The sequence below is a fragment of the Apostichopus japonicus genome, chromosome 10 (assembly GCF_037975245.1).
Source record: "Apostichopus japonicus isolate 1M-3 chromosome 10, ASM3797524v1, whole genome shotgun sequence".
Taxonomy (NCBI): domain Eukaryota; kingdom Metazoa; phylum Echinodermata; class Holothuroidea; order Aspidochirotida; family Stichopodidae; genus Apostichopus; species Apostichopus japonicus.
The window spans coordinates 1,549,491-1,612,500 of record NC_092570.1 but is presented as its reverse complement, the minus strand read 5'-3'; the positions used below and the strand labels follow the sequence as shown (position 1 = coordinate 1,612,500).

Genomic DNA, 63,010 nt, shown 5'->3' with positions numbered 1-63,010 from the left:
TGCTGCTTCAAAATATGCTACTGTCAAGCTAATCGTATAAAGGTTTTCTTCGAGTTCATTGTACTTTCGAATATTGCTGGAATTAAAAGTGTGTTGAGTTACATGTGAAAGCGTGATAAGTCAAAAGTGAGGGCCCTCTTTCACAACAACAATAACAAAAAAATTCCACGGAATGGTAGTTGTCCTCGGATATCTACAGGAAAATTGAAGGCTTGGTTCAACTTGCATTCTATATGCTAATTTTTCAACAAGATGTATGCAGTACTGTTTAATTCAATATATGCCAGCATTTATAGAAATGCTACGCGTTTCTTGCAAAGATAAAATTCTGATAGCGTATAGAGAACGCATAGACGTTTACGTCTTTTGTGTGCCTCCCTTAATGCCTCTTACGATACAGGTTGTATTACTGAAGTTAGACAATTCAAAATGGAATGTGAAGCAATTAAACATTCTTTACCTAAGTGATACGATGTATTCAAAATTAGTGTACCTAAATGAAAACCTGTTTTTAAATTCTGTTTGCACCGATCTTGAAGTCATTAATGACATTTAGCGTAGGCCTTTATACATTTAGATCTAATCGAAAGAAAACAACAATCTTCCCTGCTTGCGAAGATATAAAAGCATTGAAACCATTTGTACATTGAAGTGTTCTTATCAATTGTGCTAATGTAGGGATGATTATAGATGAGGACCTAATTTTGGATAAGCAGTCGAATTCATTGCATTAAATACATATTGTCCAACCTTCAATCTAAAGTTCAACAGGTTAAATCGTAACTAGTCAGATGGCTTCGGAGGGTAAAGCGGGATTCTGGCAAGCTGGAATCTGGAGTTTGAGTCCACCTGAAGAGTCTTTTTCACTTGGGGATATCCCTCTCTGAAGTCTTTATACATTACTTCAAACATATATTTTACGAGCTGACGTGGTGGCCGGTCGTGTAAGGGGTCGATGAAAGACTCTTGTTCTGCTGGTACTTTACATCGTGCTAAGGTTCGAGACACACTGGAGTGTACACAACACGTTGGTGGTGGTATGGCACTTCTTGTGGACTAGGATCCCGTGTCCATGTCTCCCTGGGTGTCGCAAAAGAACCCGGGAAGATGCGAAGAGGGGCGGTCAAAACTCGACCAGAAGCGTCCTAAGAGGCGTGCGCGAATCCTTGCCTATGGTCAGAAAGTCTGCGCTCTGCGACCGGCATATGTAAAGCCACCGTCCACGTGGCCTGATGAGGCGATTTTCTCCTTATTTTGAATGTACGATTGCTTGTAAGATTCATACTAGTATTTTCTATAAAATAGCGTAAGTTTCAAATTAGCGCCACCTTTTCTCATAAACTTTATTTTTCTCTCGTTGTTTGGCTTATACATGTCAGTTAATACACTATAGTCAATTGAAGAATTTGGCGGGGGTTGCAGAAACTCGATTAAAACAGTTTTTCGACATTTAATGGATTTATATCAATCGTAAAGTAACCGACTTTTCCAAACTAATGAGTATTAATTTCATACGGTATAATGTACTAACTCTGAAAGACGAGAAAGAGTAATAAATTCTGCTACATCATTATTGTTAATTCGATTAATCTATTGAATCCACGACATATATTTAATTTAGAATAAAGAAAAATTCTATGAATTATGGTTATGATTTGTTGTCATTCATCAATTTTTTAAATCACTTTTTTGAAAGCATTGTCAGGTAGGCAAGGAGATTCATGTACATGAACATCACTTCGGAATGAACTTTTGACTGAAAGTAAAACTCGTCTCATTCTGTAGTCCCATTACTGTAGCAATATAATATGTTAAAGGCATTGAAGACTCGCCCCAAACAGCTGCCGCCATCTTTAAAAAGTTAACTTTCCGTTGCTTGCAAGTGAAGTTTTTCTCTTGTCGCTGCAAAATGCAGACAGTAATGAAACGTGATACCTTGTTATCTTTAGCTGGACCTGAGATGTCCATCGCTGTATCGTGTGTGCACTGTGCTGTGGGTATATTGACCGCAGCTGTATTTACTGACTGTACACTAGTGTCTAATTACCGACGGTAGCAAGCTGTGTGTGTAATTTCTGGGATCGATGGTGGTGTCTAACACTTCTGTTACGCATCATTCGAAACTAGGTGTCATATTACCGGCATTAGACGTTTCTTTTTGCGCGAGTCTTCACACCCTTTAAATGCTCCCTTTTGAAAGATATGAGCGTCTCAAGAATGTTTGTTGTCATTGACATCGTTACAAATCTTGCTTATCAAATGCTCTCTCAGTCGATCATTCCAATAAATTGACTGTATTTTCGTCCGTCTTTTTCTTGTATACGTCTGTTAAAATTTGTTAATGTCACAGACTTCTGGTTTGCTCATCTGGTCTGGTTTTCGACTCAAAGGACTTAAATTGTGATAAGCAATAAAGATCTACCAGTACTAGGGTGCTAATTAACAATCGCTTTAGTAAAAATGTAATCTATATGGGCTTTCACTCTCTATGACGACACACGTTTGATTATTTTTGGATTATTAAATTATTTTCGCACTTAACCAAAATGGAGATTACTACGTGACTACTGTTTCTATATCACTACTCGTATAATTTAATCATATATATTGTTCAGGTATTTACCTCAAGAATGATTTTCCTATGATAATATTCCAGAAATGTGGATAATTATTTTAGTTCTCATTCTTTTAACCTTTAATGTACTTGTCCAAATCCCATTTCTTCCCTTACTCATTGCCATGTACTAAACACTACAATCGGGTAACAAGGGTGATATCAAACATGGTCACTTTAAATGTTTCTTTCGAATGAAAGGATTATTCATTTACTTAAAATTAAATTGAAACTGGTAGATCATGTGGAAAAGAAAATCGGCAAAAATGTAATAAAATTGTGTCAAAACTGATAAAGTACTTTAATACATGCTGTTTTTACAACAAAAACAACAAATTAAAAACAGTGCGATATTTCATGTAAAGTATGCATGATTTGATCACCTCAACGGCGAAGATCATAACATAAGAATATTTCACAGAGTACAATTGGTTACTGTTTACGACATATATTTATTGTACTGGTAAGGATACAACTGCCCAACATAATGTACCACTATAATGTGCTATTCTTGGACTTTATGTGAAGCTTCAATTTTGTGCCCCGATCCTCTCGTATACTTTACACAAATTCTGACCAGTTTATTTTAGAACCAAGTAGAAAGCAACCAGAGAAAGGAACGATATTTCTCAATTTTTGTTAAATCCATTTCCTAAAGTGGTTACTGAAAGAAATGTTACATTAATATTTAGGACATTGCATTAGTGTCATTTGCAAAACCAATTACATTGAAAGGCATGAGCATGTTAACCTGATGGAATGTGCTTAGCCAGCCAGGCAAATCAAGGTAAAGTTATGAGAACACTCGAGACAAATCATACTACAGAAGTGGTCAGTTTCTTGGCGTATTTATGTATATATTTATATATAGAACAAACACATAACAGAGCACTTGACCTTTGTTTTTATGGTATACTTCCAGCTGTAAGAAAAATTGACTTGCGACAAGTCGCTTGTAAGTTGAAAGTTTATCAACTAAAGACAGAACTATACCCGTTGCCAATCATACAGGGCGGCCCCGGGGTGAAGATGGGACAGAGGGCGGACCATGCCTCACTTCTGTAAGTTTTTTTTTAACACTGAAATGTAACTGAAAACATAATTTTGCTCAAAATATCGTACATGGTGATAAATGTTTCTTTCCAATTTTAGTGACACGTTGTCTGCCACCGGAATATTTTTTTTAATGCAATTTTGGTAATGTTATATACTCCATTAATTAAAAACTCTACAAGAATTAATATTAGTAAAGAGTACCTTTACACAATCAGTACCACATGATGCATTACTATTAATCTATTACTATGTGGCGCTGGGCGTAATTGCATTCCTAGTATGTCTTTAACTTATAGTACCATTTAATCAAAGGAATATACTAGGCTATTACATATTCGGTGCTGGGGTCCAGTGGATAAAGGCGGTAGCATTGAAGCAATGAGGCTTAGCAATCGGGAGGTTCGGGGTTCGATCCCCGGCCGGGCCATAGTAAGGTGGGTTTTTCGTCAAAGAGCAATCTACTGTCTTCCCATCCGAAATGACTTTCTAAAATTGAAAAGATTCCAACTTTGAGTTAAAATGTTGAATTGGAAGCTACCCGACGTGTAAGTTGTAATCCATAAACCCTATCGGGCTTCTCCCACATTCGTGGTCGCTTAAGCGTCGTAAAAATAACTGCCTGGTTATTATTATAATTATTATTATTATTATTTCATCAAAGGAAAATAGGGCGGCTATAACGTTTTCGGGTTCTATAGAGGCGATCACATCTTAAACAATAGTTGCATGCAATCTTCTTTAAATGTGGAAGGGAAAATAACCCAAAATATTCCATTTCTAATATATTGTATGCAAAAGAAAAAGAGAAATCATATTGGTAATTATCCGACTGGATAACATATTAATTCCAGACATAGTGTCTCCACAATTTTTTGTTTTGTTAAATGATATTACTACAATAGAAAGAAATATTGCACGCTCTGATAAATTTCGTTACCAAATAATGGCATTACGTATAATGATATTTACTTCATTCGTGGGCGTGTATATATTAATGTTAAAGAGGTCTGCTTAAGATGTTTCATTATAGCGGATGATAACAGTGTTCAGTTCTAACATTGTCTGTAGTACTCGTTCACTTTACTTCACACACTTCCTTATTCTGGGTATTGTGGTATCGGGTCAGCCAGAAAAGTAGAAAATTATAATTTAATATTATATTATATAATAATATATTTACTCACTTCTATTTAATACAGTGTGATAACATATAAAAAAGTCACTGGGTGTTGCCAGAGTATCAATAAATCTAAAGTTACTACGTTTATCTTATGTAACCGGTTAGTTATAAATGGAAGTAATCTGCATCCAGAGATTAAAATCATGCATGCTGCTTTAAATTGCCGTTCATTACATATTTTGCTCATATACTTTATTATTCAGATAAAGACCGTCTTAACCTTTCGAATTTTGTTTAGTTTGGTAAAAATCACAGTAATGACACGCCTGCGTATAAAATACATTACATTAACATTGCTTCATCGTTAAGAAATTGATGAATTCAATTTTACAAGGCCCTCCCCCCATATTTTTTCTTATCTGATTTTGTTCCCATGTGTATTTGTCACGTATGTCACGGTGTTTATTTTAGCAATTCTTTGTTTAGTGAGCTATATACCCTTGCACAGTAGCGGAAATTAAAGTTGGATAAAATAACAACCGAAATGTGATTAAATTTTAAACAACCAGCAAATCTGGTGAACTTTGAAACACATTTTTTCTTTTCTTCTTTTTATTCCCACCGTTGTAGAAATGAGAATAGTAGTGTGGTATTAGCAAAAGATGAGGATATAAGGAGAGTGGTGATAATGAGCTGAACTTACAGGCGTATATACTCAAGTGGCTATAGACATGAAGCTCGGGGGTCATATGTGAGATAAACGATAAAAGGAATTCGTCGCATTTGCATTACAAGATATACCGTAGTGTGAAGAAGATATGATAGTACACGGTGTATAACATGTGAGGTAGGAACTAGGTAGAGTGTAAGGTGTAGGGTATATATGGTGAAGATTATATATGGTGTAGGTTGTGTAGTTATATATGATGTGAGGTATGGTGTAGGTTATATATGGTCTGTTGTATCGTGTAGGTTATACATGGTTAGGGTATGGTGTAGGTAATATATGGTGTAGGACATGGTGTAGGTTATATATGATGTAGGTTATATATGGTGAAGGGTATGAGGTAGGTTATATATGGTGTATGTTATGTACGGTGAAGGGTGTTGTGTAGGTTATATATGGTGTAGGTTATATATGGTGTGATGTATGGTGTAGGTTATGCATGGTTAGGGCACGGTGTAGGTTATATAGGGTGTAGGGCATGGTGTAGGTTATATATGGTGTAGGGCATGGTGTAGGTTATATATGGTGTAGGTTATATATGGTGAAGGGTATTATGTATGTTATATATGGTGTAGGTTATATATGGTGTGATGTATGGTGTAGGTTATACATGGTTAGGGCATGGTGCATATTATATAGGGTGTAGAGCATGGTGTATGTTATATATGGTGTAGGGCATGGTGCAGGCTATATATGGTGTAGATTATATATGGTGAAGGGTATTATGTAGGTTATATATGGTGTATGTTATATATGGTGAAGGGTGTTGTGTAGGTTATATATGGTGTAGGTTATATGTAGTGTAGGTTATATATGATGTAAAGTATGGTGTAGGGTATGGGATTTGGTTTAGGCAAAAAGAGGGTGTGAACATCTGATTTGATGTTAATAGCAAAAAGGTGCAAAAGCTCACACGATAATAACTAAAATATTACAATATAATTCAACTTAAAGGATATCCTCCTCTCACTTTCTTTAATAAAACATTCCTGTTACTATTACAGTTTGAAATTAGTATGTAATCTGCTACGACGGTTTGTTAATTACAATGTACGCTGGATGGGAATATCAATTCAACGGAAATTGACGCATGAGTAGGAATCGAAATTCTTGCTTTAAGGAAATTCAAATAACAATAATAATAATAATAAAATATTAAGTTAAAAGAAAAATGTTGATCTATAATGCGTTCGCGACATAATTATAATAATACAAAAATGATTTATACATGATATTCGTTGTTTCTTAGATGTCAATACACTTTTTACAGTGGAATGGAGTTATATACAAATGTTTCAAAGTAATTTGAATCAAATATGCACTGAATCGTAATGAAATTCTTGCTTAAAGGCAATTTAAACAACTCGTCTAAATTATGTTTAATATTAATGCCAAAATTGCTGTAAAGTTAGTTATCATCCCAGATTTAACTTCTTGTAACTCAATTGTTTTTATACTTGGCAATGTCTTCCCTTTTCTTTCAATTTCCTTAGAATGTTTCGTGTTTTTACATTTTTTTATATATTTTTGTTCCGGCTGTCTCACGCTCTTTGTAATATATAAAAAAAAAAAAAACTTCAAAAACAAAAATATATAATTAATCTTGACGCCATGTCGTCTCCGTTTCTTCAAGTCATAAAAACAAAAGGACTGAAATTTGAAAGAAAATTGTTGGAAATCCGTGATTTTTAGTTCATGTTGTGCCCAGAGGACAAATAGTGCATACAAAAAGTAACAGAAAGCCATTGGGATAAAAAAAAGCTATTTATTTTTTTAATTGAAATTATTTTATACTTTGAAACCAAAAGTGTCTTCTTTGAAGGTGTAAAAATTATACTAAAAAATTCAGGTAGTTTGCAGGACTTTATTTTTCTAAGGTATTCATTAACAATGTTTGGCTGTTTTTTGTTTTGTTCCTATTTTGTAAACTTCATAATCCTTTTTCGACGAAAACTATAGCGTTCGGAACGAGCAGTGCTTACACTATACGAATCTGATGGGACTTTTCATTTGCGTTCAGAAACCGTATAGGCAATTGTTCTAAATAGCCGTTCGTGTTTAATATTCACTGAAAACAATAGACTATTATTCTTAGTAGTGAACCGATGTTAACGTTCAGTGGTAACAATAAACCATGCTTACGAATACATTAATGTGGAAAAATTAACATTGCAAAAAAACTTGATGAACCTCATAAATATCAGGCTTACCCGGGCTCAAGGATAACGGTTAGGAATTTATTCTTCGCGGTCTAAAGTTTCATCATCTCACATAACACTACGTACCGTATTGTATCTAAAAAAAACTTCACCAAGTCTGAAAAGGAATAAAACTTTCATTGATTGATTGATTGAATTGATCAATCAACGGTTGGATGGATTGACTGAGTCAGAACATAAATTTATTGATTGATCGATAGTATTATATTTATTAAATTTATATATTTTTTCTCTCGAAATTGTTGCCAGTCCATTGAGTATAGTCCAACAAGGACTAGGCTTTTACCTAAGTGTACCCCATTCCTCTTCTCTTGGGGCAACACCGATTCCCTTGCCCCCTCATCTTACTTGTTACCCCTTCTACACCCCTGAATGTCAATGCCTAGTCACGGTAGGTACTCTCTGAAATGAATATTCCTGGAAAGATTTAACCGTTAAGCTTAATCGATAATTTAAAGCGGTATTGTATATCACTTTAAATCGCGATTTAAAGAGCAAATAAATCATATTTTTGTATTGCTTGTATGAATGATATAGCTTCGTTGGACTTCATGGATGAATAATCTAAAAGTCAACGTTTTCACACAGACTAGAAAAACGAAAGGATATATAATTATTATAAAATGAATGTTAATACAATCCGAATCAAATTTAAAACACAGTAAGCTATTGATAATGCAAATATTAACACAATTAATTTCTTTAATTTAACAAGTTTTGTGTATCTGTGTTATTGATATTATAACTTTTTTTTGTGGTAATTATTTGTATATTATTTTTTGAATTTATTTTTTCTCCTATTTTTGTTGTAATGCTGTTTAATTTGTATCATCTTTTGGCAATTGGTATGAAATCCTACTGATCTCGATTTAACTGAGAATGAGTCATATAGGTATCATATGGGTATCATATATGTATCATAAGGGAATCACATAGGTATCATATAGGTATCATATACTATAGGTATCACATAGGTATCATATAGGTATCATATATGTATCCTGATTTATTACATTGCGTTTAATTCCATATGAGCCAAGGAAACCCCTTATAAAGTTATTTGAGATCTTTGAATGTGTTTATCATCGTTTTAAATCATTTTAAGAATAAACAAGTGATCTAGAGTGCTAATTCAGTGTCCCACAAATTTAATGTATTGCTTTGTCCATTTGTAGAGTGTGTCCATCTTCAACCTTCCTGGTGTGATTTTGGATGATTTACGTAACAGGTTTCCCAACAACTATAGTCCTTCTGTAACCGTTCATTTACAGTACTACTCGAATATAGAAAATGCTCTGCCGTTTCGACCAAATTTAAAAACAGATTTGAAAACAAATCAAACTTGATAAAAAAGGAAATATTATGGCTTCAGATTATTAGGTTCTCATCTCAATCAACTGGACTTTCCAGACCTCAGTTAGGGGTGGTCGCTGTGTAACCATTCCTCTACCGAAGGTTGCCACTACATAACCTCATATACTGTAAATATATATATATGTATATATATATATATATATATATATATATATATATATATATACATATATATATATATATATATATATATATTTATATATATATATATATATATAATTGTATTACTGAGGATAAGATATAATTTATGGCAATCTGCTTTAATTTCTTTCGAATTCTAGGGCAGTTCTACTTTTTCAATAATACTCTGTAAGGACTTATATATCAAAAGAAGGGAAACAAAGTTGAGATAAAGTCTTCCAGAAATTCACTTGGATTCGCTCTAATTAGGTTTGGGATCGAAGAAGCAATAAAAGATTAATCACATCTTGTTGATTGGGTCTAACAGCTAGTTTTTAATAACATTTTATCTTAATCTAATGTTTATGTGAATGGGTGAAAATTGATAATGCAGATTCGGTAAGTTAGTTATAATAACGTCTTTGTATAGTGTGACTCAATGACATTGAGTATAAATGACATTAGAGATAACGAAGAAATGTCCTTCAATATGTTCTCTCTTTTTGTTCAACATTTGTTTATAAAAACCTTCAAAAAAGTTTTCCATTGATGATTTACTTTCATACGTATACCGCTAAAGCCAAATTTCTCCTGAAATCCTGGATTGTAGAGAATAAAACTGTGGTGTGTTTCCTTGTTACAGGTACCATAACACAATTAGAGAGGTTTACATTAGTCTGACTGGGTTAAAAAAAAGCCCCAAAATGATTTTTTTTATTCATCGATGTTGAGAGAATGAATTAACCTAGTGATTAAAAACAATCAGTCGCTTAAGGCAAAATATGTCACCAAAAACAGAACTAGTATTGTTCGATACATGCAGGTGACAAACGCTTACAGTGGAATTACGACCTTCCTTACCGGTTTCGAACCTTTGGACATACAATCAGCGTCCATAGCCTAGTGGTTGTAGGGTGTCCGCATACAGAGCGAAAGGCCCGGGTTCGAATCCCGGTGGAGGCTGAAAGTTTTTTCACTGTTCTTGATTTTCCAACTCATTACGATTTTCATTTCTAAATATATATATACAAACTATATAAATATATTTGTATATATATATTTATATATATATACATATATATATATATGTGTGTGTGTGTGTGTTGATATGGGTTTTCAATTTTAATTCAGTAATTCGATTTTTAGATAGTGCTGTCTTTTAACCAATAGAGTGGTTTATTGAAGCTTAAATACACCCCAACTCCACACTAACCATTTCCGACGGGGATGCGGGTGGGGGGGGGGGGGGATAAATTAGACGTTACAAAAACAATTGAATTAAAAGATATCGAGACACATTGAAATAATACAAACCAAGTTTTGGTTTTTATTCAATATATTCATGTTTTCTTGAAAATCAAGTGCTTGTACAAGATCCAGGAAACAGAACCAACACGCGGTGTATTTTTTCATCTGTAGTTACTTAAAGGGCATAACAGATCTGCACATTGTACAAATTAATTCTTAATCATATAATTAATTAGCTTAAATGAAAAGAAAGCGCGAATCTATTTCACATATTTCTCTCTCCTCTCCTCTTTTTTTTTTTTTTTTTGCTTTTTTTTTACTTGAAATATACCTTCATATGCGTCGTAATAATACGGACTATAAGTCAGAAGACGAAAATATAATTGGAAATTGACAATATTTGTGTGTAGGGTAATATTAAGTGCAACCCAGAATGCAAATCGTCATCTGGTTATCTTCCGAGCTAGGCCTAACGAACAGAGCAAACGACAAGGGTTTTCTATTCATTTTTGTTCAAACAATAAGAACTCAATAACTAACTAACTAATATATAGATGAGCTGTTCCATGAAGTTCAAATGCGCATGCGTATTTCAAGTCTTATAAATACATGGGGAAGCATGTTCTCCAATTGTATACAAAGTGGCGTGTAACCTATTTCGTAAGTAGCCGCAAAAAATAGTTTATTTGTATTCGGGTTTGCTTTTATTAAGAGTTTTTGAATTGTTTCCTTCCAACACTAAACATTTTCAGGTCATTCGGCTTTTATTGACCTTCTTTCCTTAGAAATTTTTGATAAAGAAAGGAATGATTATCTGTGTCTCAGTTTAATAGAATTTTGAGCAGAGAGAGAGGCATAGCAGGTACAAAGGTAGGCGGTAGGAGAAAAGGTCTCTTGTCTCACTACCATTCCATAGAAGCATGCTCTTAGCATGGTAGTATAATGGTCCTAAGCTATGCACATATTTTCTGTAAAACATTTGTCAATCACAGGATACAAAAGTAATCGAGTGTCTGCCAATGAAATTAAAAACATTGATCGAATTTAATACTTATTCATTTCATCTCCAGTTTACGAAACACCTTCTTTTTTTCTTGAGATCTTGATATAGTGAGCATTTTTCTTTGCAAGTACGTTGCATTCAGGGTTATTATCCAATTAAAATAAAATATTCTGCAGTTCTCTAAGATAACATATGATATCAATTTCTTTTATTTCCTTCAGACGTTCATATTCATGCCAACAAAACAGGATCGAGAAATACAGTTTTGTCTTCACTTTCATTTTGAATCCACACATCTGAGCTATAGAGCCATGCAATTAGTTGAAAATTTTATCCTTAACTTTTTTATTTAATAAATAAATGAATGAATAATAAAGAGACGAGATAAATATCAAAGAAAAACGAAGTTTACTCTGTGTGTTAAGGTAATGGAAACAATGAATGTTGCTTTAAGTGTTACCGTTGTTTATTTATTCATTCATTTCACACATACATGGTTTTAAAACCTTGATTTGTATCATCGTAAGAAGCCTATTTTGCTGAGTCGAGAAGTTCCTTTTTTTGCGAATCCATGACACTCTTGCAAAGAAAAAACAAAAATTCAATAATAGCTTGCATTAGGTTCTTCCTTCGATATTGTTTTTGTTACAATCTCACGTTTTCAACTGAATGCCTACAAAATATATATTAAACGCGCTGCATTCATTTGCCGTTGGTCATTTACGCTCGGGTAAGTAAGGATGCCCACGAAGGCCATTTAGCCAAAGTGGATATATTGTCGTGAAATTAACAAAGAAAGAAAGGTTTTTTGTTTTTAGATAAGAATCCATTATAAACTTTGAATAACCAATACTTTTAAGGCTCTTAGCTACACAGACAGGCAAAAAAATCTTCATGTCACTTACGATTTTGTTTTTTCTTCTATATTTACAAGTATCAGAAAAATGGATTTGAGCAAAATTTGAAAGAAATACATATTTAAGAGAGATGGAGAAAAAAATGAGGGAGAGAAAGAAAGGGTTGAAATTGGAGGAGATTTGTAGGATTTTAAAAGTAGGACCAAGTCAGTATACAGGAAAAGGAATCACAAATTTGTTGTGAATTGATGATTTAATATCCACTGAAGGGTTAAAAAATGGTATTTGATATTCGTCAAAAGTATTGAAAACATATAGGGGACCCACTGACAAAGAAAATGATTCTCGGAAAAAAAAAATCTTTAACTATATAAGTTGGTATATATCGATCAACATATTTGATTTGTGTTGCTTGATTCTGGTTTTATCATTATTTATTTTCATTATTATCATGATTTTTTGATTAGATTTACTTTTAGAATAAAGGGGGCAGTTAGTTTAAAATATGCTACTCCAGCCGGCGATCTTCTTCATTCATTTTGGGTTATCGTATACCTCTGATCTCCAGAGTAAATTATACATTTATGATTTTTTTTAATTCTTTTATTCTTGTGTATCATCTGCATTTCTTTTGCCGAGCAGTATACCGGTATTGCCCGTGAAGCCCATCCTTTTCTTTACGGGGACCTCTTCAAAAGTGTCCAAGTTGTTGGCGGCGTCCTGTAAATCCCAAATTTCTTGAGCATGGTTAATGTATCCGGCGCGTTTCCCAAAGGGCAAGGCGGTATTTCCGAACATCGATCGTGACTAGCAAAAGAAGAGTAAGAAAAACATGAAAAGAGTAGGAGGAAATAGGAATCGATCAATAAAATTGAATTTATTATTAGTTATGAATTATTAAAATAATTAATCAATAAATAAACAATTATGAAGCAAAAGATGTGACTCAAGGTTCAGCATGAAAAAAAAAACTGGTGATAAGGATATTGCGAGGAATTTCCGGCTATCATAGAACTCGCACCTGAGAACCTTACTGAAACACGAGCCCCCCCCCACCCCCTCACCCCATTAGGTTTAATGACTGCCCGGGTTCGACTTAAAAGCATTTTGACCGATTTTAGTAAGCGAGACGTTGTTGTGTTTAACGATTGTTTAACCTCATTACATGTCCATTTTAGTGAAGAAACAAAAACTGGTCGTAGATCAAAGAAAGATGACAAATAAAATCAAGAAAATGGGTAAATAAATTGACCAGAATATTTTCAAATATGTCTGTTGAATTCAAGTGCATGCATACCGAGACAGTACGGTCAACTAGGGGGTTACATGATAACACGTGTTCGTGAGAATGGCGCGTGGCATCATGCAAACACAAAGCGATTAGTAAACGTATTCACGCACCTATATACGTTCCTTTGAACATCACGTTTTCAATATGTCCCTAAGGATATACAGTGTATATGACCATACCGGCACAACATATTATTTTCTAGCCGGTCTTTCTCCCCATGGGATATAAAGCAATATCTACAGACGACCCAAATTTGATCATAAAAAAGGTGAATTTTTTATATATTTTTTTTTATCATTTTGACAAAAATACACAAGTGTCTCAACACGTGATTTGAAATAACTAAATTGTGATTGAAACAAAGTTATAACACTTACAAGTGTTTAGCTAATGTTACACAATGATTTGAAGCATTACGAGGTATAAGAATGATGGCCACCCACAACCCCCCCCCCCCCACACACACACACAATCCCCTCGGCATTGGCCTCCGTCCTTAAAATGACAAACTGCAGAGCTGTGTCTGAATTGTTTACATCGATATGTAATGATTTTATCACAATGTAATCAACGAGTATGCAAAACTTTTATACATAAACATCCTTTTTTGATCAATATTATAGAATAAATACGTGGAAGGAGTAACACAAATCGCGAATAAAAAAGGTACACCGCTCCCCTCCCCCTCCCTTAACATAATGACGTCAATGTTACAAGTTATCTATCGCAAAAAGTATACCTGACACATAAATGCGCATGTCCGGAGTTCATATTTCTTCAATATTTTGTATGTGTTCCTATAAATTTATACATTTTTAGATGGTCATTTTGAAAATCCATGTTCCATAGACCGACGGTCCGAAAGTTATTGAGTGGGACCAACAAATGGGTTACGATTTTTTTTTTAAGGGTTTCGGGATTTTTTCCAGACGTTAGAAAGTTTATGCATGGTTTTCGGGGCTTTGCCAGCGCAGAGTGAATTGAGCTATTGTTTATAACATCATGTTCATAGTCCAAGCCGTAGCTCTACGCCCATTCTGAGCATCGAGTCTGAGAAGTGGGGTGGGGTGGGGGAGGGTGGGTCTTGGCACAGTGGTCATGGAAATCCTGGGTCGTGTACCTTAAAAGTTAACGGACCGCTGCTCTGGGACAAAGCGACAGTCAAATTACATTGGATTAACAGTAGTGTAATTGAAATACAATATACTCAAACATGAATTAATGTTAATAACAAAAGAACGTTTTTTTTTTACCGAAAGTCTTTGTGAAGAACAACAGCGTTGCTAACTTACAGTTGCTACATTTGTTTGTATGTGAATGTATGTGTGTGTATCGGTTGAATGTAATTATGTTTTGACAAATTTTGACAAAATGTCATATAGCTTTCTTCGATAATATGATTTTATAATATACATCAATTTATTATTAGTATCAATGTTATTACCATTACGTTTTTGTTGATTAAAGTAAATAAATATTAGAACAATCTAAATACGTCGGTTAAATTCAAAACCCAAACAGGAACAAAAAAATCTATGCTATATATTCCAAATATATCTCTTTTCACAATTTAACATCAATTTCACGTCTTATAAATATCAAATCAATATTTGTATCGGTCTGACGTCATACACCTGCAACTTATTCACTGGAGTGAAGGAAATTGATCATAACTTAGCGCTGTCTCGTCTCGCTGTGACGTTATTTCAAAAACTGTTTTCCTTATTTTTAATTTTATCATTTTAATTTCCTATCATATCAAGAAGTGTGTAAATGTACATTGATTTTATTTTTGCTGTCGTAATATTTAGCAATGAGCTTTTCAATATTTAGCTAAAAATTTGTTTACATGGTGATTTTCAAGGTGTTCTCGTCATATAGCTCACAACGCTTCTAACAGTCACATCAATGAAGGAATTTGATTAAGCTGCATGTTATATAGGTATATATTAGTCCAATCAGAAGGTAATGCATACGCAAATGTTAAGCAATTAGGTAGTGAAAACGCATATAGCGTAAATAATATCGTAAAAACGCGAAAGTGCGTTAAGGGTTATTTTATCATTTGTATTTGACATGGCTGTTCATAACAGAATGCAATGTATTTTACACACTGTTGCACGAATGTCTGCTGTAGTATCTACTCAGGACTTATTAGGATTTATCAGAACTTTGTTAAGTCACCCCCCCCCCTCCCATGTGCTTAACGTAAAAACGATAATGTAACAAGCTTCCTCACACCACTACTAAGCTGAATAAGATAATATCATAGAAATGAAAACAGTACCTGGTCGTTTATAATTGTCTACGCCCATGGGTAAAACATATTCAGACTTTCTATGTAAATTTAAGATCAGTTAGTGAACCCCACAGGATTTCTGGAAAGTGAAACGATGCAACGAACTCAGAAAATCAGTATTGGTACATGCATGAATGCCGTCTATCGTTCTCTGTTTTCAATCAATAATATATTTTGTCAAATTTCTGTCATTGGTGTACACTGTCACTATGTTTTATATAGTGCAGTGCTTCGTGAAAGCTAAAAAGAGACTCTTGTTTCCTCAATCAATTGACTATGCTGTTTTGTTTAGTTGAAACATGGACACGTTTTTTTTTTGTGGTAAAAGCAGAAGGAAACAAATAAAGTGGTTTCGTACTCGAGTTTTTTTGGCGCGTTGGTCTGTCTGTGTTCTTGCTCTGTCAAGGCCGTCTGTCCTTTTACCAAAAGCAATACCAGTTTGGCCAACAAGAGGACTCCATGCTCGTGAAACGACTTTCTGTAAAAAAGAAAATCAGAAAAGAGAATATTTATAGATATTAATCTAACCATACAGTTTATTAGCAGATCGATATTCAGAAATATAACATCCACCAACCCCCCCCCCCCTTTCCTTCCACTCTCAGGACCAGATACAACGAAAGCAGACATTATAGACTTTTTACTAGCTTTTGTACTCGTCAGGTTCTCGAGTACATCTTGGGTACTCGTGCTTATGTTCGTACCATGCTTTTGTACTAGTAATCGGAACATTGCACCCATACGGGCCTTTGTATCACACTATGAGTCTGGGGTGCAATATGTTGATGTCATTGTGGAAAACATGACGTGATGTATATTGTCTTGGAATTGAACTATTCACTCATAACATTAAATAATAAATGAGGTATAAACCATATCGTTAATGCTTACGATTGAGACCACGCCCCCCCCCCATCCCAGCCCATCCCTCCTCCTTAAATAACATGGCAAACGAGTTTGGTTTTTCATTATTTTCAACCACGAAAGATCCGTACCATGACGTTCAATTTACACGTAACAATGGGAACGATGGAGCAAGTCTAAATCAAACATAGTTAGTATAGTCCTTGATTTTATGTTGCCTATACTATACATAACTATGTTGATACATAGCTCCACCTTACCAGACTAACTTTAAAATATTTACAAGAATAATAATATCGTTATTCATTTTCCTTCTTTTATGTCTCTCTTATCTTTCGTTTTTCAAAATATTTTACATATTTTCACATTTAGCTTTCCATAATTACTGAAAACGTTTGATTTTTCTTAAATAAGCGTGAATAACTTTTTATCATAGTCATATACTATAATTGCCATAGAAACGATAACATTTAAAACTTATTACTAATTCGCGGATGATTAGTTAACCTGGTGGAATTTACTCGACGGGAAGACATCAATCTCATTTGATGCTTAAAAAATAATGATGATATTTCTTGCCCTTTTCCTTTCCGAAAAAAATTCAAAGAAAAGATGGTCCATTAAAGAGTTGGCAACACTTAAAAAACCCGGTTTGATATATCGATCCACTTAGACACTTTCAATGTGTTTTCATTTCATCAGGATGCAACTATTATTATTAAAGAATTTGTTCCTTTTTAAAGAACGCAAACACCAACAGAATTTGTAACACGTTTCGGGAGTGTTTACTATATGTGTACTGTGTACTGAACTGGCAGGTTTTGGCGCGGCGTATGTCAGGTCCATATTCCGTGTTATTTATGACAATATGTACAGCGATTCACTCTGTAGTTTAGTCTGAGTCACTTTAGTTTAGTCCAAGTTCTATTTTGTATTCTAGTCCAAGTCTATTTTGTATTCTTGTCCAAGTCTTATTTTGTATTCTAGTCCACGTCTTAATTTTTATTCTAGTACGAGTCTATTTTGTGTTTTTTAGTACAAATCTATTTTATGTTCTGGTCCAATTCTGCTAGTTTGTATTATTGTGTAAAAGTAAGTGGGCCTGACGTTTTGATCCTAGCAGGATCTTCTTCAGAGGCTGTATTGTCATTCAGCCTCTGGAGAAGATCCTGCTAGGATCAAAACGTCAGACTTTCTTACTTTTACACATTCTCTTACACAGGCTCGTTAGTGGATAAGCAGTTTGCTAACAGTTTTGTTTTATTTTGTATTCTTTTCCGAGTCTATTTTGCCTTATAGTATTGACAAATATCTTTTTATTCTCATCCGAGTCTATTCTGTATTTTAGTTCGAGCCTGTTTTGTATTTTGGTACAAAGATTTATTTTATTTTCCATCCCTACTTTACTTTGTATCCTCCTCCTCTGATATTATATCTCCTTTTCCAGTCCAAGTCTATGGTAGTATAAATTCATTTAAATCATTTCGACAAAAAAAAAACTGCAAAATAATATGACCTTCCATCAAGCAGTTTGCTCACGTACTTATATTATCTTAATAAAGAAACTAGCATGACATTACTTAAAGTCGCACAAACGATAAAACAATAAAGCTAACTAAATTAAAATCATGCGAATATGGGTCAGACTATATAACTTTCCAGTTCTTTTGATTGCCGAATAACCTTCCAGCTAAGTATCTTTCCGATAATCAAAAACTACTTTAGAACAAATATTTTCACTGTTTTCCTTCAAATCCTATCTTTTTTGCACATAATTCTCTAAGGCTTTACCGGAAATTAATAACCGCCAAATTCAGGATATTTGAGAGCGCAATTCAGTTTACACACCGTGTTTGATCTTAACGGTATGATATAAACTCGTCCGCATACACATTTTCCGTATACCTTCACTTTATGAATGATCAATCAACTTTTAAAAAAAAAATCACTTTTTTGCATCCGGTGTTATTTGAGGTTAAATGTTGACATATTTTTTTTTTAATATTTAACTGTTCCAATGAATAGAAATATCATATTTATCGTTTTCATTTAGATTCGAATGGTCTTCTTTTTCCTTAGTGTATTTTCAAAATCTTATAATCAGTTGAGTTGATTTGGTTCATTTATGAAGGGCCACAAGTGTAGAAAATACAGATTGGTTCCTCACGCCACCCTCCCCCCTCGGGCACGCACACACCCCACTGCATGGGGGGGGGGGGCTTTAATGCGACTCAGCCGATTAACCAATGAAACATATATTTTAGTATACCTATTAAGTAGTCTTATTATATAAGGTACAATAATGTTATAGTATATACCTTGATATTTAGATTTCTTTTGGTCATGAAACTATATTCTCCTATATTTAAGGTGTGTTAAAGTGTTGGTATGACCAGTAAATGTTGAGTTAATGATAACTTTTTCCATTTGTTTTAGTGGAATTTCAAGCGTTCTGCTACACATATTAATTTCCTTAGTGGGACCATTTTCAACGAGGAGTATACATATTGCGGATGCGGGATTTTCTAGGACCGAGGCGACTTAGCTCGGTAGTGGTGCATACAAGAAAACGTCGGGTAAAAATTAACCTAGCTTTTTGACCAAAATGATATTTGCATCTAAAGTTTTAGTGACAGCAACATTTTAGGTAAATTGAGCCTGTAGGCTACCGAATCCGCTCCCGGTATTCTTTGCTGGTTTAAAAATTATGTAAAAATTATCAAATTTATGAAGTTATATTTTAATTGAAACTAGACGATATATATAGCAATATATGACGTCATCAATCAAAGACACTGAAACTACCACAAAAAAATGATAAATTTTCAAAGAAAAACATATCATTTTTGTCTCAACTATTATTCCAGCGTTGTGTTATATTTTATATGATCAGACGATGACGTAGCCATTTTTTTTTTAAATCCGTAAAGAATATTATCGTTTCTTTATTTATCCTTACTTATTTATTTATCTACAGGATTAAAATCTTTCCAGTAATTACCAGCATGGTATTTAATCGTTTATGTCAAAGCCCAAGGTGTTGTATCTATTCTATCTTTATTGACATGCAGAGGGGAAAAAACGTTTTTAATTGCATTTTAATAATCAATAGAAAGCCAGATTTTTGTTACAGAGTTATACTTTCATTCTTTTAGTAGACAAAATACGACGTTGATGCTGTTTATCCTTTATTATAATTCTTAACATTTGATATGGTAAAATTATACACAATTTCCCTAACAGATTATTGACTTGGCAAATAGGGTTCGTATCCAACTTGATGCTGAAAACAATTATCCAATTAATGGGAACAGTCCTGGATTGACGCATAAACTGTTGTCGTCATAATGATCCGACCGATGACGTAGCTGCCTAGAGACCGATTGCGCATTCGGTATATGTTTTCATAAAAACGTTATGAAATTGACAACCAACTTTACGCAAAAAAAAAGTTAAAAGTCTTAACTTGCGAAGGACCTGTACAGAATCCATTATGCCGCTGGTAGTAGCATAAATCAATTTCGCCCCAATTTTTACATCTCACCAATACTTTCTGCCTTTAATATTTAATGAACATATCACAATAACTTAAGTTTCTGATGCCGAGACTAAAGTTGTACATTTTTAATTATTTTAATAATTTTGAATGATATATCATCTGTCTTTCTTTTTTCCTTGTTCCTATTTCATCTCTTATTCAGTTACATGAAACAGGAAAACTCCTCCCGAACGTTCACCCTAGCGGGTATTTTTCGTAAAAGTCTATTAAAGAATTATATTAATTGCAACAAGAAAGAGGTAAAAATGGAAACTGGATTTTCCCTTGAGAGATGCCAACAATTAATGTCAAGATTTTTGTAAATGTCACTTTGCAAAGAATCTTTTAATAAATTAATAGAGGAATGAACGAAAAATGCAGAGATACAAAACAAGAATAATTGAAGGGGCAGAGTTACATGCTCATAGAAACCTTTCATAATTTTAACCTCGATGAATCACTTAATTAATTTCGTTTTAAATGAAATATTTCTCTCTATCTGTCTGTCTTATTAATATTTGCTAAGCTCTTCATGTATATGACATTTACAACTATTTCTTATAATTGAAGCAGCTTTTGGGGTCCAACTCGTACATTTCTAACAATTTCCAAAATTACCAGGTATTGTTCAAAACAAGTCGCAATTAACTGATCACTCAAACTAAGAAATCCTTCAATTTTTCTTTGTCATGATGTGGTTGATATGTTGGACATCAGAGGAACTAACTTAATGCCTTTTGTGGTACAACTATATTGTTGCCATGGGAAGAAAGAACAATAGTTTTAAAATGAAACCCGCAAGATAAAAGAATGGTTCCAATTGTAAGATTAATTTATGTGAAACCCAAATCGCAAGATCTTTGTGTTGTTGATCATTCTGCTGAAAGCACGGGGTGTACACGTACATGTACATTCACAGTGTACCGTGAATTTGGAGCGCATGCACAACATTATTGATATAATGTTAATGCATCATGTGTGTATATATATAGATATATATTGTATATTGCTCTATTGTATAAGTTGTCTTTTGTGCATGTAAGCCCCTTTTGTTAATATGGTCAAGCATATATATATATATATATATATATACTGACTTCGGTCTGTGACACAAAGGTCCTGCCTTCGCCTGATGAGTCCTAAATGGACAAATTCTTCTGGTGTGTTTTTTATTTATTTTTCATACCACTTGCTACACATTCATTTCTTATAAATCATATTAATATTCCTCGTGTAACCATAGATACCATACTTGCATACATAAAAGCATTATTAGTAATCATTTCTCTAGTGCATTTACTTTAAGTGTAGATATACACTATGAGATCTATGTGAAGGCTTAGGTCACTGTAGCGGAAATATTCCGACGAGCCATTAATTTATAGCTATCATCAAAAAATGATAGCTAAATATGACGGATTTTGACCTTGAGAATAAAAATACTACTAAAAGGGTACTTACCCACTTCTTATTAAGTGTAAATTGCTATATTGACTGACCCGCCTAAACTATGACAAAAGTTTAATATGTCAGAAGAAGAAGATGGATAATTTTACGTGCTCAAGTCGAGAAACGGCGAAGCAACTCAAGAGTTAACGAAAGGCACTTTAAAATTGCCTCTTCTTTGGGAAGCTGTGTAAACGAATGATATATATATATATATAGAAGATAAACATGTTTCATACAAATTCTTACCAAATACAAATAAAAAATATAAAAAAGGAGAGGAAAGATTTTGATCGTCAAATATAGCTGTGTCTTTTGTCTATCTTTGGAATTGTTTTTACTAGCTAATTATCATTACTAAAAATTAATAAGACTTGATAAAAGTCTTGAGTGGGCAAATCCGCACTTGTGTTTACTTGAAGGTGCCCTTTGATTCGAAAGATTACGATGTGGAAAGCTCTGAAAATACGAACTTCGTACAGAATGGCCTCGATTACGTGAATAAGTGGATATAATTCAATGACAGAAAGGAAAAACAATCCGGTTTTATCACGTAACCTTTGATATTTGTCATCTAAGAGATATACGTAAACAATAAACTAATACAGAAATAATACTAAAAAAAAATATTTACAAAGAAAGATAATAAATAAATACATTTTATATTTACAAATCGCTTCAAGTTGCAAGTATTGATTCTTAATTCTGTTATATCAGAAATATAAAAAATTCACACTTTTCAATCGTTGACGAAGATCTTCAAATTACGTTACTATCTCTTTATCTCTTTACCCTGAACTCCTCTAACGTCACTACTTTCTCACTCTGGGTATATCGGGTATAGGCCAATCAGCCTACCACATATATCTGTTACCTTATAATTGATTTTCCAAGAGAGCTTGATTTAAGAGTCTTCTAGAAGACTTGCATGTCATTCTCGAGTTGCGCGCTATCGTTCCCCTATCGCATTTCACGCAGACAACAACGCCTTGACTGAATTGGTTTGTGTACACAGAGTAATGGGATAACACTTTGTAAGTATTTCGATCAATTTTACACTTCAAAATGACGTCACTGAATATCAAATATAAGGAACAAAATTCGTGACAAACTTTTCTCTCTTTTTTTTTTTATTTCCTTTTCTTGTTTGATGTAAAAAAAAATGCGCGAACATTATAACTTAAATAGACGCCTCATTCGCTATATAAGAGACTAACTGATCGATTCACGCGCGACACACGATGTGTCTCTTTCTGGAATTGATTGTGTGCTTTAATTATGACAAGGACCTGATTAACGCTTCTCTTGTGCTGAATGACATAATGACAGTATTAAATTTATAAATCTTTCGTAGCTTCGGTCAATTTGCTGCTGCCACACGTGCTTGAAATCTTGGTAGTTTCAATCAAGAAATGCCATTTCAAAAGCGGCAGATGGATTTGATACAAACACTACTCAAAGACGAAATAAAAAAGAGAAACGTTTGTTTATTACGTCATTGATTAGGTATTTGTCGGTGACAATCTTTAGTTGAATCAATTGTTATCTTTAGAATTCATCTTGTTGGAAAGAAGAAAAACCGCAAGAAAGAAAAACAAAAATCCTTCATGTTATCTGTGAGGGGAGTATCCATATAGTTAATGTATACAATAGATAGCGCGATTGCGCGAAAGTTAAGAAAAATATGAATTGGGGCAATCTGAAGTTCGAGAGAGTAAGAACTCTATTTTTGAGAGTAAGATAGAGATAACTTCTATGAGTGAAATTCGATATTATCAAGAAGTGATTCCATGCAACTTTAGCTTTAAAACTCTGCTCGGTATTGCATCTATGTATTACAGCTAAATTTGTATGACTTCATATCATCATAGGAGTAATTTCGCTACCATCAAATATGGACACTCTCAAAAAGTAAATTCTCGCGTCTCGGAATTAAGATTTTAGAATTAAGGCTGTATGCGATCGCTATGAAGTAACCCAACGTTTGAATGTTTGTATTTGTTTGTTTTCTGATTTGTTGGTTATTGTAGTTTCATGAGTTTCATGAGTTATTCGTTTTACTCTTAGTGTATGATTCCTTAAGTTAAATTTTTTCAAATTTCCTTCTGCAATTGATAATGAAGGAAGATTCTATCATATCTATAATATTCTATAAGGAAACGGTCGTACTTTTGACCAAAAGAAAAATCACAAAAAAGAAGAAAAAAAAAAGAAAGAGAGATAGATAGAAAAGAACCTGTTGTCTCCTCTTGGCGGCCGGGGAAATGTATGACGTAAGCAAACGTCTTTGCACGAAATATTGAGGACGACTTAACACAAAAAATGAAAAATGATCTTCTCTGGTCAAAATTCAGCTCTCAATTCAATGGCATCTTACCCATGTGTCCCTCCCTGTAAAGGCATAAAACGTCTCCTCTCGATATTTCGCGCGTGCCATAAAGTAAATATCTGACCAGGGTTTCTCCGTTGGGTTCTACCACTTGCTAAGAAGGGTTTTAATGCTATAGACCTTGAACGAGGGGTGATGTCATGGATACAAAAATCCTACTAGGATTGCAGCTAAGGTGGAGATCTTCCTTCCAAAAGTGCGTGATTTTATTCAAAAAATTGAATGACAGAATTATCCAATCTCAGTCTTAATACGTCTAAGATTTCACCGCAAAGGGCTCGAACATGACACAACCTTGCATTGGCTTCAAGACAAGGAGAAGAAGAAGAAGTCAATAATAATAATAATACTACTAACAATTGACGGGCAATAACCTCTGCTTTCGAACTTTCCTCTCATTCCAAGACCACATGCTATATATATTCCTATTACTATCTCATCTACAAGGTGACAGAAGGGTAGCAATATTTACTAGTAGTGAAAATAAAAACTTAATTTTAAATATATTGTTTAAAAGATAAAGAAACTATAAGTTTGTTCTCAATTGGTGTATACAAACATTGTATACGCAAACAAAATATTTAAAAAAATATTGATAGTTTTACATACTGGGGGATATCAATTAATATCATACTTAATTAAAAACGAGTGATAACATTATTCTCTTGGGATGTCCTGGCCGATTGACAGATTCATGGTATGAAATTTACTATTATCAAACGGTGGTGGCATGCCAATTTATCTTTGAAGTTGAATATTGTTTGTAATCTATAGTATACACTTTGAGCTATATTGGCAAGAATTATTTGCATGAAAAGAAATTTTCCAAGAAAAAAAAGAAAAGCGAATTCACTTTTCGACAAAGTGAACAATATATATGTACAATATTAAAGCGTAGGATTGTTCAATCAAATAACGAGTGAGGTCATTTCTGCTTTCTGAAATATTGTCGTGCTAACGTGTCAAACCAAGTATATTGGTGTGAATGAGATAGCAGAACATAAATCCCATGTTTCCATGCATGGTTATAGAGTTACCAAGAAGCTCATCAATATTCCATAAAGGTATAGAAAATTGCATAGAGAATCAACGAATAGTGTATAACAATAATACTTCATGGATCTAAATAGTAACACAGATATACTAGACATGCTTAAATGTTCATAAAGTATGAAAGATCTATAAGCATGATGATTTTGGTAATTTTGGAATAACTTCTTGGCATGCAAGTTATTTGATAATTTTGTGACAATCTTTGTGTTCTATGTGTTAATTATTTACAGATTTGCTGGGTTTTTATTTTATAGTTCACAATTTGTCACAGCTTCTGACGTCAGAGCTTGTAGGGTGCGTTCTGCTTAAGATTGGCCGAGTTGAATCCATGCTATATTATCCCTATATTATATCACACAACATTACTTATTTCATTCAATCTTTTTCTCTGCAGATTTATGTTTTTAACAAAATGCCTTTTTTTTATACATCACAGTGACATGTTACTACGTAATCTTAATTTAATGGGTTTTTTTTTCAATTTGTTCCAGTTGTTGAACACTTATGTAATCCTCGTTGATTCTTTGATGTTTTTTTCTGTCCGTCCACAAGATGCATATGACCCGAAATTCAAAATTCAAGATTCCTTTCCGCCCCTCTTATCCTTGTTTTGACATCGCCTGCCTATTCTTCCCATCTTCTGTTACTCTCTAGTTCAATAACCTTCAACTTTCCCTCAATTTCGAAAACATTTTCATCCCCGGTAGAATTTTTTCCCCGAGATATCCTTGGAGAGATAACTTTTGAAGCAACTGTTTTAAAGAATGGAAGTTGTTCAAATCTTCAAATTGAATGAATATCTTTGAAACTTTCGATTTGCTTATATATCCTGTTGGTTTCATCTCAACTTTATGAAGACATTTTAAGTTCTTCTCTTCGCCTCGAGAGAACAATGAATGAAACGATTAAATATTTTAAATTGGTTATCAACGGACAGATTTGATCTGATTAAAAACAAAGTAAAACTTTTTACGATACCGTTAAAATTTGTAACACGAAATCGTAAGGTTGTTAGAGCGTCAGCGCAGAAACGAAACCAAATATAGCAACAACCCCCGTCCCTCATCACTCCAGGAAGGTAAAATAAACCAGTTTATTAATATAACTTCCCTCTGAAGACTGTAATTTCATAAGGAAGTCAGTATTTGAATTGAATATGGAAAGATATTAATCCAAATTATTACTCTATTAAATATGTTTTATATGATTCTCAGCAAGGGAAATACATTTATTACGTTAAATGTATTAGTTTGAAATGTCCAAGTAGGACTGATTTCAAAAAGATATTCATCTTCGTGAGAAGGTTCATCGTATTAATAGGAATAAAATGACGAATCCACATTTATATATATATATATATATATATATATATATATATATATATATATATATATATATATATATATATATATATATATATATATATATATATATATATATATATATATATATATATATATATATATATATATATACCATATTAAACATATTGACAAAAGGGTCTTAAACAATAGACAACATATACCATAGAGTATTTAGTACCTAAATATCTTTTCATTATGTACCTAGAAGCTGAAGAAGGCAAACGGGTTTAGCTGTTTGTTATTGTAAGATTGTGTGTATAAAGATGGGTTTTATTTACCATCATTTCTTCTTGCCAGAAAATTGCAGTTGAAGACAACAAATCTGTCCTCTAATGGATAACTTATAAGGTCATTTATTTTATTGATGGAACTTAACTGTTGAAGGAAAGTGTAAATTTAATCGAGATGAAAGGAAGACACGTCCGTATAATAAACAAGCCTTTCCTTAATTACAAAGACGAAAAAACGTTAACGTTAAAGACTGTAGACCTTGGGTAAACAAGATTTTTGTTCATTAATTGAAAAACGAATTTGTACGAAATGAGGTTTTTATCTCATATATAAGTAATAAATACAAATTAATGAAAAAGAATTTCAATAAGAATATACTAAAACAAAATTAGCGTAAAAATCAAATCGTGGCTCTCTTTTTTTGATGAGAACTAATTACGAATATTGGTTAAAGGTGATATCCCTGGTGGTTATATGACATCATTGTATGGTAGCCTATAAAATGATAACAGAAACAGAAACTAAATTGCAATCGTAGCGTTAAGTAGGCCTGCAGTATTTATTTAAACGTGATATCTCTTGTAGTATGTAACATCAGAGGCTTGTTCGTGAGGCAATTAAATTTTAAGGCAAAATGCAAATCGTAGTTTTATCATTTGTTGTGCTTCCCTGTTAGGACTTTAAAGGTGATATCTTTGTGATCACTACGTAAGACATTTATACGGAATCCTATAAATGCTGTTTACAATGGCGCAAGTCATATTCTAGTTGGTGCAATGATACTACTTCATACGTGCATTTAAACTGTTAGATATAAGTCTCTCGCATCTCGCTTGATCTGTGTTAACTCTTTTGGGAAATTTCTGTTCGTTCTGCACAAAGTGTCTAACAGCATTGAACAATTTAAAGAATAAGAAAAAATGGATAGTCTCAAAAAATAGTGCGAAAGAAAGATTTCAAAACCAGTTTATATACTTGCTTTATGAAAAAGGAATAAAATTAAGAAACGAAAAAACAAGAAGAAGAAAGATACAAAAGAACGAATCAGGATGTCCAGAAAGAGGATCCAGAATAACATATTCTTCCATTGTCTTTTTGGGATCCTCTTTAATGTGATTAATTGTTGATATTATGGAAGACCTTGCGGCTTTGACTACGCTATATTATCTTATCTCTCTTAACCTTAAAAGAAGAGATAAAGAAGGAAATTTTACTCTAACTTTGCAACACTATCGCTTTTCATTTTAGTCTTTTAAAACAATCGTTACTGTATTACCCATGATTAAGTTAATCCCCGGAGGTCCATTATCGCTAAATATAAGATTTCCGATATCATGTGAGTGACCCTTGAGACCAAAAAACTTCCTGTATTTATGGCAAAGCAAATCCTGGCAGTTTTTTCTTGGCGATTATCTTCTTCTTTGTACTTAACGATAGATCAAGTTTCTCCAATTTACTTGTACTTGATTTTATTAAAGAGGCTCTTATTTTCTGATCAAAACGAATGATTTTTAGTTTACCAAATCAAGGGGAAAAAACGTCTATATCTTCTTCTTCTTTATGTTAATGTCAACCCAACACACTTTTATGAGGTGACGTCAAATTTCGACGGTTCAAAATACTATGTATTTTGTGTTTTTTTAATTAATTTTTATGCTTCACCAAGAGTTGGTGACCGAATATGATCTTACTAAAAGAAGAAAACAACCCGAGAGAATTATTTTATAAATGATTCAATAGGCATGGTGTATATATCTCTAATGTTCGTAAGTCAACTGTAAGATTACTTTACATCCTAAATATTCGAAGGTCACGTGATAGAATACATTGCCAAGAAACGTTATACAATAGTATAAATAAAAATGTTATTCGGATATGAGTTGGTAATCAAGTAGAAATATCTTTATATCTAACATTATTTGTTTAAATGTTCCTCTACGGTGTTGATAAGAACAAATGTTTCTCTCTTAACAGAGAAGGCGAAGTCTCTATAAATATTAGTCGCCACATATACTTCTATAGAGGTTTTTTTCAAGTGTTGACAGAATATGTGATATTTTTCAGAAACTATACGGTAGTTTATGAACCTATTGAATAATGCGACTTTCATGATTATAAAACTACCAAAATGGTATTAAAGATAATTCATCAAAATGTTGAAAATTAGAACCAAAGTTGTTAACGTATTAACGAATGAATTGAAGACAAAAGATATAAAGTAATTCAGTTCTAAAACTTCAGATTCATTAATGAAAAAAACAAAGGAAAGTCATTCCGTGTGATATATATCTAAATGACGGAGGTTACGTAGTTACAAAACTTATAAACTATGCATGTATATGTTTATGTATATGCATATAATTATATATATTTATATATTTGTTTTTAATTCCATATTTGGTTTTAATTCCATCATTGCAACTTACACTTATCTAGCGTCATACTTTCATTGTGTCACATTTTGTACTTCTCATTCGACTGCCAAGTATTGCTGACGAAGGTCCGAGGGGGACCGAAAATTCCAATATATTTTCTAAAACGTACTCCATATTTGTCAATTATGAGTCATATCTTATTTCTCTGGTTTTCTCTAATTATATATATATATATATATATATGATATATATATAATATACCTATAGCCTATAGGCAAAGCATCTCTTTAACATTCAGGAAAGAGCTAAATCTCATGCATCAGTAATATTCTCCGTGGTAGAAATACATCGATACATCTCTTCCCAAAGGAATAAAGTGGCCTTCGTTTGATAACGCATTCTTTCACTGTTTAAAGAAACGGGTTTTTTTTCTCTCTTTCAATACTTATTACGAAAAGAACGAAAAAAAAATGAAGAGACACAAAAAAAAAAAATCAGTTTCACTCAGTTTCAAGAAATCAAGATGAACTCAAAGGAATTACATCCATTAATTGGGTCTCGATCTTCCCATTTCAAAAATGAGAAAATAGAGGATTGGAAGACAATAAGATCCCTAGTCAAATAGCTTACACAATTTGAATTTGTTCATCAAATAAATAAAAGATTTACGTTGGCCGTGGTTTCCTTGAGTCTTAACTTGGAAGATTCTCCTCTCAGTTAGTGCAAAATGTTGATGTTTAAATATATATATATATATATATATAATTTATGTACTTTATTCTTAATTTTTTGGGTGGCGAAGGGAGCTGGGGTTTCGGTATGCGATAGAGTTTTGTCATATGCTTAAGAAAGGATACAGAAATCTATATTCTCATATTGTTCCTATAAACGTTTAATTAAATGAAATAGAAACGTTGTTAACGTCTTTTCCAAATTTGTTTAGGAATTATATGCAGCTTGTCTATTTTGTGTGATTGTCGTGTGAACAGGCGTCCCACTAATTAATGACTAAATATTCAAAAAATAACATACTTTTGCTGCTTAAACTTGTGAAAGTCTGGAGTTTAGTGATATTTAAAAGCAAGCAATACATGAATACTTAAATATTTTATCATCAGGATCGTGTCAAAACGGTTCCGTAAAATAGTGATTATTCCGCAGTTTATTTAAAACAAACATAAGCAGAAGGCAAGCTTATGAGTCAAACTACCCCGCAAAACTGAGATAATATTCATTGTGTTATTAATAAACTCATGCCCATATGATATCTAGGTCACATCCTTCTGAAAGGGTCTCGTTAAAAGATTGAAAAGCCTCAAAGGTGATCCCATTAGTCGGATTTATGATATTTCTTCTCCCAAAACAAGGACAAATAGGACAATGAAATGTACAAGTCGTTCGCAAAGTAATTATCAAACCCCCCTTTTTTTTATGTGTTTTAGTTTTGTTCGGGGTCTCTGATATTAAGATGGAACCATTTTCTTGTCATTATAATCAATTATTTATAAATCTGTTTCACAGAAAGTGAAATAGGAAATAATTGAAACTTTAAACAAATGACCAATTATAGCAAAAGTTCCCTCGTTCTTTAAAAATGCATCAAATGCAACCTTCTTTCAATTTTCTAGGTCCCTGTTTTTATTTCTGCAGAGGATAAAAGTCAACCTGGTTTAGGGTTATTCCATTAAATAAAAGAGGTTAAACTTCTCGAGATTCTTTATGTCCTTGTGAGCGACGGAATCAACCCATATTTGACAATGGTAGGGTTGTGAGAAAAAAAAAAAGTCATTTTGTAAGGGTTCTTTCACGAAGCATCTGTTTTTTTTTCTCCAAAGCATCTCCTTCGTATTATTTATCTTCAAGAAGATGTGATATAAACTACATAGAAAATGTGTTACTGATTAACAGTGTACGATGACGAGGACATCAAACCTGAAGTAAGTTGACGCCCTCAGCAATTAATGGAATAAACCATTACTGCATCCTTCATTCTGGGACAGAGTTAGTTGAATTCCCATACATAACCAAGCAAATGTTATGTACTTCTGTTTAGCCTATTATGAGCGAATGCAAAGAAGTACTGCCTTTTGGTCTATTTTCGTTTATTTTGCCTGTTCCCTCTTTTTTTGCAATATATAAATATATATATATATATATATATATTATTTTTTGTTTTGTTTAGTTTTTTGGAGCCAGCGGAATAATCTAAGTTCTTAAGTGTTAGATATTGGATCCAATGTTGCAGATACCTTTTCCGCGATAATCGATTTATCACAGTTCTGTCCTTACATTTATATATAGAAAATATTGATCCGTCTTCAACTGATCGCTTTCTATTCCTTTTTAATTTGAGGCCAAACATTTGTGGATTTCTGGCGGCCACATTTCCAAAAGGTCATGAACTCACGTGTATGCCATTTATTGCTTTACTGCCTGACTGATTCGCCGAATCCAAACGTGCCACGCAAACATGTACGTTTGTTTGTAACGTGATATAGCGTATAGCGGCTATATACATTTAATCATTCGTTAAAACAAAGAAAAAAACAACAACAGTGAAACGACAAACATTAAAACACAAGATTTGTAGATTTGTGTGGCGCTAGCAGAGTAGGAATTTATATATATAAAGAAAAAAAAGCTGGGTATTCTTTGAGAAAGAATGAATAAGGAAGAGTTAACTCAATTAACTTTTCCACTTTGACAATTTGTTTTTGAAGGTCAATTATATATGATAAGAAAGATTTTGTTGTTTTGTTCAGGCATCGTCTCTATAACATCCCTGGTATTGTTTTATCTAAGCAGTGTTTTTTATTTTCAAGGCCGTCCTGTATTAACATTTATCGATTAGTTTCAATCATTTTGGAGACTACGTGAGAAATCAAATGCCCCTAAGTGATAAGAGAAAGTTCACTTTTAACGATTTAGCTGTAAATATCTGACAAGTTCCTATTTTTCTTTTCTTTCTTTCTCCCTTCATTATTCTTAAGCAAATGATTCACAATTTCGGAGAAGATTTAAGATTTGAAAATATGAAAATGAATCTCTCCATTTTAAGTTATAATGCCTTTGTTTTCTGGTTTCATATAGCGGAAATATAATTAATAAGATGGTTTTAATGGAACTTGAATGCAAAAATGTATAGTGTCCATTGTGTATTGTTGTGGGGTTTTCACTCAATCAGTTGCTTGGTAAATGGCGAAATCACGTGATCAAAAACAACATATATCAGCCCACATTATTACATATGTACAATTCGATGGTAACATATAGTGTTAAAGAATTTCTTGACGTTCCAAAGAGTAAACACACTTATTTTATTTTATTCTATTCTATTCAAGAATGGATAGAATATTTATGAAAATTCTAGCGGTTTTTATTGTGGTAATTTGGTTTGGAAAAAGCGGGTATAAAGTTGGAGAAGCGTTAAAGCATAGTCTTTATTCATGTTATAACACTGCTATATAAATTATTTATTAAAAAAAATGCATTCATTGCAAGTAACATGCTATTAGCTTTTATGTGAAACGTACCTGACGTTTTAATTAAGACTTAAGTCTTTTTTTTTCATTTTTATTGTCGAATTGTGATTTCCGAAAGACTAGCATATAACTAGTCTCACCGAGAGGGGGCCTGCGATGTCACGTGGTTGCTTGATTGTTTAAATGAAAAAAAGAGCGATATTTTATATCGCACGGTACAACCCAATTGAAGCGCATTTTCATTATGAAAAAAATTAGACGTCAAAAAGATATGTTATGTACCGTATACGTATTTATTTTATTTTTCTTATCAAATTTTAGGACGCCAAAAATCAAAATATTGTGTCTGTCTGTTCCTCTTTGTCTCTCGCTCTTTCTCTGGCTAAAATATAAACCATTACACCAAACAACTGTTCCTCTAATTATGAAGCAATGGTTACCATCTCTAAATTCAAAACATTACGCTCAAAACCACGTGACTAGACACATTTGAATTATATTCTTATAAATCGTGGCGGCAAAAATCCCACAACAGAGATTGAATTGCCACTCTCAGGCATCATCAAAATATATCTTTCCCTTTTCCCCCCTCTTTTTGTTTTGGGTTGTAATCATGTTGCGTGAAGGTCTTAATTGATGGTGTTAACCTAATATGAAAGGTAACCGCATAAAAGTTGATTTGTTACATCAAAAAGCGGCCTCGTAGATTACTAACACCTTCGCAATTTAAAGTACAAGTATCAATTCAGTTGATGGGATGATTCTTGATGCGAATCGTTAGAAACTAATGCCAAATTTAAAGGTAGTGTGTTAAACAGTGTGCAATATTAATCATAATAATCTTAGAAAAAAGAAAAGACTGTGACTCGCAGAATAAATGATATTGTTAAATTTATCTTCCGGATTGTACCGGATTGTAAATTGGCTCAATTCATTTCAACTCATTATATGTATGTCTGAATTATTTAGAGAGTAGATTACATCACCAGTGATATGATCACTCTGATTTTTAAAGCAGGTTATAAAATCGACTGCAACTACTTCAGGGTAAAAGGTGAATGAACCGGTCAAGATTTAATGATAGAACATTGTTGATAGGTTCATTATAATTCAAATATTATTATGAATTTGATGTAAATTCTATTCATAAAATTCCTATAGCTTGAATGAGAGTTTAATGCTTCTCTTGCTCTTCCTCTTCACACTTGTGAGATTCTCTCCCCCTTTAAATATTCTAGAAATATCTCATGAACACAATTAGCATCTTAGAAACCCCTCCTTTTTTTGGAAATCTTTTCTGTTACATCTCATAAATGGAATTTCCTTCCTCTTTTTTCTTGGCTTTCTAAGAAATACCTAAGTCACGTTGGTGGCCGTATACTACAGGTAACTGCTATCTCTATTAAAATTGTTAAATATGTTGAAATGTCAAAATTATTAAGGTCGATATGATTAAATCTAGTATACATTCAAAATACTAACTGTTAAATGTATATCTTACTGCATCCGCTGCTATAAATCTTGTAAAATATCATAGTTCGGGAAAAGTGTGAAATAGTCAAAAGTCATGCATGCATACAGTGTAGTATTGATATGTAGTGTTTACAGACAGTATACGGGGAAAAGACGGGCTGAAAACGTACATAAAGACTATTTGTACAGCTATTTTCAACATGTAATTAAAGGGAGAAAATATGTTAACAAAAACGCTTATCTACTGCAAAAAGCCTATGTAAACATAGTCACAGAACGTGACGTTATGAAGAAAATCCTTCTAGGATCGTAACAACAGTCCCTCAACGTTTAATATATATAAATATATATATATATATATATATATATGTATATATATATATATATATCGCTTTGAGAAAGCATCTTCTAATGGACTGAACTTGATATAGCGTTAAGAGTACTGCATGTTGCAATTTTACATCGAAATTTACATTCGTATGGTGATATCACCAATTGACAGGACTTTTCTTTTAGTTGTACATTTTGAAAGGTTTTTTTAGTAAAGGATTTCAAACCATGCTTGGATAATTATACAATTCAACAGTTTCCAGTTCTTGTCATTTTAAAACACACCTTTAGCGACTACATCAGCCTTATAAGATTTATATTTTTAACCTATTCCTGAAATTAACCCAATCGGAAAAATGAACCTGAAGAGAATTTATATCGGTGGTCACGTGATCAGCGAGAATTCTCAGAACTAAACAGAGTACGATTTAAACCTGGAATTCATAATTTGTTTACGAGAATTGAAGTATTCATTCACAGAGATTCGTCATTCAAACAAATGTTGATAAGACCAATCTCTTTACAAATTATTTCATGCATGAACATTTCTCTTTGAAATAAATCGATGTTATTTTACAGCGATCAAGACAACTCGCAACAAGTTATGCTCGCTTCAGAAATCTTTATATTACAAAGAGTAAATACTCGTAGCTAACAATTTTTTCCCCCGCCAATTTCTTTAGACACCCTGTGCCCCATTCTCCGTTAAGCGTTTTCTCCTAATCTCTTGTAACTTAATTCATCATCTTTTGTCCCTCTTGGCGATCCATATACATTACTAAATGACAATAATCCCTTGTCGTGATCTTTTAAGCGGGAAAAGTAGTTTGGTTAAAATGTTCCAGCAGATTTCACTTCCGACAGCCTAAACAAGGTAAAAAGCAAAATGGCCGCCAGCAAGCTTTATCCGTTACTGTCGCTATGTATTGCATAGAAATAGTCTTTGGTTGGTGCCGAAGGGAATGTCATATCTTCATCAGCTTGTGTAAGTCGCATGGGAGGTTTAACAAACTGATATTTACGCTAAGATAAAAATTACCATAAACAACATACCAAGTGTCGAGGAAGATGAGAGATATTCTTCTGGCTATTAAGTACGATGACAAAGACAGATATACAAACGTAAATCGTATATAGTCTTGTACAAAGTTAATAGCGTTGTTTTCCTTGAAGAAGAATTAAGTACAAAAATCTGTTCTCCATATTTTAGGACGTCAACAATAAATTTGACCGTCCATATGGACCGCCATTGGGCTCTCGTTCAGTTTGTTTCTTCAACAGAATACATGACCTTCGAAGTTCTAGCAAGAATGTCACAAAACCTGACTAATTAGATTGTTTGTATAGGAAACTGCAACAGCTCCCTTGGTATAAAGTAATCATGTTACAGAAGGGGGTAGGGGAAGGGAAGGGGCTGTTTAAGTCATTTTCTATTTTCTGTCTCATTCATTCGGGGATCTCAAAGTGACAGACTTCGCCTCTATAATTTGTAGAAAATTAAGAGCACATGTTTCTTGATGACGTATGGGACGATATGCCTTAGAATCAGTTTCTGTGTGACGTCACATAACCTGTGCTGTGGCCGAGTGGATAAAGGCAGTGGCATTTGAAGCAATGATGCTTAGCAATCGTGAGGTTCGGGGTTCGATACCCGGCTGGGTCATATTGTAAGGTGGGATTTTTCCTCTAAGAACATTCTACGGTTTTTCCCATCTGAAATTACTTTCTAAGTTGAAAAGATTCCAAATCTGAGTTAAAAGTTGAATTGGAAAGCCACCGACGTGTAAGTTGCGATCCATAAGCCCTTGTGGGTTTCTCCTACATTTTTGGTCGCTTAAGCGTCGTAAAAATAACTTCCTGATTATTATAATAATGCACCGGTCATTGTGATACAGTATTTGTAAAACACGTTGCATAAAGACGTAGTATGAAGGATGAAGATTCTAGAAATGAATGTTCAATCTTCACGTCATACCTAACTATAATACGGTAGGCTATACATTGTACATTATTGTGAGTTTACTATACATAGTTGTACAGAGCCAGATCGGACCCCTCAGACAATGTTTTCACTGGGCCCCCCTTCTTGCACTCTTCACAAAAAACAACAAATACCATGGCATTTCCTCTCTTTTCCTCAGTTATAATTAAGAGGTGTTGAGTAACCTTTTAACACAAAACGAACAACCTCCCTATTCGTACCTACGCAAATATTCCACTGCGTTGTCACATTGGTAAAATGGTGAAGAAAGACGGGTTGATCCAGCTCATGTTCTAAGTAAGAATTTGTAGTGGTTGACCGAATTCTCAGCCACCACCACCCCCACATGATATCCTTTCCCCCCCTATCTAATCTGTGTAATCTAAAATTCTTTACAACATGCCTTCTTTGTCATATTTCTTTGCTAATTATAGCTGTAGTAAATACCCTCTTAACCCCAGTTCTCTTTTCCCACTGATGTAAGATACTAATATCAAATAAGTAATTCGTAGAGGAAAATACAATTCCGCATGTCGTTTGGACATGCATTGATGGCTGTGTAGTGAAGGCAGAGGGTGGGGGTGAGGGGGGGGGGGTAGGAGGGACTCGAATCCACTGAGTTGTTGACTTCCGCACTTTGTTAACTTTTCAAAACTATATTCAATATGAAAAGCAACTTGCACGTAATACCACACAATACTGCAAGGGTTGTAAGTTAAACAGCAAAATAGGTAAAAGAGAGACCCCATTATTGTTGTACTTCTTAAAACAGAGGAACCTTCGCTCTTCCGGCTAAACTTGTACGATCTACAATTTAATATAATAACTTTACAAACTCGTCGCACACATCAGAAACACTGTTGTTTGGTTTGAAGCAACCACAAGATGCACTTTTTGCGCTGCCTAAAATGCTGACTGCAGGCAAAGACAGGACAGGTGAATCTCTTGTTGTTTTCTCTGGTTGTTTGTTTTCTTTAATTTCCACAACCATCTAAAATAATGTTCATGTTCCATGGTGTTTCTTTGTGTGGGTTTCCGTTTTTTCCTAGGGGCGGGGGTGGGGTGTGTGGGGGTTGGGAAGAGGGTTTTCTTTCCTCATTACTTTGCAGATTTTTTTTTTGGGGGGGGGGGGAGGAGTTCCCTTCTTTTTCTCTTAAACCGCAGTTCAAATCCCTGAAACGTCCCTCATCTGTGAAATTAATGATGCAAAGTCTCGCTAAAAGTACACGTAACATTCCGGATTGAACCCTTAAAAGTCAGGGAACTGGAACAGTATACATTATGAAATCATTAAAATCTGGAGAAGATGAAGCTACCTGACACGTAGTCAGGACTTCTCGGTCATAATCAAATTAAACTTCTTCAACACAAACGTCATCTATTGTTAAATACCAAGAAATACTTCAGACGGAAATGAAAGATAAACAAGTACACTAGGTTAGATTACTAGATTAGCAAGAAAAAAACCTACCCCCCCCCCCCAAAAAAAAAAAGAGAAAAAAAAACAGGAATTTCTTCAGTGTAGTAATTTGTTATTGTTGATTTTATTCTTCACCATTCTAAGGCAAAACATTACAATTTCGAAAACTATGAACTATATATACCAAAAAGGTCATTGTTTTCCTCTTTTTTCTTCTCCAAATAGGATATTTCCACCATTACATTCCTCATCTTTATTCAAATCTTTCAAGCAAATTTAATCAATGATTAACTGATTTATTGTGTTTTCTTTCCATCTCTAGTTACATATTTTAACCTTTTACCAAATGTCACGACATCAATAGAGACGAACGGGTCTATGAAGATTTTGTTCCTGATATTTTGATCTACACTGCCACCAATGAATAATTTAATGCTATGCTGTATTCACCCCAATTGCACATCATTACCGCATTTGCCACCCGATTAAAAAAATTGCTGAAGTAATTATACTTACATACATACATTTATAAACACAAGTGACTTGTCATTTGGGGTGAGATTTCTTGGCTCAACGTGCAAGAAAATTGACTTAATTCCTTACTACAAGTTTCACGATGTTGACTAAATTCCATGGACGAAGGAAAATGAATGACTTCTCACGGATAGCAAGTAACATTTGTGACGATATATACCGTCAAGTAATTCATTTGGCTGAATTCGAGAAACGTTGGTTAGCAAACTTGCAACACTTTCCTTAATTCACATAGGCCTACATACTACGTAATTTAGAATTACTGCACTTGTTATTTCTTTGTTTAGATTACACCGCACATGCAATTCATGTATTTATGCAATATACACTGGGTTTTCGTATGACATTCTGTTTGCGGGGGGGGGGGGGGATGGGCGGAAGGTGAGCCCGGTTGATTTGACTCCGGGAGGGGTTGAGGTGGGCTACGTGGTTGGGCCCTTGCAAGGAATTGTACAAGGTAACATCGCACGTGATATATCTTCATTATAACATTATTTGCTAAAAATGTAATCCTTCGTAGCAGGAAAGAATAATTTATTAACCCCCAACTTTTTTTTTTAAAGAAGTTTGTTCATAAAATGTGTCACGTAGCAGCTACATCACATTCCAGAGGCGTACATATATATTTCAATATACTTATCAATTGCTCGAAAATGTAATCCATAGCATTAACGAATATAATATAGCCCATTAAAGTATGTATTTCTTCAGAGAGTATGTTAAAAGTTTCACTTGCAACCAGATACACACTAAACCCAAGGTTTCTCGGCATGTAGCATGAAATATATACAGTTAATGTATACGGAAAAATATCCGTAGAGTATTACCACTGAATAAAAAAACGAAGAGTTTGCTTTCGTTTTTTCTTTACAGGTTTTCTATCCCCACGGCTCCTCAGATATCAATCATATTAACTTGGGCACTCCAAGAAAAGAAAAACTAAGAAGAAATACAAGAAAAACACAGCTTCATTTCTAAGTCTATTAGAGAGAAAAGAAGGAGAAGAAGAAGAAGACTAGGGAACTGTTGAATATCATCGCCAACAGCTCTCATAAAGAATCAAGTCACATGACATCTTGGTGTGGTAACGTGACTAGTCATGTCTTACGCGGATTAGTCTTAATGAGAAAGAAGTGAGAAAAGCAGTCATCATTAATTTACTTTACGGTTCAGATCTTTCTACGAGATTTTAAACAAGATTTTAGAAGTTTTTTGGGGTTTTGGCTTTCTTTCGCTATATTACTGATTACTCTGCTTAAATGACTCTCTTTCACTTTCGCCCGTCGAGTGATTATGAGTTATAAACCATATGAAGGAAATCTCTTCCCCGTTAATTATGTTAACCTGCAGGAGAAAGAAAGAGTTTATACGGTAAGGTTCAATAACCCTGAAGGGCAAATCGATTTAAAAATTTAATGTTTGATAAACTTCGACTATATTTTTCTCCCTCTCTCATTCTCTCTCTCTTTCTCATTTTATTTTAAACACAGAGAAGAGTTAAGCCTTAATTGGAATTCTCTACCGGAGAGAAGATTTTTTTATAATGTGCCAAAATACTTACAATTAATTTGCTAGAATTAGTCAAATGCATCCGAATAGAATGAGTATTTTAGCACGCGCCGTTTACAGAAGAGCGTGTAACGAATATTGATTCAATCGGTCGAAGTGTTTTAACTACTGTGTGTTTGTCAAGCTGAGCGGTATTGGGTAGCAGCGGGTTCTGTTTGGAGAGAGGGGGGGGGGGGGTGAGGAAACTGGAAACATGATTATCATGGTTTCCCATAAATTGTTTATTATGCATTAAAAATTTGTCAAAGGACAAATGGTGATTGATTCAAGGTTCAAGGGCGCTCTGTTGTGTAGATGAAGTTAACACAACAGGTTTTGGTTAAGTTACGATATAATTGATGAAATCCATTGGGCATTAACATGGCCTGCACTGATTACACTAAGCTGACGTCATCACCGAGTTGTGTATCTTGAAAACAGCTAGAGAAATTTGTCTTGTGCTGTGACGTATGACGTATCAAGACTTAAATACTGCCTCAAGCCATCCTTTTAACATATTGTGGTATGATATTGAAGATCCTACTGTATAGGTCTCAATGAGACGAAAGAATTTTTCGGAATTGAACCAACCACCCCCCCCCCCCACCCCACACCCACACCTGCTATATAATCACCCCTCCTTCCGCAATCCGCGGAGTTGTCCAACCTGACCATAAGTATACGTAAGATAAATTCCTTCGGTCATGTAAAACTTACATTAAGGTTTGTTTAATTTGCGTTTTTGAAGAAAGCAAAAGATTTTGATGGACGGATGAAGCTTTCGACTAAATGAAGAACTGAATGTTGCAGTCAGGTGGGAGTTAAATTTGTGAGCGGAAAAAAAAAAGAAAAACTGAATTTTCGGAAAAGAAGTGTCAAGAAAATGAAAGGGAATCTTTGCTTTGAGATATGAATATTCATGTTATTCTGACAAGTTCATATATTTACAGAATATCGTATATCAGATATAGGGTAACATTACTGTCACTTCAGGAACTCGTCAGAAGGTGATGGGATTCCTCTAAGACGAAACTAAAGTATAGCGAACAAGAAGAAGGGAGGGTGAAATAACGAAACCAAAACAGGGAAAGGAAGTATTCAAATAATAATAATAAAATGGAGTTCAGTAGAAGTAAAACCACGATGATGGATCAATTTTACATTAAAAAAATCAAAAAGATTTCAGAATCAATAAACGTTGCAGGTATTCAAGAGGAGAAAGAAAAGAAGAAGGGCAAAGTTTAAGGAATGTTCTGTTCTTTCGTAATTGTTTCAACAACATGACCCTTTTTTAAAAAAAATTAAAACTTTTTCATTACAAAATGGAACGAATTTCTTTATCAAAAGTCAATTTTTTTTTTAAATGGACGATTTGGAGAATGTTCACATAACAAGGTGGGCTCTTGTCCGTGTAACTCTCCCCCCCCCCCCAACCACGACCCCGCCCGCCCAGGTATATATGTATATCACTATGGGTTTTCTAAAACTATTATGTCAGAAGTATATATACAAAGCATATACGATTGAACACATGTCAAAATACAATCTTTCAAACACGAAAAAAAATGTTGGGAAATATAAAACCCCCGGCAGTACGGTATATGAAAAACAGAGAGCTTATGCTCCTGCATATTCTAAAGTATTAATCTTTTATATAATATATAATGGAAGCCCGTTTGGCAAGACGAACAGTCCCTTGTGTAGTCCTAAGCAGACGACGGTGTATATATATTTCCTAAAGTTAAAATCTCGATACAAACAGCTGAATGAATCACTGTATTCCAACAAGGAGTACTAAAACACTTGAATTGAAGGATAACTCATGGCCAAAATGCTTTTGAAAGTGCATTGAGAACTATACTTTACATTTTATCTGACAGTTTTGTCATTAATGTAACATACAAGAGGGAAGGAAATCGCACATAGGATTGTCTACGACCAATACTATATATATATATATATATATATATACATACATACATTAATCAGTCACAATTAGTCACATTTTTATAGTCTGAGACTTCTCATATTTCTTCATAGCAAACGGTACGAGAAACAAAGCAACAAAAAGGTATGTTGGTTGTTTGTTTTGTGTGTTTTCTTTTGACATTGATAAGTGACAGGTGAAGACGATTCTGTCAGATAATGACATAGTCCTCACACGACATGTTAATCTTGACATAGATCAGAACAAAGAAACGTGTTCAAATTATTCTGAGACTCCCCTTCACACAAAGTTGTCACCCTAATGTCACCCTAATACACCAAGGGAGGTCAACAAAGTGTATAGGCGGGAAAGTCAAGACTACACGATACAGTCATCTATCAATTTTTTTTTATAGTTTGATGAATTAGAAGCACCGCCTTGCCCCCCCCCCCCTAAGTTATCTTCTTCTTGTTGTTATTCTTTTTTCTTGATAGGTTAAGCAATTGAAATAACATCGCGAAGGCATCAATGCAATTAAGCATAACCTTGACGAACACTATCTTTCATGATCGTTCAGACAACCGTATAAGCCATTCTGTATACGGTTGCTTAGCAATACGCTTTAAGACCAGACGATGACGTGTAGGCTATTTAGCCTATCGTGTGTAAAACACTGTTTTATGATTGCTTTTCGTAAGTTGTTTTGTTAAGTTTTTTATCCCGAAATATATAGATGAATGTGGACCAGTTTTTTTATGCATCGGGTGTAAAGTTTAATTATTAACTCGAAATCACCTCATCATAAATTTAGAGAACTGTAGTCACTGATCTGAGTCCTAACACAATAGTGCATATGTTGACACCGTGATCTGAATTAGACCTACTTTTTGTTACCCCATTCACGAAAATAACATTGCATTTTCCTTGAAAATTTTAACATGGATCAAAACTGGAAATATAATCATCCACATTTCTTTTAATTGTCAAATTTATAACAGTTCCGTTTTCTTCTCAACCAACTTATTTTCCCAAACCAATAGGGTGACGGAAATTCAGAAATTTTGTTATATGGTCTCGTCAATATGGTTTATAACTTTTCCCCTGCAAAGAAGAATTACGAAATGGCAACTTACGGAAGGATTATTGATAACAAAAGATTGAAATCTCTCGAACGAGCCTCTTCCTTTATACGAAGCACAAAAGAACTTTTGTACTATACTAAATACCACAAGGTTCAATGTTTTCAACTCCTGACATATAAGCTTACACTATGTACCGCATGCTACCAAAAAAAAACCTTATAGTATACGACTCCGTATAAACATAACCTATTTTTTTAAGGAGTTATTATTCGAGTTAGCAACAACCCCTTACGGCCCCCCTTTCCATAACTCAGCTCCAGAGCACCCTTTTAACTTGTCATCGTCATGTTTGATTTACTACTTTTATCAAATGAGGATAAGGTATTGATTTTCCTGCATAGATTAAAGCTCTCTGTTGAACCTAGTTCTCAATATTTCAACCTATTTGTATATATCTAGGCCTGTGTTCGCTTTTCCAATGTCCCTTTGAATTAACTTGACTTAATCAAAATTATCATCTAGCTACGTCAACAGAAAGCTTTCCCTCTATACATGTTTATTAATGACAGACGGTTTTATAACCACGACCCATTCTATGACTCCAGTCCTACTTATATAACTTTTATCTCTATACCTATAATTGACGTATATAGCGCTCCATCTTCTTACAATATAAATTCCTTTGGTAAATTTAAGTTTTCCTGATATAATAACCCCCTGTCTGGGATTTAGTTTATACACTAAATCAATCACTTAATGTCATCTCGATGGATAACTTAATTAAGATGGATGAGGCGTCATGGGATAGGTAAGGGGTTTGGGAGTGGGGGCGGGGGGGGGTCGTGTCGTGGAGTCGCTTATATTATTCGAAGATATGAAGCTATGGTTTTAGATATACTTTAAAGGTTATGATTTAGATATTTGGAAGATAAAAAACCCAGGTCCTTTAGCTCGACCTCACACACAATCACCATCCATGCAGTGGCGCCGAGAATCAGTTCAAGCCCTGGGGACAATAATGTCGTCGGACCCACTTCTTGAAATCTTTATATCCTCATTAGTACAGGTATAGTATGAACATACGAATACATTATTCTCTTTCCAACATTTTCCCGAAACTTTAATAGACCCCTCACCCTGGTCAGTTTTCCCCTCCCCTCCCCCCCCCCTCCCCCTGAATGCCTTCTCGTCTGACCTGCTATGATCTCAATGTATTTAGATACAGCCGCGTACAACACGTCTTTTCTGCTCTTTTTTTTTTTTTTTAAATAATTTAAAAGTTCTTTAGATGTATTCCACAAACATAGCTTTGTTGTCACTGGTTTATTTATTTTTGTACTCCAGTTTTTGTATAATATTCTTACTTTTTTAACAGTCATATAATTTATACTAAAAATTACGCAATGTTATTAACGCACGATTGAATAATACTCACTGGCAATCGAACGGAGAAAGAACAATTCTATAATTAACATAATCTTTTTTCTTTTTTTCACGATTCAAGCTAAAATATTATACCTTGCTCCTTTCTAACATCATCTTTGCCGCTCGAAAAAAAAAACAATCGAGAGCATAATAGATATAAAAAAAAAAAAACATCTCCAGTTTTAAATGATTTCTAAGAAAATGATTTAGGCAATAATAATGATACTAATAATAATAATATAAGTTATAAAAACAAAACGTTTCCAACTTCATGTCACGTGACTGGTGGTTGGTTACCATTGAGCTGGTTCGAACGTTAAAATCTAGTAAACATATGAGAACTAGGTATGTTCGAGAAAGGTCGATTTTCTACTTGAATTGAAGCAATAATTCGACTTGACGGCCATGACCGGTTATGACCTCATCCCACTTAGGTAAAACATGTTGTTGTTGTTGTTGTTTTAATCATTTCATCTTTGATAAAGATCTATTATAAATCTCACTTTTTCATTATTGTGTTTTCTCTTTTTGTGAGTGTCTTGTTTATGTTTCGTTACTGTCGGAATACCCCGAAGTGCACTGTGCGTTTTCTAAAGTGACATTATTTGCAAACCAAGGTGCATAATAACAATTTTGCATTGCCATAGCCTATATACACGAGTCAGAAATTCACACATTTAGAGAGGGAAGGGGATTTACTGAAATTTCTCTAGGTGTCGTGGACCGCTGGCAATGACAAAATGTTAAAGCAGGATCGCAGCTGTAAGATAAATGATAAAATCAAAGTAACACTCTATAGAACCCACATTATGATGTGTTTCCATTGTGAAAGATCTGTTTGGGCATCCGTACATTCGAGTCCCACTGGAGATTCGAATCTCTGTTCGTAGATCTAATTACTCCTACTCCAGGCCATAACATAATCTATCCCCGAGAGTTTCATTTCAAATTTAGTTTTTATATCTCTAGTCACATCATTTCTTACGAGATCTGACAAGGAAAATCAACCAGTGAGTTATAAATTTGGATTGCCCCTGTGTTGACATCTGTTGAGTACGGTCAAAAGTTCACAGACTAGCTCTCTCCGAGAGAGAAAATGAAAGACACGGAGATAGAGAGAGATATATATAGAGAGAGAGAGTACGCGCGTGCATGGGGACGCTTCAACGTGCCACTCCACGCAATTCCCTCCCGCATATACGTATCCACACACCCCTACCCCACCCATTCCTTACACTATTCATACGCCTATACCGAGGATACATCATTTGAGGGGAGGGGGGGGGGGAGGCGATCAATGACAATCAGCTCTGTAAATTGAAGATATGTAAATATAGTACTTGCTTTTTCTTCTCTCAAGTTTCCGGAATACCAGAATACAAAATGTTACGACATGAGCTATGAATAATCTATGTTCCTCTACAAGCAAAATAATTCTTCCAAATCAAGTATTGAGGCCGCTTGATAAATTATTCTAAAAGACAAACAAAAACGAACAAAATATGTTATTCATAAGTCAGTAATAATTCATTAAGTCATCGAAAACAATTTTCTATATTTTTATGAAATTCTTCTTAAAGACAAGACATAAAACTTATTCATTAATTAGCAATAATTCATATAGTCATCAAAAACTATTTTCTCGTGAATTACCGGGTTTTCCCCAATGGAGTTACGTTGCAATGATATTCTCGAATGTATAACTATGTAAAACAAGAAATCCCTGTAGATGTTAATAAGACAAATTCTCAACGGTTAGGCCCGATATCTAGATTTAATTAGATTATTTGAAGTAGAAAATTTATGGAAATTAAGATTAAATCGGGAAATCATATATTAATGTATTCCAAATCTCTTAATTTAGTACATGCATGAGTAGATTTCAGATTAAGTGATATTAACGTCTGAATCTATAACTAATCTGACCAGATGGGCAGAAATGGGTAAAGTATATTTTATTTATTCTCAGTCGGGGCTTGTTTTAAGTGAATAATTGATAAAAGAAGGTCATACTATGAAGTGGGTCATTTAGTTTTGGATATTTACATTCCGACCTGGACTCAACATTCAGTTCTCATGACGTCATAAAACAGTAGTTAATTACAATCTAAAAGAGTAGTTCACCTAAATACAAAGATGTAACAGGGTTTAATCTGTTAAGCTGTTGATCTTATTTCACCAAGGGGAGTAGGGGAGGGGGGGGGGGGGAGAGGCTTGCGTAAAGTTTTCTAAAGATAAAACCATTTTCAACCTTAAATATTATTTCCTAAAAAAAGTTCCACCCTTGGCCCACTACCACGCACTCCCATCTAATCCCATCCACTTCATGAAGATAACTGCTTCGCAACTTCATTTATATTTGAAGAAAATAACATCATTTATCTGCCTCCTTTTATAGTAACTCTTTCTCTATCGACTACATGTTCCACAAAGAACCTGCAAAGCGCTTCTCGCGCAATTTATCGGTTTTCTTTGGAATGCCTCGGGATCCTCCTCGAGTTATCCCTATCATTCGTAGAATCTCTTAACCCGTCGACATGATTAATTCTTCTTCATAACCACTCATGTAGACAATTTTAATTAATACGTTAATGCTATAGTATACATAAGGAGTTAAACTTCTTACAGTTCTTGGCATACGTTCAATGATTATAATCTTCGAAAAATGTGTATAATTGCTCACATTTTTGTAAAATAACTCTTCCTCCACTTTCCCCGTAATGTGGGATGACACATGTAATTATACTTCGTTCATTCATACTTAGTAAAGATTCCTAAATCCTATTGGTCCATTCAGGTCAGCTGACCGTGGTTAATCCTGTGAGTAACGCACGGTAAAATTAGGGGGCATCACTTTAATAAATCTTTGGTTATATGTAACCAAAAATGTTTTGTTCTATGATTTTCCCCCACACAAATGGTAGTGTATGAATGAACGGGGTTAACCGCTAGACCGTTGATTAACCCCTTATTAATAAGTGACTGAGATGGACAATAAATATTTGAAATGTGACAAAGATTGGGACGTCTGAGTTAAATGTATTCCAATAATTTTTCTAATTAAAGGCAAGAAACAAAAGCCTACAATTAAATTCAAACAGGTCAACTGAATGAGTCGCTTTAAAACAATGATAACATTGCCTTGTTCTTGCGTGTTGTTGTTTTCGTCGTAAAATCAAATCTTTAAGTGAATGAGCGAAAGAGAGATAACTCTCAATCCATTTGTTAAATCAAACTTCCACGAACCTTCTTCGTCGATACGACGAAATGAAATTGAAAATACGGATAATCACATTTCCTTTCACTCTCCCTGTTTCTATTTCTGCTTCTCTCTCCACCTCTCTCTTTTCTATCCATCTCTATTTCTCTCCTCTTCCTCTTCATCTTCACGCGTTGATAAAAGACAACAACAAAAAATGTGACATTTCTCTCCCCCCTTCTGACCTTACGAAAGATAAAATCCTTGACCGAGAACGCTTACCGTCTCCGACACAAAAATTCGATTTCTCTTTCTCTCTCTTCGGCAGTTTTTTTATTTCTTTCAGCTTTCGATGACATTTAAGTTTCCTTAAACAGTACAGTGTTCCCTAATACCACCAACTTATTAATATTCATCCTTAGTTGACTGTCGAGGGGTTAAATTTCACATTTACATTTGATTTGGTCTAAAGAAGATCTATAACATCAGGACATTAGAGGCCTTGACCTCTTGCTATACTTCAGCATAGACACTCTCCAAGCTTTAACCGTAATTATTTTAAATCCACGGTGCCAAATCGCCTACGTTGGGCTTTAATTATAGTACTGAAACACATGGCTATGTTGGTTAAACAACGTTGAGCGAAATTAAAAAAAAAGAAGCTAGACGTAACGTTCTGTATTGGAATAAAGTCAGTCGTGAGAAAGGAAATTTTATTAACCAAAATTGAGAGCAGGTTTGGAGGAAGGTTTTGTTGTTATTTTGTTTAGTACCATTCATATACTTGTGTGACAAAATTTGTGAATTCTGACTTGCAAGTTAACATTTGGTTAACATTTAAAACCGAATGTTCAGAAAACAGGTGCTAATCTTACAGTAAAGAATGCTTTTAAATAAATCAAAAATATGGAAAAAAGAAGAAAAAGAATTAAATGGAAAACCAATAAGCTTTTACGGGATGCATATCTGAAAGTAGCGGTCAGTTTATTTTATTTTGTATCTATGGTTTCAGATAAAGACAGCAATTATTTATATTTATTTCTTTTTGCCCTTTTGAAAATTCTTTGTCTAGTGTATTTAAAGTTTTCGACTGCAACGTTGTGACCTGTCAAGGGAAGTCATTACATAAACGACTGCAGACGTTTGGTATAAAGAATTATATTGTAAGTAGTCTTTGAACGCTATAAATTCTTCCTGCTACCTTTATTTGATGTAAATGTTGAACATTTATGAAAACTGCAGTTTAGATATTATAAGATGTTATTTATTTTATATTACTTAAATTTGGCTAAACATTTGGCATTCAATCTTATGTTTGAAGCTGCTTTAATGAAGGTATAACAGGTCACATGGGTCTATATAATGCTACTTAATGAATATTCATTATTTTATTCTGGTTTACTCTTTGATAATGATTTTAAATGACTTAAGTCATTGTAAATCGCTCACCAGATCCCTGACTGCTTTATATACCAAGTCACGTTACTTGTAGTACTGCATATTCATTAGTCTGGTGTTTGTGTACTTTTCGTGATAATTATATTAATTACACGACTTTACGTCATCGAAAATTGCTAAATAAAATTATGAATGCCTGCTTTATAACGAAGATGCCAGGTTAGGTGGTTTTAAATAATGCGTCTATAAACTTGAACAATCATATTATTCACTATTCCTATTCCTTATTTATTATTTAAAGTCAAATATTCAACTTATATTATCCACGTTTAATTAAGTTTAATGTTCAATGTGCACGTACATAAACAAAGTAATTAGGTCTGCATATCCCTCTTGGTAGTCCCTGTCGGTATCAAGTTTCATCAAATATTGAAATTAATGAAGAATATTTGAATTCCAGATGTAGCCTGGGACGAGTCATGTTTTCAAAGAGTATATATAGTTATTCCTTCATAAGTCTTTGAACGACTCTAATTTCCAATTATCCAATCAGAAACAACAGACTGAACCAGTCAACTACAACAGGTGTACTTTTTTTCATTTCAATTTGGATTCTTGATCGAAAATCTGGTCTGGTGATAAAATATCCATCAACATGATTGCTGTTGATATCATTCTGCGGTCCTCTGATTTAATTTCAAATTGAATGTCAAAGTTATTTAACTAAATGCAATTACTTTGGGGCTTTCTTCTTCTTCTTCTTTTTTGGTTTGGTTTTCCTTTGACCAAAGTTGTTATTAATCATATCTACGAATGGATCACCGCACCAAGTACTTTAGAATTTGACCAAGTACTTTAGAATTTGACCAAGTACTTTAGAATTCGATTTCCGTCATTTTTCCTGCATAATTTACAATGTTGAACGATAATGATGTCAAGGATCTTTTGAATAGGAAACCCTAATTATTAAAATGAACTTATAATAATGCCGTTTAATATTTATATCAACACAATAGCTTGTTTTATTTCTAATATGGTTTGTGATCCGATTAAATCCATTGTATGAATCCCTCTTAACTGGAAATCTTGTTTCAGATTTGTAAGTTCCAAACAACTTTCAAACGATTTTTGATTGTAATTTCATCTAAAGTGTGGACAATCGACTCTTTATTGTTTTTCTTTGTGATTTTACTAACAAACATATCTACGTTGTTGTTAGGGCAAACATAAATTCTTACACTTAAAATACATGACTATACTTTATACAGTATTTATTTAAAAATTTACATAATTCTACGTACTCATAACTATCAATATTACCATAAAGATACCCTAAAAGAATATTTCGCTCGTGATTTAAGTACTTTTTCAAGATGTTTGGATATCTTAACCATACTTGAAACAGTTTCCTTCACGTCTACAGTAAATCACTTGATATATTATACCACAGATTGCATCAAACGTGCCAAAAAAAAAAAAAAGAAGCTTGGTCAGACCAAAATGGTGGGCAGTTGTCCTATTTCTCCAGTAACAACATCACACACGATGCATCGTGAGGGTTAAAAAACCTTTCTTGCATTCGCTTAAGAAGTTTGTCAAACGCAAACACGAAATGTTGCTCCAAATGTGACTGTAAATTCACGAGACTAACACACTCTCCATAACTTTTCTCTGAGTGAAGGTTAACGAGGCAGTTATTATTGAATTGGATTTCGCCGCCCAGACACTTCAGCAAAGTAACAACGGACAAAATTGTAATTTAAGATTAATGTCGACCATCGAAGCTATTGAACTACATCGTAAGGTGATTAATACTGAATAACATTAATAATAATAATGATAATAATAATCAGCAATTACTTGTACGACGCTTAAGCGACCACAAATGTGGGAGAAACCCGCAATGGCTTATGGATTACAACTTACAGTCTGGGTGGCTTCCAATTCAACACTTGAACTCAAATTTGGAATCTTTTCAATTTAGAAAGTCATTTCAGATGGGAAAATCGTAGATTGCTCTTGGATAAAAAATAAAAAAACCCATCTTACTATATGACCCGGCCGGGTATCGAACCCGGAACCTCCCGATTGCTAAGCCTCATTGCCTCAAATGCCACCGCCCTTATCCATTCGGCCACAGCAAGGGTTAATCAGATAATAAAAAAAAAACTATCAAAATGAACATAAAAACTGCTTTCAGACGAAAGAGTATAATTATGCATACTGGTTTACAGACTACTATATAAAAAAAAAACACGTTACATTGACCATATATTTGAAAGAAAACACCGCCTTCAAAAAGTACAGATTTGATTATCACAGGAAGCATAGGCACCTGTCTGTGGTTTGCGTTTTGATTTTTATCTTCGGTAGATGTATCAGCATACTCTATTAGTCTACAAACAAACTGCATGAGAGACTTTATTATCAATTAATTTTACGGTAGACTTATGATATGTTTCCAGAAAACCAAAACAAACCAAATAGGACAAAACAGGAGTCCAAAAATAGCTTCAAAGTCAGAACCTGATTTGTGTCAGATAAAATGTCAAACATTTTGATTACGAAAAAAGAAAGTTGGCAAGTTAGTTCTTCACATGTGATTCTATTATAGTTGTGTCAATAAATATAGTTTTGATATTATATCAGTCTGCAAAAGTGAAGAAAAATATTACTCAGCTTCTAGTACGTGAAAAAAAGTGGTAAAAAATGTCACTAAGAAGTAACGTTACTTTATCATATGATAGATTGAACACTTTTAATCTATATACCCTTTTTCCCCATTCCGATCGGTTTGAAATTGTGGTTTTTCTAATTTAAGTTACGATGAAAGAAAACGACAGCATTGGGTTGGAACTGGTTCTTTCGAAATGTGTTATAATGTAATTAGTTGGTAGTAGGCTATGTCATAGTAATCGAAACGTAACATTTAGATCGAAAATTGAAAGCAAGATAGGAATTTTCAATCATTTTCCTTTATACTTAAGTGAATGAATTTGTACAGCAAGTTATATGATTTGAAAAAAAAACTGGGAACATTTTGGCAGATGACGTTTATTTGTCAAATCCTGAACTTTTGGAAATAAATATTCTACCTGAACATCATTCAATACTTTCCCTCTCATTTCAAGAAATGAAATATCAATCTCTAAAAATACCAAAGACTTTATCAATATTTCTTTGAAAGTGTGAAAGCAAATGACAGTTTTGAAGAGTGTAATTCACTGTATACAAGGAGAAACCTATAAGGTATTATTTCGTTTTCAATCTGGTGCTTATTTTTCACTCTATTATTTCGAGCAAAGTTTGGCAAGAATTCAATCTGCAGAGACAAGATTGAAACTACTCAATTCGAAATAGTTATAAATCGATGACAATCTCAAAGAGTTACTTCTGTGGATTTTAAATTAGGGGAGGAGTTAATAAGAGGAAAATTATTATAGCCTTTAACCACTCAGAGATGAACATTGTATAAAAAACGTCATTGTACACTTTTTTAGAAAGTGAAATCTTCCTTACTGGAATGAAAAGCTTACTCTGGTAAGAAATAAATGTACCAAAGAATTTAAAATTCCTACTTATCAAAAATTCTCCCAAGCAATATTACTAAATGAAAGCAATTTATAGTAGTTCCGAAATGATACCGTTTGTGCCTATTTGTCTCCTTAAAAGATAATCATTAAAGTGCAGTATTATTTAATAATATAGAACCATTAGAGGTTTTTTCTGACTTTCGTCGGATGTTGAAGCCTTCCATAACTAGATTTTAGCAAGTTAATCAAATTACATTCCGCCAAAATATCACAAAGTCATCGCGCATAACTGCGTCTACTTCCAAGAAATCTAATCAAATACAGTAAGTATAGTAGCGAAAGACAATAGGCTGTTAAACTTTAAATAGACTAAAAGTTCAATGTTTTAAAGCTTATATCATTCATTCTAATCGGTTGAAATGACTGCTATAAATCTATAAAGATTGCATCGACAAAGTGAAGATCGTAGTCTAGTTTTTCCTGTGACTATTAGTCACGAAAACATTTTCGCCCGAAAAATGTTAGATTTTTATGTTAACGTTCTATCAAAAGTAATTGAAAATTCTTGTTAATATTCCTTCAAACTATAAGCTATGGCTCTGTGGTTTTTGGTGTTTTCTTAGCATAGGATATCCTTGTTTCTGAAGAGGTTTCTAGTATATTGGTTATGGAGCAAGTCCACAGATATAACTGTGTCAAGTCTCTTTCCTGCATTAATTAATTATCGAATGGGAAGACATGGTGTAAGATTTATATCTCCTGGATATCACAATTATCACTTACTAATTAATTATTAATTGTATCAATGAAATCTTATCAGCTATGTTCCTGTTCATTGCTGAATTTCTCAGAAGAAAAGTAGTGTGCGGAAACTGACTTATTTATTGTTTTTTATGCATGTGTGAATTATTTGCTTATTCTATTAAATATAAATACGTTTTATTGATTCGGGATGCCTGTCCTTAGGTAGTCATGAAGTTAATTAACTTTATGCATTAATTAATTATCGAATGGGAAGACATGGTGTAAGATTTATATTTCCTGGATATCACAATTATCACTTACTAATTAATTATTAATTGTATCAATGAAATCCTTATCAGCTATGTTCCTGTTCATTGCTGAATTTCTCAGAAGAAAAGGAGTTTGCGGAAACTGACTTATTTATTTTTTTTTGTTCATGTGTAAATTATTTGCTTATTCTATTAAATATAAATACGTTTTATTGATCCGGGATGCCTGTCCTTAAGTAATCATGAAGTTAATTAACTTTAAAAATCACTTTAAATGCTATGAAGAGCAGATAAAATAACTTTAAATGGACAAAGCGTACACAGTTTCCGATACCTACCTGAAAATGTCACCCACCGACCTCCGATTTGAGCAACTTCTTAACTATTAATTATTAGTTCTGTTGATAAGGCTACTGTTTCTTAAACGTTATGACAGTGTAATTAAACTTAAATTTATAACAAGGCTCATCAACTATTCCAGTGAGTCAAAAACTTTTCCATTCTATTTGCTCAAACTCCCTTCCTTGTAGAGTAAATAACCGTTAAATCGTGCGCAAAGTAACGCGCGTACGAGATGTATAATTGTGAAAATCAGCCCCCACCTACCCCCCCCCCCCACTCTCCCTCTGCTTCTCCTACCGTGTGTCCGTTCGAGTCTTACTTTCGGGTGAATATGTCCACATAGGAGTATGCTGGACCTACTGATTTGTGACTGTCAAGACCAGTCTTACCACTCATATTTCGGTCAAAAACCCTTTGCCAAGCCCCCCCCCCCCCCTATTAGTACAAATGAAGTCACTCTGTAATGAATGTGAAGTTAACACGTCAAAAGACGCATCGTTCAGCCCAAATCCAGAGAACAATACAAAATTTCCTTATAATTGATTGATTCATCTACTGTGGATAGCTGACAAGTTTTATGTGTCCGATACTGAACTTTTCCAATCTTACCAAATAAGCCTTTCCCATCATTTTCATATCGATCGATGTTCGTATTTTTTTTTTTTTTATGTTTGATAGAAATTACCGAACATCTCTTTTGCATAGGAATCTACTTTATCCTTTAATATTATGATTTCAGTGATTACGCTTAATTTATAAGAATGCTCATTAATTATTTCTGTAAGTCCGAAACTTTTTTCTTCTCCATTCAATTTCTTTCCTGCAAAAACAAAACTTCCTCTTGAAGAGTACATTTCCTGGCTAATTCATTAGATCGTCCATCAAGTAACGAACGTATGGAACAGCTGACAAAATATTACGTTTTTAACTTTTTTTTTCAATCTTACCATCAACGTCTCACTGTCATTAACATATCAATCGATATACTTCATATTTTACTTGATATAATGTTTGATACTCGTAACTGAATATATTTGATAAGATCCATCATGTTAATACCAATTATTGACCACGTGCTGCATATCAGATGCTATACGTTATACGATAAAAACTGCCTGTCTACTTTGTAAACACAATTTCTGATATTTCGTTTTTACAAGTTCCGCAAGTACCATCATTTGTCAAGTTATATGTTTTACTGCAAATATTAAATTTAATACGTCTGGCGTGTCTCTTTAGCCGATGTTCAAAATAAAACAACAGTTTGAAAATTGAAATACCACCAATCAAAAACTGTCATTTTCATATGACAGGGGAATATTATTTGAAATTATACAGTACAGATTAGAATCAATAAAACAGAAAGGAAGAACTATAAAGGAAAAGAAGGAAGCCAAATATGTTTTATATTTTGCAGAATCAAACTTGGTAGGAAATTTATAGTTTATATTATTTGACAGCAATATTATGTAGAAAGATTGCTTCGTTTTAACTGATCAACGACGTATATATTGCAATTTTTCTAAATATAAGAGTCTATGCAAGAGGTTAACTTATACGTCAGTACATTTCCGCACATCTTCGTTTGTCTGTTTTTTTGAGGAGTTTCTTCCACCATACAGGACAAACATTAAAAACAAAGAGTAAACTATTTACTCTAAGATATGTGAACGAATATGAGTGTTAAGAAGTTACTCCACAAAATATATGTTAAAAAATAATAACTTTATTGAGATCTTACCTTCATACCGATTCCCTGATCTCCATCCTCTGTGAGTATCAAATCTGCATCTTCTAGTTGTTGTTCCCTCAATCTTTCTTCCAATTCTTTGGTTAGTTCAAACAGCCTATTGTTCAAAAGTCTTAGCTCACCGTCAGCTTCGGTTCTAGCTAATATTGCAGCTAAAACACACATAACTGCTGGAACTATGATCTGGTAAGCCTTCATTTTTGTATGAATTATGAGAATAAAGTCTCCTCTTTGCAAAGTATACGTTGATAGATAATTTGGATATATATATCAATATCTATACATATAAATATATAGAGAGAGAATTAGCTATATATGCTGGCTTGCACGCTCCCGATATCTTATCCTTTCTTCACCAGTATATCCGTTGTCTCCCCTCCCCTTTACTTTCGGCCTTTTTTCTTTGCGTGTTACTTGTCGATATTTTCTCGTTTCTTTCCTCCTGATATTTTTTGGATACGATTTGTTTTCGGCCGCGGGTTACTCCTGATAAGAACGAAACTTGTTACCGCAACTTTTGCTCTTTTATCTGAAAGAAAAAAATCCCTCTTGCGATTGTGAATCTTATCACTGATTGTGCATTCCTCTCAACTAAACTGCTTCAAGGATAATCAACGTCTTTAACAGTCAGACAAGTATGACGTCATGATTGAACAACCAATCAGCACGATGCTTCCTTGAAACGTCAGGATGAAGTGCGTTGGCTGTGTTCCACATCCTTGGACAGAAAATGATTGAAAAGTCTTTGCTTTTTAATATTTACCCTGAGGGGCTTTTCCCAACTTTTTGAAATATGTGTATAGTTGGTTGAAAAATAAAAGCGAGGCAAATATTTTACAAAACCCGTTAATGAATCGTGAAGATTTAAAAATTTTCATGTTTAGTTTTACTGCAATCCAAACGACTATTTAAGAGAAGAGAAAAAGGGGGGAGGGGAGAGAATCGTTCTAAGAACAGATTAAAGTTTACCTCAGCGATGTAAGATGAACTGCGCTTGAAATGATTTGAAACCGACCTTCTCTTTCGATACGTTCGCTGCCATTGGCAACGTAACTGCGTTTATTAATACCGGAAGTGACGTGAAGTAACTTACTAGAAATTGTAGTGTGTTTTCTATTTTAAGTTCAATGAAATATAGTTCAAGAAGAATTTTAGAAGACAAAAGATATTCTGATGCTTTCTTCCCTGATCAGAATTAATTTCTTTCTTTATCATCGAAGGTATTGTTTTTCGTATATACATGGGATAACATGGTAATTATTGTAGATTAAAGATATGAATGTTACCTGTTTCTCGTCTTCCAAAGATGTAATTAGTCGGTAATTACCTAAGAGAATGTAAAATAATAACTGCGCCATTGTTTGTAAGTACATGTATAGGCTACTTCTGAAAAAAAAATCTACCATGAACAATGTTGTAGAATTAGGCTTAGGTATTAATGTTTTTTTTTTTGCAAATAGCAGAAGCTACGAGAGTTCTGGGGGACACTATTGTCACGTGGCCCCATTATTTCTACTCTTCGTTTCTTTAGGTATAGAGTGAAGATAGTAGGAAAAGTGTAGCCAGTCAAAGTAGGTGACATTCAGTCAGTCATATCTTGTATTATGGACAAGGCATTGAGAAGGGGTTTTCAGTTAACATTGTAGAATGTTCGTCTTTTCCATACAGTTTCCATACAGATGTCACGTTGCGTTATTTTCAATTTCATTTAACGCCTACTGTGGAAATTACGACCTTCCTCTGGACAGAACGGTATACAAACAATATATATATATATATATATATATATATATATATATATATATATGTGTATATATATATATATGTGTGTATATATATATATATATATATATATGTGTGTATATATATATATATATATATATATATAAATATATTTATATATGAATATATTATCTTTTAGGATAGTCCAATACCAAACTCAGTGACTGATAACTGTTATTTTTATTATCTATTAATATATTCTGACAAATACAACACTGCAGGTATTTTATGAAATACTTCTGAGCCATTCAACCATGCAAAGTAAAGTTCGTAACCTCAACTTTATTAATTTACAACAGAGTTGAAAATATTACAAATGCATAACGTATATATATATATATATATATATATATATATATATATTTGAAAGTTTCTCTTTCAAATAGATAACGTTTCCCTCTTATTCTGTATATAAATAGCAATCTTTCTTCAATTTAAGACATTGTTTATTCAAAATCCCTTTGCAAATTTGCTCCGTTTTGTCTTTTTAGGGTTTCCTGTCTTCGTCGAACCATGACGTCATTTTCAACCTAGATATCATTTTATTTTGAAAAATTGCGTATATTTCTGTCAAGGTTATTTAATCGATGATTTTTTTTTATAGATTCTATAGACGAGGAGCCTAAAGCACAAACACTAAGCGACGTCACCATTAAAAGCAGGGTAACTTGTGACCTGTACGTCACCGCGAGTGCCCTGTTCTCTCTCTATCTCTCTTCCTATCTAGCTATCTATCTCTTTCTAAATACATAGCTAAACGTTGTAGTAAATTACAAAACAAGAACTGGCTGTCATATTCTTGTTAGGGTAATTGACCAAATATAATCTTTTCCCATTATGAGACAATTTGATATGATTATTTCGATGGAGAGGAATTTCAAAAATAACGAAGCATGTTGAAATCAACCAATCACAGACACAGGCAATGTAAAAAGTGATCCTTTAATATTATATGAAATTAAAATAACCAATCAAACATGACAACTTTAATAGTGACCGACTCAGTGAGGTCATAGATGAATTTACCGTGTAGGTACAAGAACGTTCAGCAAGCTAAAACTTTAACAATCCTTCATTTTTATAGAACTTTTTGGGTATATGCCAATAGTAAGAATCTGTCTACAAATTTAGCAACTCATTGCTTCTTGGTTTAAGTATCGTGCTGCATTCAAAACCATTTATCCTTGCATAAAGTTAGATCCCAAAGTCTTTTGGATAACTATATTCATCCAGTGTGAACTAATGAAATTTTCCCCCAGATTTTTATTGCAATGTGAAGTATAAATATATTAAGTAATAAAAGAATTCCAAACGTATTAATTTCTTTACTTTTAACAACAAATTTCCCCTTACCCCTCTTCTCTTTCGGCTTCGCCGTCCGTGAAATGGAACCATGAAAATAACATAATAGCCTGCCGCGTTCTTCATGTTATTTAAACCTTCGATAGAATTTGATGATAAATCTCTTTATAATGCGTTTCATTTGCTTTCATTTCCAATGCTAAAGAAATATATAAAATGTTTATATAAACAAAGGAAAGAAAACTGTTCAATTTACCTTTGCATATAATGAACTTTATATAGAAAACTCTCTGTGCGACCTTCTTTATATTATTATTACTATTTTTCTGTGTACAATCGAAAGTATCCAAGTTGTAATTATTTCATAAGTAACGTTATATGAGTTGAAAAATAGTAGGGTCACGTGTCTTATTTTAAACAATTACATTCTAGTAATATACAATAAAATTGTGGAAAATGTTAGGGGAAATGATATACACCATGGGCCCGCGGCCCGCGTTATATTTCATTCCGGCCGCGCGAAACGAAAGTCGGCCCACAATATTGTTCTTATTGGGTATGCGGGCCCTTCAGGTCTAAGATTTAGGTACCCTAACGTCATCATGACGTCATCATGACGTACCCTAACGTCATATCCTACACATGGTTTAAATTAGGTTTAGTGACGCTGTTGCTCTTTTTGGCCCTCAGTGCTACAGCAATTGTTTCTCTATCTCTAGCGCTCGTAGACAATTAAATTGAGAGCCCATGGACTATTCTGGACACATAAAGAAAAAGCTTCTTTAAACCGAAGGCTCCGACCATCTACAACAGTTCTAGTTGGTGCCTCTGATGTTAGGCAAGAATTAATACCGACGAAATTGGTTCTTCAATCCGTATAAGCCATTGGCAAACATTTGATGCATTCGTGTCTCCATTTCATTGTTTTAATCAAAGATTTCTCACAAAAGACTCGTGAATGTGCCTCTCTGACCTTGAGAGCTCAAAAATATAAAATAGAACAACCTACTTTCAAGCACTATACCGACAAATCGATGAATAAATCATAATAACAATATAAAAATTTGTAAAGCGCTTTTATCCAGTTAAAAAAAACTGCTCAGAAGCGCTGCAGGAGCAAAGTACACAAAATGGACACAACAGTTATTAAACAAATGGATACGCATTAATGAATAAGAACGTCTTGAGTTCTTTCTGGAACATGCTGGATTGCTTTCAGATGTAAGGGGAGACTGTTCCAGAGCTGTGGAGCTGATCTTCCCCATAGGTGGAAGTGCGAACAGTAGAAACAGATAGCATATGTTGTACGCTTGATGAAGTTAAGTTTTTTTTTTCTTTCACTGCTAGAACATGCTCACAAACATGCTTGTTGATGACAAAGGGTAAATCTCTATTTCTAGCTTCTCATGGAATTTCCCAAGAAAAATGTACATTTATTTTGGTAACATCAAAATCAGCTTACAATCTTTCAAGTAGAATCAAGCATTCTTTTCCGATTAAACAGGAATACTTCCCATCCCACGGTGGTGGCAGATATAGGAGAGGCGAGGGAAAGAGTTAAGGATACCATCTTGTTGTTTTAAAAGAGAATACTTATTCAACCTGCAGAAATCATGGCAAATTCCCTTCCCCCCCCCCATTCACCTCCCCCACCTTAAAATATCCCAAAAAGATTAATTCAATTGCCTTGCGGACATTATTCATTCTACAAAGTTGCAGGATGTATTCGCAAAATGTCACCAAATTTGAAGAAAAAAATAACTGGAATATCGCTTGAACTGTAAGTCGTCAATGACTTCGTATGTCGATACCAAACACCACCTACACTGATACGTCTGCAAAATTGTCTAAAAGATGACTTCAAACTTGGTAGTAGAAATTTGAAGATGAAGTTGAAGTTTAACTATAGAAATCATCAGACATACATAACATCAATAAAACGTGTTCAATAAACTAATTACCTCGGAATTATACTAGTGGTAGTTCACGTTCTTATGTATCGCCTGAAGTCAATATTATGCGGTATAGGCTCCGTCTATTACATACAATCATTACGATAGGGAAGGTGTCATCTTTACTTATAATCTAATTACTTAGATAACTCTTTTTATTTACCGAGATAAATGTGGTGATATTTCAGGAAATTGATTACTGAAGGGAAATCACCTGTTCGGCATAAATCAGTTGTAATATCGAACCGTTACATTCTCGGGGGGTTTCAAATAACACATCTACATACCCACACAACATTCCATTCCGAGATCGCAAAAATATATTTTGGATAAAAAAGAAGGAAAGGGTGGGTGCGTTGTATATGTCAACAACACTAGTGCCCTGCAAGTTATTAGATTTTATTGATAAAAATAGCCTCTGTAAGCCGAAAGCCATGTTTGTTCTTGATTTTCCTTTAAACGGATAACAGGACAGGAATTTATCTTTCAAAGCTTTTATCGCACACGTGCATGGCAGTGTTAATATACCACACTACGAAGGTGTAAGCTGCTAGGGAATTAAATTAGTAAACAAAATCCGCGTCGGTTACGTCAGTCGATACTGTCAATGCTTCTACAATTTAATTATTGTCATATAATCAAGCGTTTATTGTTTTATGGGCACGTTATAACGTGATTACATTAGCATGCCGCGCCTTCAGTGAATAGAGAGTCATTCCATTGTCCCAAGGTAAACTAATACGAACGCCCTTGCAGAAAAAAAGTCAAAAAATTGTAATACGTTGTTTTTGGACTAACGGTGAGAGGGTGGGGAGAGTGGAGGTTGATGGTACATATGGGAGAGTTATATGGACCAGGGGGTGGGGGGCTATAGATGGTGAAACCGACAACAGTCAGTATTCAGACTTTGAAGCCATGTGTCAGTATTCTTGGATTGTTTATAACATTGCTGGTTAAACGATTGAAGTAAAACTAACATTCCTTCCGAAATTCCACTTTAATTTTTGCAAATGGTTTAAACTGAGTTTTGAAAGAGTGTCGACGACGACGAAATGTTGAAAATCGAATCAAATTAATTAGCAATTCACCAGGTAGGAACACCTTTCTTCGTTTTTCATATGTTTTTTTTCTTCGATGGCAATTTTGTTTTCAAATAATACACTTGGCAGAATTTGGTAAATTTATTTAGCAAACTCCCCCTCAAAAAAATGCTTTAACACATTAACACTTTAACACGAAGTTGGATTCCCTTGGAGGACATTTACACGATAACTTTGGTTGGAAGCTTCGTGTAATAGAACCAAATGTCGCCGACCCCATAGAATGTTCATGACTGGGTGATGTCTTTACAAAAAGTTAAATAAACACACTCATTCAACAACAACATTTTTCATATTTTTTCTTTATAAATAAAATTTGCTATTACTTCATGCAATCAACGAAAAGTTAAAGCTGCACTCCCGGGTTATTTCAACTTTCAAATAAAATGACAATTTTCTTTCCTTGAAGCATGATTATTATTTTTTTTTTGGCTCTTTCATAAGATCAATGTTACGTAATGACAAAATCCGAGTTTTATTTATATTTCATTTAAAGATCTATTTTGTGAGGAAATTTGAGCACTGTAACATAACTATGACTAGGATGTATTTTGTTGTTCTGTAGTGTTTCATATCTTTGTCAATATTTCTTGTAATCAAGTGGAATTGTTAATATTTGCTTGACGGTATATACCAATGCCATTTATAACTCTTATTTTGATCCGTAAAGCTGAATAAAAACATCGGAATGATGATTTAACCCTTCTCTGTACTATCAATAATTCGTACCACTGTTTAATAGAAAACCACCTACCTTATATGAAACATCGTTAACTCGACACGAGCCCCGCAGCTCTGATCAATATAACGACGAAATCGTAACGAAAATCCTACGAAAAGTTGTTTACTGCATCGAAGACACTAAGAATCAATTTTAAAAGCTGTCGGAAGTTTTGATTTGCTTTTTTCTTCATCAATGGAAATGGATTGGGTGTACGCAGCATTCTTCTTGAATTGCTTCTATGCATCCCCCTGCAGTGACCTGAATATAATAAATAAATGGATATTAATATTATTATAAATGGATATATATATATATAGATATATATATAAATATATATATATATATATATATATATATATATATAAATGTAATATAAATATATATATATATATAAATGAAAATCGTATAATGAGTTGGAAAATCAAGAACAGTGAAAAAACTTCCAGCCTCCACCGGGATTCGAACCCCGGCCTATATATATATATATATATATATATATATATATGTATATGTATATATATATAT

General features: G+C 33.7%; 1 protein-coding gene across 1 annotated transcript; it reads right to left on the bottom strand.

The window, feature by feature from the left end:
- Positions 1–10,768: 10,768 nt before the first annotated feature.
- On the bottom strand, positions 10,769–56,236 carry LOC139974918 (uncharacterized). The gene is made up of 3 exons (XM_071982470.1): positions 55,617–56,236; positions 16,287–16,406; positions 10,769–13,145 (listed from the first exon to the last, which is right to left on the bottom strand). Exons 1-3 carry the CDS (start codon positions 55,821–55,823, stop codon positions 12,942–12,944), a joined length of 531 nt encoding a protein of 176 aa, XP_071838571.1. The 5' UTR covers positions 55,824–56,236; the 3' UTR covers positions 10,769–12,941.
- Positions 56,237–63,010: the final 6,774 nt, after the last annotated feature.

What these genes read in the sequence shown, in the direction of transcription:
- LOC139974918 (XM_071982470.1), bottom strand. Translation starts at nt 55,823, where the DNA reads ATGAAGGCTTACCAGATCATAGTTCCAGCAGTTATGTGTGTTTTAGCT. An exon ending in ATCAGGGAATCGGTATGAAG is followed by an intron (nt 16,407 to 55,616) that starts GTAAGATCTCAA and finishes TCTTTTTTACAG; the next exon opens with AAAGTCGTTTCACGAGCATG. An exon ending in AACGCGCCAAAAAAACTCGA is followed by an intron (nt 13,146 to 16,286) that starts GTACGAAACCAC and finishes TTCTTTTGCTAG; the next exon opens with TCACGATCGATGTTCGGAAA.